This window comes from Melitaea cinxia, chromosome 23 (genome assembly GCF_905220565.1).
Source record: "Melitaea cinxia chromosome 23, ilMelCinx1.1, whole genome shotgun sequence".
Classification (NCBI taxonomy): domain Eukaryota; kingdom Metazoa; phylum Arthropoda; class Insecta; order Lepidoptera; family Nymphalidae; genus Melitaea; species Melitaea cinxia.
Window position 1 is genome coordinate 791,842 of NC_059416.1, and position 62,038 is coordinate 853,879.

Here is a 62,038-nt window from a genome sequence, read left to right on the forward strand (position 1 = left end):
TAGGGACGAGCGTGTTTATTAAGCAAATTTATTTAACTTTTAACGTTAAGCTTGTTTTATTAAAGGCTTAAAATAGACACGTGTGTTTTTCTTGTTTTAATCGACATTTCAAGCAAAATTCAACCTTTGACTGAAAACAATAAAAAAGTTTATCTGTAGCTAGAATTACTAAATTGTTAGCTTCAATTCAGCCTGTAATATCTAACTGCTAGGTATAGGCCTCTTTCCCCGTGTAGGTGAAGGATCAGAGCATAGAGCACAGATATGCATACAAAATTTCATAAAAATCGATCGTTTAGGAGGAATATAGTAACTAACATTGTGACACGAGAATTTTATATATAGATATCCAATGGATTTATACATGGGCAAAATCGAGGGGCGAAGCTATTGTTTAATATTTTAAAGGACAACGTTCCTTTATTAGATAGTATTATTTATACCCAAAAACATACTAATATGCTGATAATTACACAGTTTAATATTCCATCAATTCCTGAATCCGATAATTTGCATTCAACTAAGCAAAGACGGCTGAAACTTACCTTCCAACTTGAATCGAATCAAACTTCATCTACAAGGTGATTTGAATTTAACAGTTCAAATTGAACGACAGATAAACAAAATATAGGGTCTCTGAATAGCCATAAGTCCTCCCTTTTTACTATAGTCAGTAACTATTTATACTAATATTATAAAGCTGAAGAGTTTGAAGTTTTTTTGTTAGTTTGAACGCGATAATCTCAAGAACTAGTTCGAATTGAAATATTCTTTTTGCATTGGATAGTCCCTTTACCGAGCTATATAATATTTCTGCGCGTTTTTGTTCTCGATAAGTGCGGGTAAAACTGCAGGGCACGGCTAGTAAATAAATAAATAAAATTAACTTACCCGCGGCACTCAACACGAGGAACAGGAAGACGTACGGCAACGCGCCGTACAGGGGCGTCTCCCGCAGCGTCATTGGCCGAGCGCCGGGGGCGGACTGGCGACGTACTACAACCTCCGGGATAAGACCTCACGCTGTTTGACAGCTACACAACCTCTTTTACTATAACCTCTGTGGTTAAAACTCGCGCGAAGATCCTTTTATTTTTTTTAAATGGTTCCTTGCCTACGCTGTTTGACAGCTAGGTACACAACCTCCTCCGTTATAAACTCTGTAGTTAAAACTCGTGCGAAGTTCCTTTTTTTAAATATTCGTTTATTTGTGGTCTTTCGTCCAGGATGAAGTGATCCTTTCTGTTAAATAGGTTTACAACCTCCTTTGCTATAAACCTTTGTTAAAACTGGCATTTAACACTGGAGCGTTACATTTTTTTTTAAACTTTTAATTGTTTGAATTGGCGGTATATTTTATTTAGTGAATCTGTTTTTATTTTTGTATAACCTGTGACACGAGCATTCGCGCTCGTTCCGTTACGCGCACTGACACTTTCACTTTTGTTAGTTTACATCATTAGATTGAGTTAAAAAAATAACTTTCACTGTAGCTCCCCACTACTTCTTATCACTAGTTATTGTCGCTTAAGCCTTGTTATTTAATATTTTATATGAGTATAATAATTGAAATCTGTTTAAGCTGAAATTGAATGTAATTTTTAATTACTTAAGCTATTAAATAGAGATTAGATACCTACATAATTTCTACTGATATTATCAGCGCAAAAATTTTAGTAGATATTTGTAACTTTACCAATTGAATGGGCAAGCTAGTTGAATAATTTACCTACATTATTTTAGTATTAACAAGATGATAATATTTTACTGTTAGATTACACTGGTGTGTAGGTGACCTTGTAATGAGCAATGTATGAGAGAAGGCAGAAGGGCAGTCCCTTCTCTGATATAAAACCTCTTTGCATGAATGAGCGTCAGGTCGAGCGGATATTCATTCGGTACTGGTACTTTCCATACGATATTTATAATTTGAATATAATTTAATTTAAATTTAAGTTTAATTTTATAATTATTATTACATATGTTAGTTAATGAATTTAAGGAAAAAAAATTATAATTTTTTTTTTGTAATTATCTGTATCTAAACTAAGCAGATAATTTAAGGCCATGCATCTTTGTTTATTTTTATTTTGTTTTAAGGCCACTTTTCATAGGTTTTTTTTAGCAAAATCGGTGTAAATTTTTTTTATCAAAAACCTTGGCTTACGGTATTAAAAGTTAAACAAATACTATGATCATTAGGATTTCCTAGTACAAATTAAGTTAAATAAATAACAAACGGTAATTTGATATATTAGCCGTAAATATAAAAATAATAAAAAATCTTTCGGGAAATTGATGCCACGTTGGCGCAGCGGTCACAACACTGGCTGTTGCGTTAACGGTCGCGGGTTCGATTCCCGCACATAACAAATATTTATATTGGTCGTATAGAGGTTTTGTCGTTGTCTGGGCGTTTGTGCTTGTGTGTTGTGTGTGTTTCCGAACCGACGTAGGAGAAAATCCTACTGGAGGTCGTTGAGTATGAGGCGTTTATTATGTTTATTAAATAAGAATATTTACGTGTAAAATATTACTAGTTATTTTATTTATTAATTTTACTTATGTATTACAATATTTTTGACATAAATTTCTTAAATTATAAATTACTTTTTTTTTAAATACTCTATCATAAATATAAGTCCTTTTTCGTGATCAAAGGAATTATTACTGATATAAAAAAAAAGATATTTAGTCGAGCAGAAATCAATGTTGATAGAATTAGCTAGAATTAGCTAGCCACAATATGAATATTCAATCTGTATAATATTTTACGAAATTATCTATACAAATAAATAAAATTGAAGTGTCTGTTTGTAACATAAAAATAACCGCTTTTTACTAAATGCATATGGATGTATACACGGTACATATACCAAAATAACATTTTTTACAATTTTTGTCTGTCTGTCTGACTGTTTGTTCCATCTAATCTCTGTAACGGTTGGACCGATTTTCACGCGACCTTCACTGACAAATAGCTGATGTAATAAGGAGTAACTTAAGCTACTTTTATTTTAGAATTTTATTTACTTCGTGATTCTGCGAACTGAAAAATAACTATTTTAATAAATACGACGCGTACAAACTCGCTGGCACAGCTAGTATATACAAATAAATGAATATAAAATCAAAAGCGACTAACTACATTGGAGAAAAAATTCTAGTTACATATAAATGCAACATAAAGCCTTCGCTTCGTTTCTTTTTTTTAACTTCCAAAAGGGGTTCTCAATTCGACTATTTTTTTTTCACATAATTTTTACTCTGACAAAATCTATGCTCCCAGTAAAAGTTATGTGATACATAAATAAATAAAAAAATACAAGCGAATTAAGTACCTTTTTGAAAGTTTTGAAAGCGAAACACTATGCATACTTCGTCACACGAACATTGAACAATTAAGCTGCTTAACAGCGCTGTGTATTTTCGACATGTTTGCTGTTATACTACGCGCTTTTAAAGCGACAATGTGTGCTGAAAAAATAGTAAAAAGGTTAGGCTTTATAGCAAATTAGTTAAGAGGAATGTTGACTATAGGTTCAGGACCACAGGTAAGCAATACTACGTTAAAGCTGTGCAGTGTTGTGTGTGTGTCCCTGTGGTGAGTAAGGTGGCTAACTTCCAGTGAGGTTGGGTGGGTTCGGGTTTTTGATACTTCCGGTGTTGCAGGCGTTCATAGACTGTATTATCTGTTTAAAATTAAGTTTCTTTGCTACCTTTGTGATAAAAAAAAGTGTGTGTCAGCTTTCAAGGACGATTATCCTTATATTTGAAAATTAAAATGTTGTCATAAATGAATCAAATAATAATTAATTAAATTAATAAAACTTTGAAATAAAAGATGAAATTGAGGCTTGCTATTTGTATCGGTACAGCAATAGCTGGTATGTTCGCTTCAGGCTGTAATATCCCACTGCTGGGCATAGGCTTCTTTCCCCATTTAGGAGCAGAGCTTAATCCACCATGCTGCTCCAATGAGGGTTGGCCGAATATATTCCCTACTATGAGTAACTATCGCTATCAGGTGTACATGAAAACAATCAGGACCGACGGCTTAACGTGTTCTTCGAGGCACGAGCAGAACACCCAGACCACGGCAAACACATGCATGGCCAATACATATGTCTGTTGCGAGCGGGAATCGAACCCGCAACCACCAGCGCAACAGTCACAAACCAGTGCTGTGACCGTTGCGCCAATGTTATCTGGTATATTATTATAATGAAATGAAATGTAATGAAAACATTTAATTCGTCATAAGGTGATATACACACTTAACGAAAGTCAAAATAATGTCATTTACAAAAATAATAATACAAATAAATTGGAAAAATACTAGCTATACCTATCTATACTAATATTACAAAGAGGGAAGATTTGATTGTTTGTCTGCATTGAATAGGCTCCGAAACTACTGAACCGATTTGAAAAATTCTTTCACTGTTGGGAAGCTATCCGCGGGTAACATATAGCCCAGATTATAATTTCAAAAAAATTTGGAAAAAAATTAAATTAAAAAATTAGGAAAAAAAAACTATATTGAAACTTTTTAAATACCCGAGCGAAGCCGGGGCGGGATTCTAGTCTTATATAAACAGATATAATTGCTGTAAAACACCACTCTCAACAACACTGAGTGTCAGTTGTTTCACACGTTTCCACTCCCCGTATTTTTTCATACTACGTTTATTTTTTATTTTATTTATTAAGAAAAGAGTACTCTAAAGAAGCTAATGTAATATTAATTTATCTGTTTGTTGATTTACAAAATTGTTCCGAAACACGCCGCGTGGGCGACTGCCTGTTTAATTTAATGAAACGTTATATAAAGTTATTTTCGTCATTTCTTTTTCGTGATTCATTATTTTTTTTACAAGCTTCCGTTCGTGGCTTTATCTGTGTATAATTTTAAAACTTAATCACATAGTTCTTTAAGCATTAAACTCTATTAAAAAACGAGTGTGCTTTAGGCCATATGACAGAAGTAAAACTTCTTTAGTTACTTCTACAGTAATAATATACGAAACGTAACTGCGTACCTGCCTACCTGTATTATTTATAAATATGTTTATCGAAAAAAAAATGTAGCTATACCAGTCGACTGCTACTTATAACACAAGCACTAAGTTGTTTACTTTAGGAACAGACGACCGCGTGTGTATTGTGTAGATATTTATTTATAAATATTTATATTTATATTTAACTCACTCTCTTTCTCTATCTTCACTAACTTATATCCCTCTCAACTTTCAGTCGCCTCGCCCGATCACTCTTTTCGTAACCTTCTCATCACGCATTCACCAGCTTACTCCAAAAGTCAAACGTGCGAAAAAGTTTTACTTCAATAACAAATTATTGGAACGAAGTTCCTTACGGCAAGCTTGACATTTGGCTGGGCGAGCGAATTGAAAAAAATGTGATACTAAAACCGTAAGAAAAATATATAACGGAAGTGACGTAATATCACTCACACGACTATATAATGTGACGTTTGTAAAACTAAAATATTACTAGTAAACTTTTTTTAAATTATTTATATCATTTTATATTGTCGACAAAAATAAATAAAGCCCTATGTTTTTTTAATTTCACTCAGTAGTTTGAATTATTATTATTTTCTTCGATTTATTTTATTTTACGGTATTTGTTATTTTCTAAAATACTAAATTTCGTAAATACTTTTATGTACTTAATTCAAAACCAATCAACAAAATAAAAAAAAATCAAGAACTAGAAAATATATATGTATAAAATTCAACATTTTTTTTTCAAATTGTGTTGCTTCTATACTATCCGAAGGAACTTCGTTTCTACCTGGTGTCCCATGACACCACATAATTTATTTTTATAAAGATTTGTACATCAAGTTATCGTTATAAACGGTACTGCATCACGAAGGCTGCGTCTAAATATTAACAACGCAAAGCGAACTCGAGTTAGTCAAATGAATTTGTCAATGCTCCGCTAACTAATACGTGACATACATTTGCGTGTTTCGAGGCTAAATTGAACTAAACTTCCTAGTATTAGTTTAGACCTGCTGATTACAGATATAGAACAGACCTAACAAGGAGGTTACATATCACGCTTTGTGTTGCATCTTGATTATCTTAACTATATTTGTGCTAAAATTACTTTTGATTGAGAAGATTGTATTGTGTGGCACTAAAGAATATAACCACCCCCTCTCTTCCCGTGGGTGTCGTAAGAGGCGACCGATGGCGGGATAACCATCCAACTGCTGGCTTTGAAATACACAGGCCGAAGATGGGCAGCAGCGTCTTCGGTGCGACAAAGCGAGCCCTGCGGTCACCAACCCGCCTGCCCAGCGTGGTGACTATGGGCAAAACACATGAGTTCACGTTATTTTTGGCGTAAACTTGTGGAGGCCTATGTCCAGCAGTGGACTGTATAGGCTGTAATGTATGTAATTACTTTTGTGTGTACTTATGTACGCACGTAAGAAGTTATAATTCGTTGGCTTTTTTATTTATTTAAGTAATATATCCACAGGCTTATTATGCCTGTGCTTTTGTTATTCCATATACTCGTATATATATATATTTTTTAACATGCATCGGTACTTCAACGCAACTTTAGAATCCTAGAAGCCCTAATAACTAGTCTAATAAAGTAATTACAATACTACTTAACAATATAAATATGTTTAAGTAGTATTATAATTATTAATTATACATATAAAGTATTTGGTTTCAATAAAAAATTAAATACAGCATTCTTATTTCCTAACAGTATTTAACTGAAAAATTATTTTTTCTTTTATTCAAGTAGGCTTAAAAGTACTTGACGTAACGATTCACGCAGTGAGCAATCATTATAATATGTAATCGAATCTAATTCCGATTTAGAAGGTATGTATATTCTGCAGAGAACTATCGACAAGAAACACCACAGTTTCTCTTAAAAATAATTAACTGTCAATAATTAGATCGCTCATTAGCGATAAGGCCGCCTTTTGTATATCTCCTGTTTTAATTTTTGTAATTTTGCTCATTCTTGGTATACAATGAAGAGTTTTTAGTAGTAGTTTTAGTTATTATTATTATTATTAATTACAAATTTAGTCATATCTTTCATTGTGTGTAATTAATTAGTTAACAATTTAGAAATAAGTATTTATAATATTCAAAAAGTTCGTAATTTGACTAACCCATTGGCACAGTTTGTAGTGACCCTGCTTTCTGCTCGACGATTGTGGGTTCGATTCCCACCCCGAGTCTGGGTGTAAAATAAATATTTATTTATATATGTATATTATTTATAAATATGTTTATCGAAAAAAATATGTAGCTATACCAGTCGTCTGTTACCTATAACACAAGCATTAAGTTGCTTACTTTAAGAACAGACGACCGTGTGTGTATAGTGTAAAAAAAATCGCAAAAAAATTGAATACTTTCAACGTCGGACTTCCGATTTACGGAAGTTGACGAAAGTGAAATTATCAACAGTTGTAATGTAATTTAACAATCACGAATATTATTCTGCAATTTGAAAGTTGTATGTAATATTTACTAGTAACATAAAAAGTTAACAGCAAAGAGAAAGCTGTTTTGATATTGATATTGTGAAATTATTTAAATGACAACACTGACCGCTGACCCAACGACATTCGTCATATTTTATTTACTGGTATACTTGACATATTTTAATAGATTTAGTAATATGGCTGGAAATAAAAAATTTAAGAGATTTGATTCAATCATCCTATCCAACTTTCAAGAATGACCGAATAGGCGCGATACGTAAATAGAATATGAGACAAAAATGACTTCTGATATTTCAAGTTTTAAATCATAAAAAAAGGTAAAGAGAAGAATTTCCTTTGGATGTAATGGTGTTTTGACAAAAGCTTGTGGATTATCCTTACTTCAAATGCGACAATTCTGCTTATTTACGTACCCATTCAACCAAAAAAGGGCTTTATTGGGAACAAAATTTTGAATGGAAATTCAATATCAATATCGATTTGTGTTTCCACCCATACGCTGGCATCGCATAAAAATAGTCGTTTGCTTTATTTTCTGCACTAGTTGAATCTTGAGAGCTTTTAAGGCTAGATCCTTCCGTAAAATCTTTCATAAAGTCGAAGGGTACAACCCCATTTGCTGAGAATGGCTACGGATTGGTGGATTTGGATCATCTTCAACGCTTTTCTGTACAACGGCTGCAGCTTATTCAGTGTGCGCTGTTTGGTGTCTCACGGGAGGAACATTATCATCAAGAGTAAAATGTTAATGGTCCGAAAACGATCCATTATTATTCGATTAGCCGCTCTGAAGGTCGAAAACGAAGTGCGCGAGAGTTTGACGAACAGAACCATTATTTTGATAAAATATTTCAACAATCTGCAAGCGTTGTTCTGGCGTAAGTCTATCCATAATGAAATGTCAAAACAAAAATAAACAAAAAGCAACTATCAGCTGTTAATTAAGTTATCAAATAAAGCAGTGTTGCCAACACAATGCTGTGAACCTCTAAAAAAACCACCATTTACAAATATTTGTCGTAGCTTGGCCATTTGCGCTTGACTTGTGTTTGTTTTTTGAGTAACAATGTTTACGAGATTGTCGAGACCTTATCGCTAAAGCAGCAAGCAAGTGATGACGCTCAACTATTCCCATAGGTAATCTTCTCTATATCAACTTATTCTACCAGAAGGATATCTAGCGCTTAAAAGCAAGAACCTAAAGATACACAATCCTTTCCAAGTCGGCGTCGTAGCCAAAACCCTAAAGTGCTACTGGAACTCAGACTTTTTGATAGACATTCAGAATTGTCAAAACTATAAAAATTGGACATCATATAAGTTGCACAAGTTAGAATAAAATCTTGGGCTGAAACTACTAATAATAATTTCAGTACGTTGGGCCGTAATTCATGGGTACTTAGGTTTGGACTTATGAGGTTAAATTGATTTGATTTCAAGTATATATTTCTGGAGATAAGTAAGATTTTTCCTAGTGATCAATACGAAAGTAACATTTTTTCAAAAACGTCTTTGTTCAACTGTTCCTAAAGTAGGCAATTTGATACCTGAGGCTTAGGTAGAAATGACACAAGAGAGAATTGAAAGAGAAAGAGTATGATAAAATTAAATCAAACCACAAACACTAAACACCATTGCTAAGATACATACTGACAACAATAAGATACAACTGAGGTAGGGCACAGCAGGAATTTCCTGCTCAAAATATGGAGCAGCCCGACTGGGGTAGTACGACTCGTTCCTGTTGGTGAGTAAGGTGACCAGAGCTCCTGGGGGGGATTGGGGATTGGGTCGGCAACGCGCTTTCGATGCTTTTGGTATTGTAGGCGTCTATAAGCTACGGTAATCTCTTACAGCAATCAATACAAAAGTAAAATTGACAGTTGACGTTGTGTTACGTTGTCACAAGAGACAGCAATAACAATGTTAAACTAGCTTAACCCATGTCCTTTAGATAGAGCCACGACACAAATAGAGCGACCCTTGAAGATAAGGCTTATTGATCTCGAAATTCTTAATGTTCATAGAGTGTTAAAACTTTATCTAAAGCTTAACTACGAGTATATTTATTATATAAAACACCCACGCTAAAAAAAGTTGTAACTTCTCTTTGACTAGCTTGTTAGCGCAGTTTGCAGTGACCCTGCTTTCTGCTCCGGGCGTTGGAGTGTGGGTTTAGTATATGTACGTGTATGTGACGCCGCGTTGGCGCAACGGTCACAGCCATGGATTGTACCTGTTGCGCTGGCGCTTGCGAGTTCGATCCCCACACATGACAAACATTTGTATTGGCCATACAGGTGTTTGCCGTGGTCTGGGCGTTTGTGCAGTCTTTGTGGGTTTCCCCACCGTGCCTCGGAGAGCACGTTAAGCCGTCGGTCCCGGTTGTTATCATATACACCTGATAGCGATCGTTACTCATAGTAGGGAATATATCCGCTAACCCGCATTGGAACAGCGTGGTGGATTAAGCTCTGATCCTTCTCCTACATGGGGAAAGAGGCCTATGCCCAGTAGTGGGATATTAGAGGCTGAAGCGTAACGTGTATGTATTCATTTATATTATTGGAATTTATATAATCGTCATAGGCTCTCATAACTCAGTATGAGAATTTAGTCTGGATTTGTCCACGTTCCTATGATGTTTATGATTTTTTTTTCCCATATGGATATTTATTTATTCTTAATCATCGTCCTTATTTATATTATAAAATATCTAACTTCTGTCTGTTTGTGTAAAAGGTTTCTGGTCTGTCCATTAGCTTCGTTCATTTCAAAAATGTAGTTTATGAAAGGTTAAAGGTTACACACTGTCTAACCCTTAACCTTTAAGCTATTATATAACCCTTAAATAAAAGCTAAAATCAAAGTCAAAATTACTTTCAGTCAAGTAAGCTTCACTATCTATTTTGAATGGTCAATTTAACAAACCATAATCATATCATTGCTTAGCATATTCATCATCATCATCATCATTACAGCCTATGTATTTACAGCCTGTGTATTTTAAAGCGAGCAGTTGGATGGTTATCCCGCCACCGGTCGGTTTTTTAAGGTGTAGTGGAACTGTGTTATCCCTTAGTCACCTCTTACGACACCCACGGGAAGAGAGGGGGTGGCCATATTCTTTAGTACCGTAGCCACACAGTAACCTCAGCATATTAATTATAGTTAATTTGAAGAACACGGTCGGCAAACAAGCATAGGTACAGCTCATCTGATGATAAGCGATTACCGTATCTTAGATCGCCTTCAACACTAGAAACATCGCAAGCGCGTAGGCAATCCTACCCTCAATCCCCAAGTGACTCTGGTTACCGTACTTGTCACAGGAACACAACACTGCTTGAAAGCAGTATTATTTAGCTGTGATCTTCTGTAAGGTCGAGGTACCTCAGTCGGACTGCTCCAGATTTTGACCAGGATATTCCCTGCTGTGCCCTACCACAGTTAAAAAAATTTCATTGTCTTTGCGGTCTAATTATCTTCTTTAATTTTAGTTACGTCTTCTGCCTATATATAATTACAATTATTTCAATATTTCAAGTGTTAGTACGACTTTTGTTGGGTTTGGTTTACCCCATAGCGGAGCCGTGTACCGAGGAAGGCATTAGGCTATATTTCTTCAAAATAACTTGTGCGAAACCGTGAAGCATGTCTAGTTTATTATATAATATATCATGTAAGTAAATGTCAATCTGACGAGAAGCTAAAATTGACACGGGAAAATTACGTAGGACGATATATACGTCTATGTATTCAGAATAGAACTAACCCCGGTGACATTTAGAGATAATGAAATTCAGAAGAAAAAGTATTAACAAAAAGTTTAAAAGGTTAAAAAGTGAGCACAAAGAGGTTGACAAAGCGTTCGTTTACCCTGTTTTGTTGCAGTTTTAAAATTTCACGTGAAATTGTAAAGGTTGTAACAATTTATTATTGCTAAAAATAATTTTAAAAAATCATTTTTGTCATATACATATCAGCCAATCTGTAGGGGAGCAGAGTGGTGGATTAAGGTAGAAGTTTTCTTCTACATAGAGAAAGGCCTTTGCCCAGCAGTGGGATATTACAAGTTGAATCGTAAATATTAAATGATACACATTCCAAGACAAGTACTGTGTGGCTACGGTACTAAAGAATATAGCCACCCCCTCTCTTCCCGTGGGTGTCGTAAGAGGCGACTAAGGGATAACACAGTTCCGCTACCACCTTGGAACTTAAAAAGCCGATCGGTGGCGGGATAACCATCCAACTGCTGGCTTTGAAATACACAGGCCGAAGACGGGCAACAGCGTCTTCGGTGCGACAAAGCCAGTACTGCGGTCACCACCCCGCCTGCCCAGCGTGGTGACTATGGGCAAAACACATGAGTTCACGTTATTTTTGGCGTAAACTTGTGGAGGCCTATGTCCAGCAGTGGACTGTATAGGCTGTAATGATGATGATGATGATGATTCCAAGACAAATTAATTACAAATTTGTTACAAGATTTTTTGTTTGCTAAAAATAAAATCAATAATTTTGATACTTTTTTCGTATTTTGTCACATATATATAAATTACTTTATTTAAGCCAATTTTTATATTAGCCATATTTAAGCCAAATTCAACTCTATTTATACATTATTAAAAAAAGATAATGAAATTGAAAATTTCATTGAACGAATTAAATAATTAATAATCTATATAAATAGAAATGAATCGTTGATATGTATGTACGCACTTTATTTCCGAACAATTGCACCGAATCGGGGTTATTTTTTTGAAGTATAACTTCTTTACGAGCGCTTGACTTGGGGATAAGCTGGTGAATGCATTACGAGGTCGTTACGAAAAGTGTGACCGGGCGAGTTGAACGAAGTCGAGAAGGAGATATAAGTTAGTGAAGATAGAAAGCGAGAGAGTTACGTTTCGTAAGTTTTACTTCAGTAATAGTATCAGTAGTTCGTGTGGTCTAAAGCACGCTCATTTTTTTGTGTTCGTTATCGTTAGACCAAGGTAAAAAACGACATATTGATAGCTTGGTGCAAAGCAATGTGGCTTTTATAATTACGGCGGATATTTTGTCAAATGAAATAAGTTAAATACTTAATTTTAATAACCAATGGGCCCATTTCAACGGTTGCGGGGAACTTTATTTGATCGATGATGGTATCGTAGAGATAAAAAATTTTGGTATGTTATACTTTTCACCATCGGATCTATACTAATATTATAAAACTGAAGAGTTTGTTTGTTTGCTTGCTTGAACGTGCTAATCTCAGGAACTACTAGATGATTTCAAGAAAATTTTCAGCGTTAGATAGCCCTTTTTTCGAGGAAGGCTATAGGCTATATATCATCATGCTAAGACCAATAGGAGCGGACCACCAATGAAGAATGTTTATAAAAAGGTCTTTTTTTCCTTTTGAGAGCTTCCCCAGTTAACCCAAAGTAACTATTCCACACGGACGAAGTCGCGCGCAGAAGCTAGTAACATTATATTTACGAGATATTTCTATTCGCAAATCTAAATATAAAATTAGTTCATTAATTGAAGATAAATAAGTCCTAATGGACCATTCAACTTCCTGCTGTTAAAGGCTATTTGTAACTTATGTGTATAAACTCTATTAATAACCGGTAAAACAAAGGTAATTTAAACTTAACCCCGTAAAAATCGTAGCATAAAAGAGAATAAAACTGAATACAAAAATAGCATTAAAAACGTATAAAAGTGAATAAGATAAAAGAAGTAAAGATAGCACAGCTTTACCCTTGACATTGCAGTTCCTAGGTCGCACACACGACTCAATTTTTACCTTAATTAATGACTTCTCCGAGAGATTTTTATTACCAGGTTTTTTTACGGTTTGAATTTTTTTTTTTATTATTAGTTTAGTTGACGACGACAGTACTGGAAACAGTTTAAATATACTTTTTTTTATTGGTTTGTGTCTTATTTTTTTGGTTGTATTTTTAGATATCAATTTCTGTTTTTTTTTTTCAATTGTGAGTTCATAAATTTATGAATGATTAATTTAATAATTTTGAAACGAAAAAAATAGGACATTAATTTTTTTTTTAAATATCCCAAATTTTTTGCATATTTTATAAATTAAATCAAGCGATATTAAAAAAAAAGAAATTAATTGAAACGACACAAAACTTAAAAACAAGCTAATATAATTTATGAAAGATTAATAAACAAACTAAGATAATATATTGTGTCGTATTAAATATATACAATAATTGTTAGAATAATCACTCGAATCTGTTACGAAATTATATTATACAATGTTTCGAAAAAACTAATATGATTATTTTTTTGCTGTTACAAACTATATTATATTAATACAATAGGTAAATTGTCCATGTTAAACAGTGACGATGAGTAAATAGTTTTAGCTAAAAATGTAGTAATATATATTACCATATAAAATATATTTGTAACAAAAATGGCATCGTTTTTTTTAAATATAATTATATAAAATAATGTATTAAAAATTATTGTTAAGTTCCTTAATGAGTTGTACCTTAACCGCCATTTTGGTCGGATCGCTTGATGATGCTTAAAAAGATATCTAATTTAAATGTCATACAATATTCATTATAATTTTTATAACGTGTATATGTAATCTATGTAATAATTTATTGAAAAAGAAATTTAGTAGAATAATAATTGAAATAATATTTTAAATAAACCCGAATCCAGTAAGATTGCTGGTGTAGGCTGGATGAGGATTGCGGAAAACCGGCATGTCTGGCGCAAACGTGGGGAGGCCTATGTCCAACAGTGGGCTGCGATATGCTGAAGTGATGATGATGATTATGAAGTGATTTAATTAAATTAATCGGAAACAACTTAAAGAAAAATAAATAGAATTTAATCAAATTAACTGTATTATTTTACTTTAATTTTTAACATTAATTTCGTAAACAAATTCAAAATGATTTCATTGTATTCACTTTATATGCTTATCAAAACATCCATGATTAAAAAATTAAAAAAATCCTAAAAACATTGTAACAAAAAAGGCTACACTTCCGTAACCCAAAGCCGCAACATGCTAAATTGTGACACGAAAAAAAAATCAATCTTTCACTTCATTCGGATCGAACCACTTTTGACAGCACAGATAAAATACACGAAATTACACTATTTTTTTTTTACTTTTTTAATATATTGCAAAGAGGTTGTATATAATGGGTGTGTAAAGAGGTTTTATGGTTACTTTGTGATTGGTGCTTGTGGGCAGGACGCGCGCGTTAGCCGCGTAGCGGCATCTGTAGTACTGACGTAATGCAGCGGGGATGGGCGACGGGTAGATTTTACCCGGTAATACGGGACAATTTTAATGAAATAGAATATTAACAATATAATTGTAATTACATTTATCTTTCGTCTACTTTTATTACATTGATTTCAAATCAAATTGAACAAATAGTTTATCTTCGAGCTTACTGTCTAAAAAATGTTTAAATTTTTCAAAGTTCTTAAGTATATAATATACTGGAAGCTGTATTCACGATTTAGTTTGGAATTGACATTGCTTTTATGAAAGCCTTAAAGACAAAATGTGCCTACGATAGGCTACGTACTGTACAGTCAATGGTTTCTATACATTTCGGAATGTTTTGGACGTATTGGGAAGTTACAATATCTATAATTTTTGGACTCAGAATTTTCTTTAAAAATTACTTCTCAATAAATAACTAAAAATCTCTCAATAAATAACTAAAATCGATTCATTTAGTTCTTTCAACGTCCATCACATTGAAAGAAATAATTAATCGAAATATACACAGACAGAAAGAAAATGTATGGAAATGAAAATACAATATTTGGTTATAAATGCATGCCACGTGCATATTAACATATAATTATTACTTCCAAATAAATATAACAAGCCTATTTTTTTAAATGCACTCTAGATAAAAAATCACGTTGAAACAAAAATTTAAATTAAAAAATGATAAAAAGGAAGATACAAGCACGACACATGGCAACACTCCGAATTTCGCCGCCCCGCGTAGCTCGTAGACCCCGCCCGCTACGGCGCTACGGCTACGATACGCGTTACATAGACGTATTATATGACGCTACGTCGATTTGTATGTGTCCTATATTGATATATACCTATATACAAATAACTAGCTGTGCGCCACGGTTTTACTCGCATCAGTTTGAAGAAAAAATGCACTAAAATGTTATATAGCCTTCTTCTTCTTCTTCTTAAAATGGCTTTCAGTAGTGTTATATAGCCTATAACCTTCATCGATTAATGGATTATCCAACACAAAAATAATTTTTCCAATTCGAACAAGTAATTCGTTAAATTAGCGCGTTCAAACAAATAGACAAATTCTTCAGCTTTATAATATCAATTAGTATAAATATTTCGGTTGAAATAATTGTTGGTATTGTATGAAGGTTGCTTTTTCTTATTTTTATAAATCATCTAGTAACTACTCAGTAGTATTATAATACTAGATGACGATATATGTTTTCATGATTCAACTCCTAACGTCCCACTCCCACAGGCATAAACCTCTTTTTCCATAATATAATAATAAACTAAAGAAAAAAAAAATCGCCTAAAATGAGTCCAATCATTTTCAAGTTCTGCTCTTAACACATAATGGTCCATTATTTACATGTTCAAGAAGATTTTATAAGTACAAAATATTCCCATTGTTCTTTCCAAGCTCAGGAGGAGAGTAAGGAGTTATAGTCAACACACTAGCGAATGCTTCTGGTGTTGCAGGTGTCTGTAAGCTACGATAATCGCTTACTAAATTGAGGCTTATTAAATTGAGTTGTTAATGTAACTTGAACTTAAACTACTGTTTATTTTTTTCTGATGTTTTTGTATATAATACTAGTATACACACATAGTATAAAACAAAGTCGCTACCCGCTGTCTGCATGCTCAGATCTTTAAAGCTACGGAACGGATCTTGATGCAGTTTTCTTACTTAGAAGATAATTACTAATTAGTACTGCTTTCAAGCAGTGTTGTGTTCCTGTGGTGAGTAAGGTGACCAGAGCTTCAGAGGATTGGGGGTAGAGTCGACAACGCGCTTACGATGCTTCTGGTGTTGCAGGCGTCCATAAAGTACGGTATTTACTTATCATCACGTGGTCTATAAGTGTGTTAACCGACCTTGTCATATAAAAAAATTCTTTCCTTGTTTCGTATAAGACATTGACTAGACCTTATTGACGATCGCAGTTCCATTGCGGATTTGCAGGTAGCATCTCCATTATGAGTAAGACCGTATGTATTGTTGTTCCGGGTTGTAGTATCTGTACGAACACAAATATCTACCCCGAGTGAAAAAAAAATGATGGGTCCATATCTCCATGTTAACACAAGTATAAGCCGGTTTGTGTTAAAAACAATTTTCTAAGAACCTATCTAAGCACCTACAAGAGAGGACCTTTGTCAGTACGCAAAATAATAAAAAAAAAAACAAAAGCAAATATTTTCTCTTACATAGAGAACCAATACGTAACGAATGGAACACATAAATATATTGTATGCACAAATACACATAAAAAAACGAATATAATATATGTAGTAGGAGAGCTAATATCTATTTTTGTGTAGACATTTGAGGCAAGCTGAAAACTTGTTACATACCTCTCATATAAAAATTTCATATTGCCTCGAATATATTTTCGGTAAGAAATTTTTTTAGAGTTAATTTAGCCCTGTTACTCACCAGCCAGGTCTGAAGTTCCGTGTTGGGGTATAATAGGATAGGTATGTGACAAGTTTTCACCTTGCCTCAAAAACCTACCCGAAAATTAGTGCCAGCTCTCGGACTAATAGTATTATTATACATGAAACGAAATAGTCTCAAGTAAGCTGTATGTGCCTATAATTAAGGCAACACTCAATTTGTTTGTAGCCTGGTGTTAATTACTGTGAAGATATTAGTGTCTACCTTGTTGGCGCATTATTATAAATAAATAAATACATACACATGTGTATACTAAACACAATTTATTAATTTTTAACAAAGATAACATACACATGTGTATGTATGTGTTTGTGTGTGTACACAAAAACACATTTGCAACACAAACATAACATACATAAACACGTATATAATAGATTAGATAGTTATATTAGATTATTAGATAGTTAAACGTTTACCGCAATAAGATTTTTCTTCCATTAAATCCCTGTTAAATAATAAAAGGTTATTGGCATATTTATGTGAAAAACGAATAATATCGGAGTCATAACGAGCGTCTCGTTTTCCACTCTCGTCTCGATGTGCATCAACGCAATCCGCCCCTTGGTCCCCTCGACGCGTCTGCCTACAGGATGATAGCGATATTTGATGTCATATTATTTTCATCTTTTTACGCGATTAAGTTTTTCTTGCTGTATCCTACTTCATGACATAACACATCTATAAAAATAAATAAAATTAGAGTGTCTGTTTGTAATATTAAAATAACCGCTTGTTACTAAATGCATATGGATGTATACACGATACATATACCAAAATTAAAACTTAAAAATTTTTGTCTGTCTGTCTGTCTGTTTGTTCCGGCTAATCTCTGAAACGGCTGGATCGATTTTAACGGGACTTTCACTGGCAACCACGCGGACGAAGTCAGGGGCACAGCTAGTTTTCAGTAACATTGGTAGCTACATGTTAAAATTGAATTTTGAAATTTTCAATAATTAGAACAATAAATAAACCTTACCTACTATTTTTGAAAAGATATGTAATGAAAATAAAATGTTTTATTTTGTCCTAAAATATATTACCCTTGTAGGCCTACCCACCGTGGCTCGGAGAGAACGTTAAACTGTCGGTCCCGGTTATTACCATAGATACCTGCTAAATATATCCTCCTACACGGAGAAAGAGGCCTATGTCCAGCTGTGAGATGTTACAGGCTGAATCGATCAAGTAAATCCACGTTTTTAAACGATAATCACGGGAACAAAAACAACATACTCTGTTGGGGGAATTTAGGGGGTTTATAATGTATATGGCAAAGCAAAGTTAGCGGGGTCAGCTAGTCTTATATATAAAATACTCGTGTCACAATGTTAGTTACAATACTCCTTCGAAACGGTTGAACCGATTTTTATGACATTTTATGTCCAGTGTCAGACCTACTCGATATACATATCGCGTAGGTCTGAGAATCGACCAACATATATTTTTAATACCCCTAAGTTATAAGGGGGGGATTAAGAGGGCTTATAACATATATGGCAAAACAACGTTTGCAGGGTCAGCTAGTATATGTATAGTAATTGTGTTTGCAGGCAATTGAAGAAAAACCGACTTCAATTATAACTACAAGTAATACAACGTAGGTAGACGAAAAAATAGTCAAGTAAATACGCATTATCAAAGATTACTCCAAAAGTTGTAATCAGATCTCGATGAAATTTAAATGTGACCACATGATAAACATCGGCTTTCGATTAAATTAAAAAATCATCAAAATCGGTACACTCAGCAAAAAGTTATGCGGATTTTTGAGAGTTTCCCTCGATTTCTCTGGGACCCATCATCAGATCCTGGTTTCCTTATCATGGTACCAAATTAGGGATATCTCCTTCCTAACAAAAAAAGAATTATTGAAATCGGTTCATAAACGACGGAGTTATCCCCGAACATGCATAAAATATATATATATACGGTCGAATTCAGTAACCTTCACCTTTTTTTGAAGTCGGTTAAAAAAGAACCCCAGCACTGAAACTTTTACAAAATGTTATTTAATGAATTAAATATCTAATATTAATAAACAACAAAATTTTCACGAACATCCTGTGTTCGGAGGGAGCGAACGTTCGAGAGAAACGATTTTATATTACGTTCAGGAAATTCTATCGTATTTTCGTTAAAAAAGATAATTATTTCGTTCACAATGTTTCTAATTACTACTTCTACTATCATTGTAAGTCAATAAAGGTTATAATTATATAGGTTTAATTATTGTTTATTTATTGGCTATATGTATATTTTTAACAAACGTAAAGTAACACTCTAAAGTGTAGTAATATATTCTATCACTCCAAAATTTGTCGTTTATCTATCGCATGTCGCAAGTGTTCCGCGGTATTTGTGTACATTGATCTGTGTATTAATGTTAAAGTTTTTATTCACTAAAGTTGCATCGTGGTTTCATAAAACCACACTTTGTTTAAATAAAATAATAATTAAAAAAAAAAACAAAAAACCCGCCTGCGTGAAGAACAACTAATAGAAAATCAACTGAAAAAGCTGGAACAAGATCATAGTCCTTCGAAACTTTATGCAACGTCGTACATAACATGCAGTCGGAGACATGCACAAAGAGAGAATGATTTGACTTATCCTTCAATTTCATGCCTCCGACTGCATATTATCTATGACGTTGCATAAAGTTTCGAAGGACTACCTTATTAATATATTTTAAATGTACAGCAAAAAATGTTTGATACTGTTTCTATTTATTTCGCTGACTTTGTGTGCATATTGAATTTTTATCTTGTTCCAGCTTTTTCAGTTGATTTTCTATTAGTTGTTCTTCACGCAGGCGGGTTTTTTGTTTTTTTTTTAATTATTATTTTATTTATGTCTTTTTAGTCAGACAAATTACGTAATCGGTTCAATTAATTAAAACAGTTTACATCATGTGGTTGATTAAGTAAATTTTTAGGGTCAAGAGAACTGATAGCAAGCCCGGAGAAAGATCTCACTCTGCTCAAAGCAACGTAAGCCTGACCTTTAGCAAATAGGTGACTGCTTAAGTCAACAACTATTAGTTTTAATATAATGAAATTATTATTAAAATTATTTGTTTGTATTTGGTATTATGTATTTGTTATTAATTTTATTAATGTAATTGTAAATTGGTGTGACATTTATTAATTTTTATTTGTAATTTTAATTGTATGTTTTTTTTTAACCATTGTATTTTATTTGAAAGGCTACACCCCGAAGTTGATCGTCGCCTAGGAGGCGAGTTTGACATGGCATAGGCGTGCGAAAGAGCAAAGTCCACATTTTTTAAACTTTAATATTGTATTTCTGTCTTAGTATTACGGTAATAATAATCATGATATACCTTTTTAAAATCCTTGTATTGTGCCCTTCAATTTGATACCCATATTTTTTTTATTTTTTTCATTAAATACAATGGCTTCGCACAGCCGCCATGTTTGATTTTTTTTAATGTCACCTATCTAAGAACACTTGGGCAGCAAAGACGAACCTAACGATACCTCAGTTATGTAAATCCGTTTAGTGGTTCTGGAAATATGAGGTAGTAAAGAATATTACATACATACATACATACAAGATACGCGCGAAAAACATAACTCTCCCTTGGCAGTCGGGTAATAATTGATCAGAAGATTGATGGTCTCTACTAATGTCAGGAATGGTCTATTTTGACCAGAGAATTCGAATAGTGATTCAACGGGTAAATGCTGTCAGCGTTCTCTGCCACCATTCCACGCAGACATTATATCCGAAATAATTTTTGTTAGAATTATCTTTAAATGATGAGTTTTAATGTTTAGATATACTTAGTTATATTGATTACTAGCTGTGCCCGCAACTTTGTTCGCGTGGAATTTAACAAAATAGTTATCGTTCAGTTCGCAGAGTTATAAAATTAAATAAAAGTAGCCTAAGTTACTCCTTATCACATCAGCTATCTGCCGCTGAAAGTCCCGTCAAAATCGTTCCAGCCGTTTCAGAGATAGTTAACGGTCTAACTGTCAAAATGAGTTATTAATAATTTTTCTATCAATTACAATAAAAAAAGGAAACTACATAATTATAATTTATTTATCACGTCTTTCAATACGTTGTTATAAAACCATCAAAACACCCCAAGGACAATCGCAAATTCTTAAATTAAATTTCAAAATGAATATTTATAAATAAATAACGCATAAACGTCGAGACAGATTACGTTGTCACGTCTGTTATTATAAGCGGGAAAACCACCCCTAAACGAAGGGGTTGCAAATCCCTTGATACACCGTGACGCCCCTGGAGTACGCACTTCCTTCGTACCCTTAAAGATTATATATTACTTTTAAACATTATTATAATTTTTTAAACTATAATTCCATCATGATTTTGTTTCTGCAATAAAATTAAGTAGCACTGGTAGGTGTCAATATACGGCCTAAAAAACTCAATGGAAACACATTTTTTTTTCGCTATTGATAGAAAAATGGAATTGACAAAAAAATGTTTGGTGTTTTGATGTATGAGTAAAAGTAATATGGAATATGAAGTCGCATGAACGCCATATATTTGTTTTTACGCTACACATATTTGTTTCAGGTGACGGTTTAGACCTACGGTGACAATGGCTCCGAGAACACGTATGACCTCGAAATTCCTCGGAGTTTTACTACGCTTGAACTCAATAGTGCATTTAATAGTACATATAGGGCTCTACCGTCACGAGCCGCATGAGCTCTACAATGGCGTAGCGTGTCCCCGGGCGAGACGCGATAGAGATTAGCAAAATGTCCACGATTTTCAGCAATTAAAATAAAAAGAAATCAAAATCACGCCTGCAATGCTACGTAACATTAACAGAGGGAGTGCGCAGATATCACGTTTATTTATTCTTCATCAAACGCGCCGCAATATCCAAGCTAAAAAAAATAACACACAGCCGGTCGGTCATCCACTACCTTCTAAGCTCCTACTGTAGACGAACTAGAGTCCCAATGTTGGTAACAGTGGTGACGGGGAGAACGACGCAAAGGAGACTGCGTAGCAAGAGCGCAACGCGAGAAAAACGACACTCAACTCAAATTGACCTTAATACCAACTAGTCCATAGTGTAACGCTTAGCTAGTGGGCGTATCCTCGGTCCATCGGGCCAGAAAGAAATCGCCCAGAAGTAGTTACTACCGGAGAGGAAGAGGCCGGGTAGGCTGGTGTAGGCCTAGAATCCCGTACTCAGGCAGGCCCTATCATGAAGACCTCCGACGTGAACGTAACCTCACAATCTATAAAATATAAAGTTCTTCAATTAACAAATTATATGATGTAAAAAAATATCACCTTATCAGAATAAACAGAAATCACGTTGAAAAGCTTACATTAAAATACGAATGTAAAACGTTATAAATATTTTGTACTAAAAATGTGACGTCTATTCGTCTAAAAAATATTCATGTTATTAAAGACACTAGACACTCAGGTAAGGCAATAAATTTAGATATGCCTAAATCCAATCCCGTTCCATGAATGGAAACTTAAAATTGAAGCTTAATACTGTTGTGGTACTGTTTTATTAATATATTCACTTGACTGAATTTCTAAGATCGCAATTAAATACGCAATAAGTATAATTTCGAAACATTTAAATTTAATACAAACTATTTTTACACTTCACTCGATAAAATATTTTATTTAATTTAATACTCATAATTATATTATTACATTACAATACAAAATCGCTTTCCGCTTTCTGTTTATGCTTAGATATTTAAAAAAAGGAAACTATATTGTACGGGTTAACACACATTGAGCAATATGATTGTTTTGCTAATTAGTAACCTCTTTAATTTAGCTGATTTATTACGAAATTGTTATTTGACTGATGCAGATTTCTAATGAAAGTTGTTATTTGTTTGCTACGAATGATGTCAAATGACGTCTGTACTTCTGTCTATATATACTCAAAATAATCATAATAAACTTAGTGTTAGATCGACTTTCATTGGGTTTGGTTTCCCTTATAACCTTCCCTCACATGTCATCTCTCACTCAACCATAGACTGTTCCATACATATATAAGTAATTATAATTTATTTACCACGTCTTTGATGCGGTTTTATTTAGAAAATAGATTCCAGATGAAGGTTTATATGTATAATACATACATAATATAGTGCGAAGCCGGGAAAGGTCGCTAGTGTGTTATATTTTATTACAAAAAAATATACCAAAATGGATGGCACGCGGGGTTTCCCGTTACATTCTTTAGTCTGTCTAAATTAATTTTTTTTTTTTTTTTTTTGAATCTGCATTTTATTTTCTAACCTGTATTGTGGGCAGATAAAAGTACAAAGATGCTTAAACTGGCCTAGTGATATTCCTCTTGGGACCAACAGCTGAACCATAACATCAAATCAAACATTCTTTTTGGTGTATTAGTCACACAGCAGACCAAAGGATTCTTCACCGCTTAAAAGGGAAATGACCTATTATAGATCGACTGCCTGCGAAAGCTCGAATGTGATAAAATATTCAATATATCGATAAAATATTCTGTTATATTTTAATTTAATTAATTAAAAAACACTGATATTATATTATACTATATTAATAATATGATATTAAACCTATACATTGGTATTATGATAGAAAACCTAGGATAAGTACATAAGTTAGAATATATTTTTTTCACAAATTTAGAAAGTAGCTGCATTTTATTCGTTAAACCTACGAGATTAAAATAAAATTACTGACGCTAGCGCCATCTTCACTTGAATGCCAGCAACAGAATGGTTGCTAACTAAACTCGTCTTACGTACGATTTAGTTCTTATAGTAAAATATAGATGGCGGAATAAATTTCAAGTTTTATTTTTTATTATTAAGTATTGATAAAAATTGAATTATCTATTTGTTTTAATTCAGTTTAATAGTCACATATTTTAAAGTTGCGTTAGAAATAAATTTTTACATAAAAACAAACAATTAGTTCAACTATTTACACCAAGCTACTTGTTAAATGTGTCTAATGAATTAGGAAACTAATTATTCAAGACATTTACATCTATTATCACCATTAGCGTTTGGGGTCATCAACATTAACGTTATGAATCACAAATACGTAACGGTTAACATATGCGATGCCTATCCTTTGTTGAACTAAAACGTTATTAATATATAGCCATTTTAATATGACATTAGTAGCAGTAGATAGGTATTCGTTTTAAATAAGTTAATTCATGTCTATATTTAGAACTTTTCATATAAAACGATGTCTGTTTTCGAATTGACCTTACTTTGACTAATGACGTCAGTCACGGGTTACGCATTTCAAGGAATATCGCACCATGCATTACGCGGTCTTTTGAGTCATAAATATTTTCAGTTGAATAACGTGAAATTTTTACGAAAATAAGAGACGATACTTATTATTCGAAGACTCGAGGTAGAATCATTCATCATATTTAAATTAAGAATATTGTTTTTAGAAGAAAAAATGTGAATTTTTTTAATTTAAGAGACAGACGAAAAAAAGAGGTTGTCACATATTTGAAAAATTACCTTTTTGATGGATTATTTATAGGTCTTCACGAGTATTATAATGTAGCTTAGTAGTATACTGAAAAAGACTGTAGTCAACTAAAAAACAGGTTTGAAAATAGTGGTAACGAGTAACACAGGTTCCCGCTTCTTCCCCTATTATTGATAGTATTTTTATAGACCTTTTTAACACAATAGAGTAAAAAAAATACGAATTATTAAAATAATATTCCACATAAATAAGAGATGACTTACATTGTGGTTGAATTTATAAATGTTTATTTTTGTTGTTGGTTTCTTTCATCCAAATTTAATCGTAAAATGACTTTCGTCGTAAAATGATTTTTTTGTTTACATGATTTACGACCGTTTTAAATAACGTAGGTATATGTATAGTCTCTGGTTTTGCCTACTAGCGATAGGTTCTTGACACAATTTATATGGAGCTCCAAATACGTCAAAATTCTATCTCTAGCAAGCAAATTCAGAGATGGATTGAATATATAAATTGGTTTAGCCTCGTTAGCTTCTTTAAGCCCGGTCCTTCAATCGAGCTGGTGTTATTATCACGTAGCACCAAAACAACAGAATTATGTCATGATTAACCTAAATAGGGAAGAAACGTTTTAGAAACAAAGTAACTTGAGCAATTATAGTACATGTTAGGATAATTAAGTAGACCAAATATAGATAACCAGATCATATAAAAAGATTAGCGACTATAAAACTGCGCTATAGTATATAAATGCAAGTTTGAAATATATATATATATATATACATTATGGATATTTGGTTTTGACAAACTCCGTAAACGTCGCCTTTATACCTATATATATTTTTATTACTGTCAATTATTGACTGTTCATCAATACATCTTTAATATAAAAATGAGCCGCTGAATGTGTGGCTAAGCGCAAAACTCGAGAACGGTTGGGCCGATTTCGCTAATTCTTTTTTTAAAATATTCCTTGAAGTACGAGGATGGTTCTTACGGAGAGAAAAATTCTAAAAAAAAAATTTAAAAATTTCCTGAAAAAGTCTAAAAACAACACTTTTCTATACTCCCATTCAAAAGATTTGTGATAATACTTAAAAGTCAATTTGAACTTTAATACCATACGATAAAGTTTGTGTTAGGCGATACGAAGTTCGCCGGGTCAGCTAGTATTATAATAAAAATGTAACAGACAGGCTGTCTGTACATTGAAGATATATGAGAAAAAAATATTATTATAGCAGCCTTTATCAACGCAAATATAACCCAAAACAATGATTTTTAGAATTTTTGTCTGTTTGTATGTGCGTTTGTGCATGCTAATCTCAGAAACGGCTTATTCGATTTAGATGCGGTTTTCACTAATATTGTGCAACATTTAGTATTTGTTTCATGTAAATCGGTTCATAAATAAATAATTGTGTTTGCTCGCAAACGAAAAAAAAACCGACTTCAATTACATCGAAGAGTAATACAACGTAGATCGACGAAAAAATAGTCAAGTAACTACGCGTTATCAAAGATTACTCAAAAAGTAGTTATCAGATCTCGATAAAATTTATATGTAACCACATGATAAACATCAGCTTTTGATTAAATTAAAAATTATCAAAATCGGTACACCCAGTAAAAAGTTATTGCAAATTTTCGAGAGTTTCCCTCGATTTCTCTGGGATTCCATCATCAGATCCTGGTTTCCTTATCATGGTACCAAACTAGAAATATCCTCTTTCCAACAAAAAAAGAATTATCAAAATCGGTACATCCAGTAAAAAGTTATGCTGTATAATACAACGTAGGTCGACGAAAAAAGCGTCAAGTAAAAACGCATTATTAGATATAACTCGAAAAGTAGTTGTTAGATCTCAGATAAATTTAAATGGGACCAATTGGCACACACTACCTTTCGATTAAAACAAAATTTGTCGAAATCGGTCTACCCGGTCAAAAGTTCTGATGTAACATACATAAAAAAAAAAAGTACAGTCGAATTGAGAACCTCCTCCTTTTTTGGAAGTCGGTTAAAAATTTATGACAATTTAAAGAATTATGTTAACATGTAAATACCCAAAATGCGGACGAAATCGCAGGCGCAGCTAGTAATTTATATAATTATAGTTAATATGCGTGTAAAAGTTAATGCCCGATAAAATGACCATCTTTTAGGTTATATTTATCAATTTATCAATTATACGATTTTTAATATAAATACGTTGAACTGGATAACCTGATTTCATTTTAAACGAGTTTTATTTATTTTTTTCATGCAAACCAATGATTAATGTAGTGTAAAAGCGTAAAAGCATACATAAAAATTATAAATTTGCATTATAAGACGATACTTCACTAAGATATATTACCGATATCGTGTACCGTTAGTACGTTAAACTTGTGGATATAATAACGGTTTTATATCTACTTTTATTTATTATAATTTGATACATTTTGCATTTATCTATAGTTGTTTATTATAAAACTGTTGATGGTTCAGTTCTGTAAGAAATCAAATCAAAATCAGAAATGAATAAATTCAAGTAGCCTTCAAAAGCACTCTTGAACACGGTGTGTACAAGACCGCGCTTTTGAATTGTGACTTATTAGTTAGTAGACATTATCTGTCAAAATACATGTCAAATGCTTACCCAATAGCAGAAGGAGAATAATATTTTTAAGGACCTTTTTTAATCGATAATAAAAGCCTTTTGGTCTTTATGTTAGTTTATTTATTCTCTGTCTGCATCTTGGTCGCGCATAATATCAAAACTACTGGATGATTTCAAACAACTGGCCATGATTTGAGTTTGGACTCGGACGGAGCTTAGACATTGGAAAGCTTTTATTTCTATCCTTTTGGAGAGAGGATAAAAATCTAAATATGTAAACGTAAATGAAATAATGTGCTTAACTGGCTAGCAAATAATACCTATCTATAACTTTAAAATTTATCCTCCAAAAACTTAAGTTAGCTATATAATGTATATACTTGTTAAAATTAACTACTGAATAGAGATATTAGATGATTTAAGTTTACCTAAATAAAAAAAATGCGACAGTTATTTAAGCTTAATAAGCCTAAAAAACTAATATAATGGTTTGCCCGCAAACGAAAAAAAACTGACTTCAATGTACATCTCCAAAGTAATACGACGTTTTTACTCGAGAAAAATGAATACAGTAAGATTAGGGATAACTCTCCTAACAACCACGTTACAAGCACCAGCTTTCGATTAAAAAAAAAAGAATCATCAAAATCGGTACGCTCAGTTAAAAATTATGAGTGACATACAAAAAATACAGCCTAATTGAGAACCTACTCCTATTTTTTTTTGAAGTCGGTTAATTTTTTTTTGCAACATCACATTTGAGTCATGTAATCTATTATAATAACACAAATAGGTAACGATAAATTACTAAGCTCAAGTATTTTACAAATGAGATAACTTACAAAATAATATCGTACGACATTCCTAAGAATTGCAGTAATAAGGAAGTAGGATCTGAAGAGCTAGCCTCTCGTCCCGCATCAGCCCACAGCCGCGTCGAACTAAAACTTTCGCAATTTCTGACTCCCACACATCAAGGATCAAGTGACACAATTTCATGGACGGCACCAATGAATTGCTTTTAAACGATTTTAATTGGACACACGGCAAAAAATTATTATGATGAATTAAATAATTGTAGCAATTAGTTCATATTAAACATTTTATAAGTTTAACAACAGAATGGTCTCAGTAATCTGTGCTATTAATTTGCGCCAAAAAAAAATCGACTTCCTTTGATATCGACAATTAGTATTTAAATGAGAACACATCACTAGTTCAAGTCAATTAAATACTCATTTATTCAGATCGTGGTTTCCTTATCATGGTACTAAACTTGGGATATCTTCAAACAAAAAAAGACCTTTCCAACAAAAAAAGAATTATCAAAATCGAAACATCCAGTAGAAAGTTATGTGGTATAATACAACGTAGGTCGACGAAAAAAGCGTCAATTAAAAACGCATTATTAGATATAGCTCGAAAAGTAGTTGTTAGATCTCAAATAAATTTAAATGGGACCAATTGGCACACGCCACCTTTCGGTTAAAAGAAAATTTGTCGAAAGCGCTCCACCCAGTCAAAAGTTCTGATGTAACATAAAAAAAAAAAAAATACAGTCGAATTGAGAACATCCTCCTTTTTTGGAAGTCGGTTAAAAATTTAAACTTAAAGTGAAAGTATTCTGTAGTGTACTACTTACTAATTCGGGAAACGAACAATGATCGATGAATTTCAAATAATCGATTATGGGAACAGCGTCCAGAGAGGAGATCCGTGTGAAAGTTACATAAAGATTTTACGATATCTAGTTAAGGATAACAACGCTGTACTAAAATAGATTACATCTCGAGGTGAACGATCTCCGCTTTTAATGTTCTCGTAAAAATAATAAGACCGATTTAAATTTGTGACGCAAGTTTTCAGGAAGTAATAAATGTTTCGGACATGTGTGGTGATCTTTTTGCATTTCGAAAAAAGGGCAAGTTTTTGTTGGATATATTCCAAGATTGAAGCTAATTAAATGCATTTTTTATTGTAAAATTGAATTAATATATTACTGAAGTATTCAATTCTCCTTATTAATTACAATCACTAAGAAATATTGTTAAAGTAGGTATTATATAACAGATGCAATGGTAATTGCCAGACTTGTACTTATTAATACGCAACTCTTCAGATGATTTAATTATGCAATACTTGAAATATTCCGAACAATAGTTCGGAATATTTCAAGTATTGCATAGTGTGTTCCAGTATTATAATAATAATATCCATCAAAGCGCTTATGAACATAATACTTATTAAAATTTAATTACCCATTTTTGAATACAAAAGTGTTATCAAATGAATCTCAAAGAGAAACATGTTCACATTTGACGAATACATTGTCGCGGACTGCTGGCTATCATGATGTAATCGGACTGCCTTGCCGAGGAGCCCTTTACAAAGGTAAGCCTCAATTTGACCTCCTTTTCTAAATATGGTAAAGTTTTGTAAGACTACGAGACTTTTTTATTGCTTGATAACTATTTTCTTCGATATCGTTAACCTTGTCTCGATTCTTTCGGTTTTGGAAACTTTTTGCATAAAATAAAGGACGTTGCTATGTTACGAAATAATATACAACTTTGTTGCAATGTTGACTGTAATTTTTTTAATATTTAAAAAATATGAAAAAATAGGAATCTAGATCTTAACTTAATTTATCTTCAAAAAATTAATTATATCGATAAAAAATCCCGTCCTATTTCAATATTTCGAAACGATGAAAACAAAACAACTATTTAAAAAAAACAGATAAGCATAAATCGTAATGCAGTAACAAATAAAGTATAGACATTTATGTTTAATTCATTGCACAAGTCTTAGAGCGTATCCTGGGTGGGCAAACGTTGCAGATGTCAGGCAAATAACGAATTAATGCCGCACATTGCCGTCAATTAAATCACTTGTAACTCGCACCATGCTAGGCCTATCTACCCACATGCTTGTCCTCTCGTTTACTTTATACACGTCGGTACATTTCACTGGAAACCACGTTAAAATTAGAATATCCGTTCGACAGTTCTTAGACGAAATGAATTCAGTGCGTTTGACTTGTGTTAGTTAAACTGTTCCTTTTTGTGGTGTATATTTTAATGCAAATTTTGTCGTGTATTGTGCGTGTGTGTATAATTTGTCGTGCGATGCTGTGTGTAGTATAATTTTATCTTAATTTAGTTACTTTAAATACTACATAATAATTTTTTTACGTTTTTCTAGTAAGATAGTAATTTTTTTTTATTTTATGTTGACTATGATGAAAAATATTGAAGTTATTTTTTTTCTCCACTACAATGTAACCGTATTAGAAGCTTAGAATCGATGATATTTTAAAACCCAAGCTGAGTGTCCTTAATAAAACTTTTCATAATCGATTCCCTTGTACTTACAAGATGATTATGTAACTAAAATCTAAGGAATATAAAATTTCTAGTAAAACGATGTCTTTGTTGTAAAGATGAGTAATAAAATAACATCAACATAATCGCACGATTATACTACAAGTAAACGTAAAAGAAAAAGTTTTATTAATAAATTCGATTAAACATGCATGACTAAATCGTTCTATCGATAAGTCTAAAGAGTTCATATGAAACATTCTCTAACATATGCAGAACTGAAGCTAGTTCAAAAGTAAACATAAAGCGTAAACACCAAGTCTAATGACTCACAATGACGAAGTTTTCATTATCATATCACAACCACAGGCATACGTTAGTAGCGATCTGCCACTGAGAGCTAAGTGTCGTATTTTTTAACTCCATGTTACACTATACGTTGCATTTTTATAAGTGATAATTATATATTTATTTTATATTAATTCCAAGGCTGATTTAATGAGTGAACGCGAATGGTGACACAGTTCAGCGGTGTCGCGGACAGACAGGATTGTGCGTATTTTCCTCAACGGCAAGAACAAAGGGACCTTATTAGCGAATTTGTTTAACACTTTCCAACGACCGACATACTAGCCTGTTGATCTAGACACGTGAATGGTGTATATGTGAAAACGAGACGATGAGAGCGATCGCGGCGCGCGTGTAAAAAAAATCGAATGCAAAAATGATTAAAAGGAACGGTGATAATGTATTTGCGATCGCGCCGAGCAACAATCAGTGTCAAGGCGGCCGGAGCTCTGTCTCGCTCTGTCCCGGCGCGGCCACGAGGATCCCGCGAGCCACTGCCGCTAGAATGACGCAGCCTGACGCGCATCAAAACACTAAGGAGACGAACATCGCTCTATCAACTTACGTCGAAAAGTGGAAAAATAGATACGAAGATGCGGAGAGAAGGCACAAAACATACCTTCTCAAATCCGAAAAAGGTTCGTACTATTCATTTCAAGGCGGAAATCTATAGTTTTTCCCACTTTTTTGTTTTGCTTACTGCGCATGCTCGGACCAGCTGCCCGCTGGGTCATATGCAAACGAAAGTGCGAATAAAAACCCTAGTCCCGTATTTGTCGGATTATGATAGGCGATAACCTGTTGCTTACGCATTATGTATTCTTAAACTTACCCGATACACATTACCAAGTTAAGTCCTCTAACTCTAACTTTGCATATTATTGAAAATAATCGTTCAAGTTGTGATTTATGAACAATTTGTAGGATTTTTATATAAAATGGAACATTATTTCTGACTTATAATTATCGATATTCTACTGCGCAATACACCTGGCGTAAATTAACAAAGATTTAAAAAGTTGATAAGTACACTATTGACTGCTGTGTAACAAGAATTTCAATATTTTTTTCTTAGAATTATTATATCGACTATAAGTTACGCAACACTATTATACACGTCATTTTTTATGATTTACTTAAATGTCAAAATAAAAACTAATCTTCGCAAGTTCGCGTTTAAAAGTTAAATTATTTATGAAGTTAAATCTGAAATTTAATTTTATATTTACGAAAAACATACATATTAGTTTAATCATTAAAAAGTTATTCAAATAAATGTTATAATATTACTTTTAAATATTTGATTTACGTTGATTTCATGTAACAAATCAATATTAAGGTAAATATAAATTATTATAATACTTAATTTAGATAATTGAAAGTGGATAGTTCATCAAAAACATGCTTAAATATATAAATTAGTTATAAAAATACTTTTCATGGAATATTATTTTTGAATAATATTTATAACCAATTTATAGAACAAAATAAGGTTATATGTTATGTGAATTATTGAAATATGAACAGCAGTTATCAATTTATAATTTTTTAAATAATTTTCTTGTGTTTTTATTCCTTACAAATTGCTTTTCTTATATATATTTCTTCATATTTCTTATATATATTTCTTTAGCATTTTGTGTTTTAAATATTATGCTTTCTCGGTACTGTTATAATTATGTGTCGCAAATGAAAAAAAAAATAACTAATTGAATATAGGAAACACATATGAGTTCATCCCATTTTTGGCCCGAACTTGTGGAGGCCTATGTCCAGCAGTGGACTGCGATAGGCTGAAGTGAATTAAATATGCTTTATTTGGGATAACTGAAAAAGTTCTTTCTTTTGAGATGTTGATCAAATATAAATGAGACACACATGAAGCACCGACTTGCCACTTGACTTTTTTATGACTTACTGCTTCTATTTAACTAATTTTTTGTATAGCTTAGAAGTGGTATGTGGTATTTATGGTTTAATTTCTGCAATTGTCTCAAAATAAATTAAATGTATTTGTTAAAAGGAAACATAATAGATAAAGCTTATTATTCAGTGCAGGAGTACATTGATGATAAAGATGTGTGATGTGTGACGCTGTATTTCATGCAAGATATTACTTTATTACTAAACATTTATATATTATTTTTAAAAGAATAACTGCGGAGTTTCTTGACGATTATTCTCTGCAGAATTTACATTCTGAGTAGTTACACTTAAAAAAAACAATCACTCAAAATTTTAATTTGCAAAATGACGATTCAAAAGTACTTTTGAAGCATATTTAAATAAAGTTATTTTTTATTTGATTTGCTTCTCAATATGTGAAATTATAAAAATAATTATAAATTTGAAATGGTTACTGTTTTTTTGAATATCGTATGGTTACTGTTATACGTTTAATAGTAAACAAGATGAAGTATTTTGTGATTGATTATTATATTTTTAGTTTCAAAGCATTTCAAATATTACAACAGTTTTATATTATATAACTAATGCACATGTTTTTGTTATTGTAATATTGTGTATATTTATAATCAGACAAACAAACTTTCTTATTTTAACTATTTATTTAATTTGTGAAGAAAAGATTAATGTTAGATTTTATTTTACTTTTTTTTTGTAATACAATTTTTTTTCTACTTTTAAAAGGGATTTAAATAGGCTCACTAAATAATAAGCATAGTTGATATAAATTATGGAAGTTCTACCACATCAGCCGTATTTTTTAGTTTAGGTTAGTATTTAGACTTTCAGTTAGAAAAACATGGGTGTGGTATGGATGTAAGTATATATCAAGTCACTTCAGTTGTTATTTTAAACAATAATAAAAACAAATTTATTAGTAAAACTTTACTATTATTATAAAGAATTACTGATTCGAATTTAAAAAAAAAATCTTAGTGTTAGCCCATTTTTCTAGGAAGACTATAGGCTATATAATATTATTCTATGACCAAGAAGACCGAAGCAATTAAAAATGTCTCAAAAACGAGCAAAAATTATATCCATTTAAGCATAACATATGTGATAATATGGAAATTTGTTTGCAAGTAAAGTTGTTAGCATCAGGTTGTGTATAATATAACAATAAATTATAGCTATTGTGTCAGTATTCCTAGTAATTGTAGCGTCAGTTCATGTAACTGGAATTTATAGTGAGGTAATTTTCTTATCAGTTGTGAAAATTATCAAAGATAATGTAAACGTATTAGATAATCAAAGATATGAGCTCACAGTGTTGCCTGTGTTTTTGAAGTTTTTGGTTATGTATGTGTAGGATACTCTTTATTGCATGTATATATATTATAGCCAATATATAGATAAATTTTGTATCTTAATATTCTTAAAAAAGTGTGTACAAACACATACAACTTATTTAACGGTTTTCAAGAAGGCATAAAGTTAATAATGACTGTAGTAACATAAAATATAAATTGACATTTTAATGATTTATCTTGGATATGGCCCTTTAAAATATTTTATTAATTATGCAAAAGTAGATTACAAGGATTGTGCTGTGTGGCTACGGCACTAAAGAATTTAGCCACCCCCTCTCTTCCCGTGGGCGTCGTAAGAGGCGACTAAGGGATAACAAGGTTCCACAACCACCTTGGAACTTAAGAAGCCGACCGATGGCGGGATAACCATCCAACTGCTGGCTTTGAAATACACAGGCCGAAGATGGGCAGCAGCGTCTTCGGTGCGACAAAGCCAGAACTGCGGTCACCAACCCGCCTGCCCAGCGTGGTGACTATGGGCAAAACACACGAGTTCACGGTATTTTTGGCGTAAACTTGTGGAGGCCTATGTCCAGCAGTGGACTGTATAGGCTGTAATGATGAGATTACAAGGAAAACAATTATAAATTAGAAATTCACCTAAATAAATAATTTAAAAAAAAAATACACAAAAAAATAGTCACTTCACACACTAAACAGGTTTTACATGAAAATTAAGCTAATAGCAATTTGAATGAATTAGGCACTTTAGAGTCTATAACTGGTTACCGCTAAAGTTTATCTAGTACATAAAGTTACTGATAACATTTTTAGTAAAAGTAGCCAGTAAAAGGGCCTGTTTCACGGGTTTTGGATAAATATTCTGTAAATAAGCTACGAATAGACTGCGAGAAAGAAAAATACTCTACTAACTTTGATCTGATGGATGCCGTTATACGTCATATAGCTAAACGGTAGATCTCAAGGGCCTGTTTCATCTAAACAAGTAAACTAAAAGTTTTGTACTCATAAATAGCGAATAGAAATATCTGGCAGATAAACTGGATTGGATGGTGAACGATGTAAATAAAAATTAATCGCCGCAATGGATGTACGTGCATAACTTCCAAACGATTGTACCAAATTGAAAAATTCCTTTTTGTGTTCGTTATTGTCTGGACGAGGTTTTTATAAAAGAAAAAATGTCGAAAAAATGGCACTACGAAGTTCGCCAGTTTAGCTGTAGATAAAAGTTTATCTGTTGGATACCATGACACATCAGTAAGCAGTAAAACAGGCCCTTATCAGGGTCATCAATATGTCATTAGAAATTTACCGTGACAGACGCATTTAAAACATAAAAGTAAATTTTTGTATATTATCTGTACTAATGGCGTTTCGCGTTTGTACCGATTCATCTAAATCTTGAGGTTAATTATTGACATAACTAGGTAAACATGTATTTAAAAATGAATCGCTAAAATGTATGCGAGTGCGTACGACCGCCGAAATTAATAATTATTTTTGGTCTAATATGTACAATTTTATTTTTGTGTTACCCACACAATGTTGATATGATATTCAAAAATGTTTATTATTTTTGGTCGTTGTATGGACATAATTTTAGTAAAGGAAAAAAAAAATAAAAAAAAAATAAAAAAACGGGAATACATCCAACACGCAGTAAAGCACACTTGCATTCACTATGCTCAGATTGTTTTCCTACACGGAGACAACCCAGCATGATGTTACAAGCTATATCAATCAATCATATTTTAGAATGGAATGTATAATATTTATTTTTTATTTAACTCTTATAGTCTCTCTTTGTTAAAAGTATGTGCAACTGCGTATTTTACGCAGGTGCGGATGCCAGCATCGTGTGACTTATGACGCAGCTCTGTACGTTGTGTTCTTTTGTGATAATTAGTGGTAGATGCTTAGTTATTCTTATATGCAGCATAACGATTTATTTTTTTTGTCTACAATCTTTACCGATGACTTGTCTATTGTCCTATTGTCTATTGTCTACACTTTTAACCTACTTAAAAAAGGAGGTTCTCAATTCGACTGTTACTCGTCGATGTGATTGAAGTCAGTTTTTCATTGTTTCCAATGAAACACAATCTAATACATATCTAAAAACCTCGTATCACTGTGGTTGCTATAGACCTCCTACGAAGCTTGTCTGTCTTGTCTTTATATATATATTTTGTATATTTGATACGTCTAAGAATAGGTCGTAGGCTATTTTTAGGGGTATCCCTAGGTGATAATGGTGTCCCTATTATGGCAGAACAATGTTTGCCGGGTCAGCTACTTAGTAGTATAATGTGTATTGTATTTCAACAGCTAAACGCGAACACGATGACCTACAACGCCGTTTCAACATCGTCACGGAAGAACGGAACCACCTCGAAGCGGAACTCCATGACAGAGAGAAGGAGCTCAACAAGCTACGAGCTGTCTCGGAGAAGCTGTTCAAAGAGTACCAACAGCTTAAGAACCAGCATGAGATCGACACTGGCGTCATGCAGAAGTAAGTAGTTCTTTATTTTATTCTGCTAATCCTTCTTCTTTTTTTAAGTGATAACTTCTTATGAGAGGGTACACCGCTTCGTTACTTAACGCGTTACGCCAGTTGTCTGGCTTCCCTTTCTCTCAAGCATACGGTAGCGGTAGACAGGCTCGTCTTCTCTCACTCTAACCCACAGAGCTAGCCGTATTTCAGACAGACGTTTCTTTCTCTCTTAGATTAAGCTTGGGTTATCACTTCTGTCGGGCGTCCCAAAATGCACTCGTTTTTTTATACAACTAATTGAGGTTTTAACTGAGGTAGGGCACAGCAAGAAATTTCCTGCTTCAAAATATGGAGCAGCCCGACTGGGGTAGTACCTCGGCCTTACAAAAGATCACAGCTAAGTAATACAGCTTTTAAGCAGTGTTGTGTTCCTGTAGTGAGTAAGGTGACCAGAGCTCCTGAGGGGGATTGGGGATAGGATCGGCAACGCGCTTGCGATGCTTGTAGTGTTGCAGACGTCTATAAGCTACGGTAGTTGTATAAAAGAAACTTTACCTAAACTTACCGAAAAAATTACCTATTTTCGCTAAGCTTATCATTTCACATTCCAAAAAAAAAAAAACACAAAAACCTACTTTTATTTTAAATTAAATAAAGTCACAGCAATTTTTTATTAAAATACAAAGGTATAATAATTAGGTGATAATCCGCAATAAAACATTCAAACTCACAATAAACCTTGGTGATTTCCTGCAAGAACGACGAGCACCGGGGCGGAAAATTATAATTACAAGAAGGGAGATGGCAGGAATCGCTAATTGATGTAGGGTCCTGGCAGGGCTGCCACGATGATGTTATAATAATAATCCTTATTTCGGGACTAGCCCATATAGTGTCAGTAAAAAAGTTTCTTATAATCTAGTGTTTGTACAATTATATTATTATTATTATTACAGCCTATACAGTCCACTGCTGGACATAGGCCTCCACAAGTTTACGCCATAAATAACGTGAACTCATGAGTTTTGCTCATAGTCACCACGCTGGGTAGGCGGGTTGGTGACCGCAGTACTGGCTTTGTCGCACCGAAGACGCTGCTGCCCATTTTCGGTCTGTGTATTTCAAAGCCAGCAGTTGGGTGGTTATCCCGCCACCGGTCGGCTTTTTAAGTTCCAAGGTGGTAGCGGAACTCGTTTGTTACCCTAGATGCTACGACGTCACGTCTTAAATTCATTCAAATATAAACATTACATCAGAGATTTTATTTATTTTTAGTTTAAATAGGTATAAAGTATCATAAATATATATTTCGTTATTATTCATGAACAATCGTGGGAATTTTTGAGTGTTCTTAGTTAACTATATTACTAGATGACATAAGAGTGTGCCTCCAGTAATTAGTGCTCTGTTGACTTGAGTCAGACTGATTTATTACTTAGATTATTAGTTTTTTTTTGTTTGTGGGTGCGTGTGTGTGTAAATTTGACTTTGTGGGAGTGGAGATGGGGTCAGTTTATTTTTTATTTTTTTTTTGTTAACACCAGATTAATTTTGGAATTTTTGGTATTTCATTATTATGTGGATTATTTTATTAGCGTGGATATAGTCAATTTATCTTCTTTATTAACATCTAATTAGTTTTATTAGTGGTCGGGCGACAATAATCGAAACTCGACCATAGTTAATTTAAATTACAAGTTTGAACATTATTAAGGTTACAAATTGTTAAGATTACAAATTAAAAGGGTTACAAAGTTTTTGATATACGTATTAATATAAAGATTGTCTAGTTTTTTTATTGCTATTCATTTTTTCCCAGAAGTTAAGACTTGAATGGACTAGAATTTTTGTGGTAACGTAGTCAGAGTTTTTGAAGATGTGTGGACAGTAGGGGTAGGGTTGGCAAGGCGCGATGCCCCTGGTGTTTACAGGCGTCTATGTAAATCTAAAGCCTATGAGCTACGGTAACCGCTTACCATCACGGACCGTTTGCTTGTTTGACACCATAAAGAAAAAGAAAACATAGTTAAATTCCATTTTACGTGTCATTAATAAATGGGGTCTTATATTATTAAAATTTCACCATAAGACGTTGCGTTATGGAGGTTAATTACTTATTTAGTTATTATTTAACTAACGTGAGTTACGACTTGAACTCAGTGCGTGACCGTGTCATCGAAATTATTTAATATTCATTTTGTTGCGTTACGCATTATTTCCTAAATACATACTTATGTACACTCATGAGTTTCGAGGTTTGTGTGTCTGTGGCTTATACCTTGTAAAATATTAAGAGTTCGATGTGAAATATATGAAATACTAATATGTTTTATAAATATAGAAATTTACTTTAAAATATATAAACTTTTTGACTGAGGTATAGTGCAGCAGGATATATCCTGCTCAAAGTATGAAGCAGCCCGACTGGGGAAGTACCTCGACCTTACAGAAGATCACAACTAAATAATACTGCTTTCAAGCAGTGTTGTGTTTCTGTGGTAAGGTGACCAGAGCTCCTATAGGGAATTGGGAGTAGAGTCGACAACGCTCTTGCGATGCTTGTACTGTTGCAGGCGTCTGTAAGTTACGGTAATCGCTTACCATCAGGTGAGCCGTACGCTTGTTGACAACCTAGTTATATAAAACAAAACCTCCCGGAGCTCTGGCTACCTTATTCACCAGAAACAAAAGACTGCTGCGATCTTCTAGAAGAGTAGTTCCTCACTTGGACTGCTCCAGGTCTAGAGCAAGATATGTCCGTATCGCCCTACCTCAATAAAACTTAAGTATATAAAACTTATATACTTTTAATTACATTATTGAGATGATATAATTATATGAGTATTACGATTTTCGACTAGCCCGGTGGCGCAGTTTGTAGTGACCCTGCTTTCTGCTCCGAGGGTGGGTTCGATTCCCATCCCGAGTCTGGGTGTTATATATATTTATTTATATATTTATATATATATTATTTATAAGTATGTTTATCGAAAAAAAAATGTAGCTATACCAGTCGACTGTTACCTATAACACAAGCATTAAGTTGCTTACTTTAGGAACAGACGACCGTGTGTGTATTGTGTTGATATTTATTTATTTATTACGATGTAGGTAAAATAGTCATTATTAGGGATAGGTATATTAGGTGAAATACGCGTTATTAGGGATAGCTCAGAAAGCACCCATCAAATCTTGATCAAATTTAAACGGGACCACATGACAAACATCTGCTTTCGATTAAAGAAAAGAATCATCAAAATCGGTGCACGATACACAGTGAAGTGAAAAGGGGCCATTTATAATTTTTTTTTGCTTCTCCATAATACAGCAGCTACCTAGCTAGGAGAAGAAGAGATCATAATAGTAATTACTTTCAAATTACACCTAGAAACTGATTGTTCCTTTTTTTTTTGTTACTTGTTACTTGAATATGTTGTGTAAATACGGAAAATAAATAAATAAATAAACAAAAAAAATGACGTCACACAAATTTCACGATTTTTAACCCCATCTTAGTCCTTATTACAGTTGGTTACATTTATGAGACCTTAGTAGAGTAGGGGGTAAGGGTAGTAGAGTAGGGGGTAAGGGTAGTAGAGTAGGGGGTAAGAGTAATAGAGTAGGGGGTAAGGTACCTATTGTTACGTCATATATTTTACTCATACAATTTTATGTCCATTTAAATTACTTTTAAAAAATACCTACAATAGGTATAAAAATATATGAAGCATGAAAATAAAAATGATTTTGAATTAACATGGTTATTTTTATTGCTAAAGTTTTTAATAAAAGGGGTATTTGCTATGTTGATTATTATCATTTTACGGAGCTCGATATTTTATCAAAATAAAAAGTGCTCCCCAACAAAACAATTTTAACTTTAATTTTTTAAGTTAATCTTTAGTAGAAACATATTAGTTCTGATTCCCAAAATATCGTATTTTAATACATTATATTTTGAAATGTGACGTCACAAAATTCTAGACTCCTTCCCACCGCTTGTAACACAATGTAACACATCATCGACTCCCTTAACGCGTGACGTAATCTATGGATGGCTCCAAAGTTAAATAAACGAGTGTGCTTTAGACCACACGACTGAAGTAAAACTTCTTTAGCTCTTCTTCAGCTTAACCGTTCACATCGCCCGATCACACTTTTCGTAACGCTCTCGTCCCGCACTCACCAGCTTACTCTCCAAGTTAAGCCTCAAAAAGTTTTACTTCTAAAAGTATTATAGAATTGAGACCTCTTTTTTAAAGTCTGGTAAAAATATTCAATACACTATGTAATTATATACATAAAAGACAGAACCACGGTATAAGATGTAGCTAGATTAAATAAATAGAAAGTTGGAATTCGTTACGTGCGTTATTTATCGATTTTTAGTTAAAATATTATAATTTAAAATTTAATTTCACCTCTCGATCGATCAGTTACATATCGACTCCGGCGCAGGAGTGTGGCTTTGATAATGGTCAAGAGTGATTGTGTGTTTTTTATTTACTTTTTCAAAAAAGTAAAAATTAAAAACGATTGCGATGTGTATTATTGTGAAATCCAAATGTGAGTGCTTTTGTTTATTTATTATGTACTTAGTTCCCGATTACGGGTAATTTCGGGATGAAACTTCATCATCATCATTTCAGCCTATCACATTACACTGCTGGACACGCCTCCACAAGTTCACGCCAAAAATAGCGCGAAGTCATGTGTTTTGCCCATAGTCACCACGCTGGGCAGGCGGGTTGGTGACCGCAGGGCTTTGTCGCATCGATGACTCTGCTGCCCGTCTTCGGCCTGTGTATTTCTAAGCCAGTAGTTGGATGGTTATCCCGTGATCGGCTTTATAAGTTCCAAGGTGGTAGTGGAACTGTGTTATACATATGATGACATGATGAAACTTAGTCTATGTTATATTGATCTCCAGATGTTTACGTACCAAGTTTCATTAAATCAACTTAGGTAAGGCACAGCAGGAAACTTCCAGCTCAAAATATGGAGCAATCCGACTGGGGTAGTACCTTACAGAAGATCACAGCTAAATAATACTGCTTTCAAGCAGTATTGTGTTCCTGTTGGTGAGTAAGGTGACCAGAGCTCCTGGTGGGAGTTGGGGATAGAGTCGGCAACGCCTTTGCGATATTTTTGGTGTTGCAGACGTCTATAAGCTACAATAATTGCTTCCCATTAGGTGAGCCGTACGCTTGTTTGCCGACCTAGTTGTATATTTAAAAAAAAATACATCACTCAACTTTCGCATTTATCATATTAGTAAGATTAGTAGGACAGAAGGCTCGATGCCCATTGCTGATAAGTGTTGGATAGTGTTTCTTTTCTACATAACAGATAATATTTACCTTTTTTTTTAAGATAATTCTATTCCTAACTTGGGAGTAAAAAAGTTGTAGTTTTAGTACTAGTTGAAGTGAAACAGGACCAAATTGTCTATTAGCTCCTGCTGATAGAGCCACTGGTAGCCTGTCAGAAACTCATATGTATTAATCAGTAACTGTTGAAATAGGTTTTATGTTATTTATACCTCAAAAATGAATCGAATTTCAATAAATTTATGTCAATATGAAGCATACAGAAAAAAAAACAGTAAACAACTTATAATACAAGAATAACTTTTAAAACAAGAATATTAAAGACCAATGTATTTCAATTAACATTTTTATATAACGTATACAAACTCGAATCAAAAGAAAGTGAATGTTACGATGCTAGTCAAGGACATCTCAGGAGAAAATACATAGTGCACATTCTTTATTCAACATCACACGGGCTTTTTATGTTCACTTGATGGTAAGCGATTACGTAATTTATGGACGCCTCCTGCACCAGAAGCATCGTGACACCGTTGCCAATCTTACCCCCAATTCTCCCTAGGAGCTCAGTTTACATTACTTTCCATGGGAAATGAAACACGTAGTTTCGGAGGAGTATTTTAACTAACATTGTGACACGAGAATTGTATATATAAGATTAGGGATTAGGGATAGGGATGTACAAGTTTATTTGTAAGCCTATCTTCTGTCTAAGCTACTGCTCCTATGTGACAATGTTTTGTTTGTAAATGTTTATATTATATGTGGTTCAATTTATCGTCTCTTGCTTGTATGTGTATTTAGCTCAGATTGTATGGTAGATATCCTGTAAGTCGATACATTGTATCACATATCTATGATCATTTTTCATCAAGATTGTGTTCTCAATTACGCAATGTCAAGTTCAAATCAATATTGCAGTCAAGAGGGGGGGGGGTCAGGGGGAGGTACTTGCAAATGATAATATACTTTGATCGGATTGCGACAATTATGTAACTTTTAATGAAGCTAATACAATTTGTTAATAAGCATGACCGATCAAAGTACAAGTGGGTCTACCTACCTACTAACTTTTTTTAGTATATAACTAGGTCGGCAAACAAACGTACGGCTCACCCGATGGTAAGGGATTGCCGTAGCTTATAAACGACTGCAAAACCAGAAGCATCGCAAGCGCGTTACCGACCCAATCCCCAATCCCCCCAGGAGAGCGCATCGTAACCCCAAAGATGTCGCCTTTGCCATCAGTGAGGTTTACAAGTCCGTGTACAGCTCAAGCACAAAGATCCGATCTTTGCGAGTGGAGAGTCTCACAGGCGCGCGCATTCCTGTAGGAAGGGACCGAACCCTGTACCTGGTATTTACGCAAGAGGAGAAGAGATTGCTGACTGACCAGGGATACGGGTCCGGTGAGGGATCGCGCGTCTTAACCATTCATGAGGCGCAGGGCCAGACCTATGAGGACGTCATCGTCCTCCAGACAAATACAAGGAGGCTCAAGATCCACGACAGCGTTTCGCACGCTGTAGTCGCGGTGACTAGACACACCAACACCTGTGTCTATTACACCGACGACCGTGACGACGCAATTGGTCGCTTTGTGGCGAGGGCAGCGGAGATGACGGACAAGAAAATCCTTGAGCATAGTCTCGAGATGGCCATTCACCATAGAGATGCTGCCGTCATTGAGAATGTGCTCAAAATGTTGAAAAATGTAGAGGTGTGAAGACATTATTGTATTGTAAGTATAAATTATGCGTAGATAAAAGTGTAAAGTAAGTAATATAAATAATAAAATTGAATGTAATAGTATAGGAATAGGATAATGCAATTGTAATGATAAGGCTTTATATATTTACTTAATAAGATAGGATTAGTCATATAATATATTAATAAAAAAAAAATTAAAAAAAAAAAATTAAATTTAAATGGACAAAACGATTCCTAACCACAAAAAAAAAAGTACTTAACTACTAACAATAACATAGGTTAAGTGTACATTGTAAGTAGCAAATAAGTGTACATACATATATTGTAGTTAGAAAATAAGTGTACATATATTTTAGTTAGCAAATAAGTGTAAATATAATAAAAATAATTAGTATATAAGAATATAAAATAAGCAATATGTAGAATAGTCTTGGTCAGTGGACTCGCGTCGACTTTTAGAAATTTGAAATTTTAAGACTAGTTATTAAGGCTTCTAGATTCTAAGTTGCGGTGAAGTACCGATGCATGTTAAAAAAAAAAAATAATAACAATATATGGAATAACAAAAGCACGGGCATAATAAGCCTGTGGATATATCACATAACTAAAAAAAAAAAAAAAAAAAAAAAAAAAAAAAAAAAAAAAAAAAAAAAAAAAAAAAAAAAAAAAAAAAAAAAAATCCCCCCAGGAGCTCTGGTCACCTTACTCACCAACAGAAACACAATACTGCTTGAAAACATTATTATTTTGCTGTGATCTTCTGTAAGGTCGAGGTACTACCCCAGTCGGGCTGCTCCATATTTTGAGCAGGAAATTCCTGCTGTGCCCTACCTCAGTTATCCCCAATTCGTCCCAGGACTTACAATTTAATTCTACAACCATCTCCAGTGATTACTAAGCCTACATAATTTATTGTAGTTATATAGGTGAGCTTCTGAAGAAAAATGTCAATAATTGCTATATTATTAAAGAAATTTGTGCTTTTGTCTTCAAAATCAAAATAGCTTCATTCAAATAGGCTTCAAAAGCATCTTTGAATCGTCATCTTGTGTGTGTTTCCGTACCTCCAACATAAATATATTTCGGCTGCCCTTTTTTCACATTCCTAGTAAGTATATTCGGCTTGTGCCGCCCGTCCAAGAATGCCATGGCCCTTTTGGGCCTAGGGTAAAAACGCCAATGGGTATAGAATGCTATTTAGTAATGATAATGTATTTGTTCCAGGGTTATGCAACAAGCTGGAGAGTGGTACAAGCAAAACAAACAGCTGAAGAGACAAAGCACAGCTTTGCTCCACGCATTGCCAGCAACGGCTGTTGACATCGACCTCACAGACGCCACGGACACAGGTAAACTTTATGGAATATTTTAAAGAAGACATCTAGGTACAATAGGTTTTTTATTTTTTAATAATATTAACAACATCCACGGGCTCTTAGCATTTTTACTGAATAAAATATTTGTTTTATTATAAACGTCTTTAGGGTTCCATACCTCAAAAGGAAAAAACGGAACTCTTATAGGTTTGTTGTCCGTCTGTCTGTCATGACCCTTTTTCTCAGAAACGCGTAAAGGTATCAAACTGAAATTCATATTAAATACTCAGGTTTACTGTCTTTTGGAGCTGTGAAAAAATCAAACTTTTAAGCCAACACAATCAAAAGATACAGCCGTTTATGCCGCAAATTTTCGATACTCGCAAGGGAATCAAAACCTACGTACTAAGTAACCTCCTTCCCGTGAACTCAGAATCTTGACATTTGGTACGAAGCAACGTCTTATAGCACAGATAAAGGAAAAATTGCGAAAAGCATAAACTTTTAGTTATATCATAAAAATATTTTTAATAATTTTGTTTGTACAGAACCCTCGGTGCGCGAGTCCGACTCGCACTTGGCTAGTTTTTTTTAATATTTTGATTTTAGACCATTAGTTCTTAAACTGTATACAATTGCTAGGATGGTCTGACACTGGCTTTTTGCTGTTATAAATATATTAAATATATAATTATACATGTTTGTTAGTTGTTTTCACTTTGGCGTACATTAGGTATAGAAGAGTTCCGTTGGTGGGTTCTTATTCCATTGTTACACGATTAAAACTCAAGCCCATAAAAAAGTTCATTTATAATTTTACAATTTTAGTATTGTACTAGCGCACCCGTTCCGGCTTCGCACGGGTGCAATGCTGATACTAAATATACTACAGAATGTCTTTATTTATAGTGTGAAGCTAACTTATAGTATGGTTATTAACATGATAACAACATTCAAATATGGGTCGTTAGATTACACGTTGTTACAGAATTCGTTGAAGAAATAAAGGTTCACTGCTCGTTCCCCGTAGGTGATAGCGTGATATAATGTAGCCTATATGTTGACCCGACTTCTTAATAATATTCGTGCCAAATTTGAAGTAAATCCATGCGTTACTTTTTGAGTTTATCCCGGACATACATACAGACAAACAGACAAAAATTCTAAAAACTATATTTTTAGCTTCGGTATCGATTGTAGATCACACCCCAAGTATTCTTTAAAAAAATATTCAATGTACAGTTTTGACTTTCCTACGATTTTATTATATGTATAGATTACGTAAGATTTGCAACAAACGTGAAGTGAAACTCAAACAAAAAATGTCTATCGTTTTATAAATGGTTAAGTTCCGAAGTAACAAACAAAAAACACAAGCGGATTAACAATATCCTCTTTTTTTCAAATTGGGCGTAAAAATCGCGGAATAAATTTGACTTACCAACTTTTAAATTATAATTTTAATACTAGAATGATAAGATAACAATAGTTTATTAAAAATTATACATATTTACAATTCACAACTTAAGAACTAAATATTACTAGAATTATTAATATGAATAGCTAAATTTTATCCACACATAAACGTTCAAAAATTTTGTACAATTTCCCCACAAATCATGACTATTGTTTATATGTGTTTACGTAACTTTAGCTGATTCATACTAAAACAAAGGCACAAACTTTTCTGTAAAACTAGAATGACCTATTGGTGGTGGTATTTCATTGTTGTATATTTAACACACGTTTTGTCACATAACGACTCACTCATGTACGCATGCATATTGTATGTACTCACACATCTAAGATCTTCATTGTATTAAAAGCCATTTTAAATATTCAGAAGAAAAATATATTTTTTTAATATTTATTTTAAATAGCTTGGTCACAAAACTTCCTAAACTAGAAACTGGTCTTAAGAGAAGATGACCGATCATCTCACTCTCAAACCCAGCCTTACCAGTTTATACAGAGCCTTGGCCTCCTTAGATCAAGACGCAATTCATTCCACCGACTTATTTTATCTAATATATAAAATTCTCGTGTCGCGGTGTTTGTAGTTAAACTCCTCCGAAACGGCTTGACCGATTCTCATGATATTTTGTGTGAATTGAGAATCGAACATCATCTATTTTTCATTCCCCTAAGTTATAAGGGGGATTGAGAAGGTTAATAAAATATATGGCAAAACAACGTTTGTGGGGTCAGTTAGTCTATATATATATAAAAATGTCGTGTCACGATGTATCATCATTACAGCCTATACAGTCCACTGCTGGACATAGGCCTCCACAAGTTTACGCCAAAAATAAGGTGAACTCATGTGTTTTGCCCATAGTCACCACGCTGGGCAGGCGGGTTGGTGACCGCAGTACTGGCTTTGTCGCACCGAAGACGCTGCTGCCCGTCTTCGGCCTGTGTATTTCAAAGCCAGCAGTTGGATGGTTATCCCGCCATCGGTCGGCTTCTTAAGTTCCAAGGTGGTTGTGGAACCTTGTTATCCCTTAGTCGCCATTTACGACACCCACGGGAAGAGAGGGAGTGGCTAAATTCTTTAGTGGCGTAGCCACACAGCACGATGTATGTTAACAATAAACTCCGAAACTACTGAACCAATTTTTATCAAATTTTGTAAACCGCCTGTAATTTTGGTCAACTTGGGAAATAGGGTAGTTTTTATCTCAACTGGACCCGGTAGGTGGCGCTGCTATCAGATTATAAGCAATCAAAGGTAGTTGTTTTCCGGGCAACGTCTGCCGGTTTCGCTAGTAATATTATGAGACATAAATATTTCATTCCGCATTGGTTCATTCCGGGTAAAAATAAATATAATAATAATAATATTTCATTTAAATCGAACTATAAAAAATACATTTTTGAATATCATATCAAAAATTGACCGCTCCAGCGGGATTCGAACCCGCGTCTTCGACATACCGTGTCGACGCTCTAGCCAATTAAGCTATGGAACGATATACTCGCCAGAGCGAAACTTTTGATATGATGATTTTTACTTTCGGTTTAAGCGAACCGTGGCGCCGTCTATAGTGAGTTCTTTACAGAGACTCGTAACTATTCAAAGTTTCATATTACAATGAAAATCTTTGACAGGAGACGACACCATGCTATTTTTAATATGTACGATTTTTATTTTTGTGTTACCCACAATTAGGAATTCTAAACATTTTTGAATATCATATCAAAAATTGACCGCTCCAGCGGGATTCGAACCCGCGTCTTCGACATACCGTGTCGACGCTCTAGCCAATTAAGCTATGGAACGATATACTCGCCAGAGCGAAACTTTTGATATGATGATTTTTACTTTCGGTTTAAGCGAACCGTGGCGCCGTCTATAGTGAGTTCTTTACAGAGACTCGTAACTATTCAAAGTTTCATATTACAATGAAAATCTTTGACAGGAGACGACACCAATTTTTGATATGATATTCAAAAATGTTTAGAATTCCTAATTGTGGGTAACACAAAAATAAAAATCGTACATATTAAAAATAGCATGGTGTCGTCTCCTGTCAAAGATTTTCATTGTAATATGAAACTTTGAATAGTTACGAGTCTCTGTAAAGAACTCACTATAGACGGCGCCACGGTTCGCTTAAACCGAAAGTAAAAATCATCATATCAAAAGTTTCGCTCTGGCGAGTATATCGTTCCATAGCTTAATTGGCTAGAGCGTCGACACGGTATGTCGAAGACGCGGGTTCGAATCCCGCTGGAGCGGTCAATTTTTGATATGATATTCAAAAATGTTTAGAATTCCTAATTGTGGGTAACACAAAAATAAAAATCGTACATATTAAAAATAGCATGGTGTCGTCTCCTGTCAAAGATTTTCATTGTAATATGAAACTTTGAATAGTTACGAGTCTCTGTAAAGAACTCACTATAGACGGCGCCACGGTTCGCTTAAACCGAAAGTAAAAATCATCATATCAAAAGTTTCGCTCTGGCGAGTATATCGTTCCATAGCTTAATTGGCTAGAGCGTCGACACGGTATGTCGAAGACGCGGGTTCGAATCCCGCTGGAGCGGTCAATTTTTGATATGATATTCAAAAATGTTTAGAATTCCTAATTGTGGGTAACACAAAAATAAAAATCGTACATATTAAAAATAGCATGGTGTCGTCTCCTGTCAAAGATTTTCATTGTAATATGAAACTTTGAATAGTTACGAGTCTCTGTAAAGAACTCACTATAGACGGCGCCACGGTTCGCTTAAACCGAAAGTAAAAATCATCATATCAAAAGTTTCGCTCTGGCGAGTATATCGTTCCATAGCTTAATTGGCTAGAGCGTCGACACGGTATGTCGAAGACGCGGGTTCGAATCCCGCTGGAGCGGTCAATTTTTGATATGATATTCAAAAATGTTTAGAATTCCTAATTGTGGGTAACACAAAAATAAAAATCGTACATATTAAAAATAGCATGGTGTCGTCTCCTGTCAAAGATTTTCATTGTAATATGAAACTTTGAATAGTTACGAGTCTCTGTAAAGAACTCACTATAGACGGCGCCACGGTTCGCTTAAACCGAAAGTAAAAATCATCATATCAAAAGTTTCGCTCTGGCGAGTATATCGTTCCATAGCTTAATTGGCTAGAGCGTCGACACGGTATGTCGAAGACGCGGGTTCGAATCCCGCTGGAGCGGTCAATTTTTGATATGATATTCAAAAATGTTTAGAATTCCTAAATGTGGGTAACACAAAAATAAAAATCGTACATATTAAAAATAGCATGGTGTCGTCTCCTGTCAAAGATTTTCATTGTAATATGAAACTTTGAATAGTTACGAGTCTCTGTAAAGAACTCACTATAGACGGCGCCACGGTTCGCTTAAACCGAAAGTAAAAATCATCATATCAAAAGTTTCGCTCTGGCGAGTATATCGTTCCATAGCTTAATTGGCTAGAGCGTCGACACGGTATGTCGAAGACGCGGGTTCGAATCCCGCTGGAGCGGTCAATTTTTGATATGATATTCAAAAATGTTTAGAATTCCTAATTGTGGGTAACACAAAAATAAAAATCGTACATATTAAAAATAGCATGGTGTCGTCTCCTGTCAAAGATTTTCATTGTAATATGAAACTTTGAATAGTTACGAGTCTCTGTAAAGAACTCACTATAGACGGCGCCACGGTTCGCTTAAACCGAAAGTAAAAATCATCATATCAAAAGTTTCGCTCTGGCGAGTATATCGTTCCATAGCTTAATTGGCTAGAGCGTCGACACGGTATGTCGAAGACGCGGGTTCGAATCCCGCTGGAGCGGTCAATTTTTGATATGATATTCAAAAATGTTTAGAATTCCTAATTGTGGGTAACACAAAAATAAAAATCGTACATATTAAAAATAGCATGGTGTCGTCTCCTGTCAAAGATTTTCATTGTAATATGAAACTTTGAATAGTTACGAGTCTCTGTAAAGAACTCACTATAGACGGCGCCACGGTTCGCTTAAACCGAAAGTAAAAATCATCATATCAAAAGTTTCGCTCTGGCGAGTATATCGTTCCATAGCTTAATTGGCTAGAGCGTCGACACGGTATGTCGAAGACGCGGGTTCGAATCCCGCTGGAGCGGTCAATTTTTGATATGATATTCAAAAATGTTTAGAATTCCTAATTGTGGGTAACACAAAAATAAAAATCGTACATATTAAAAATAGCATGGTGTCGTCTCCTGTCAAAGATTTTCATTGTAATATGAAACTTTGAATAGTTACGAGTCTCTGTAAAGAACTCACTATAGACGGCGCCACGGTTCGCTTAAACCGAAAGTAAAAATCATCATATCAAAAGTTTCGCTCTGGCGAGTATATCGTTCCATAGCTTAATTGGCTAGAGCGTCGACACGGTATGTCGAAGACGCGGGTTCGAATCCCGCTGGAGCGGTCAATTTTTGATATGATATTCAAAAATGTTTAGAATTCCTAATTGTGGGTAACACAAAAATAAAAATCGTACATATTATAAAAAATACATTTTTTTTATATTTCTTGTCAAGGTAAACAAATACATTTGTATAACTGAGAACGAAAAATACTCAACTATGTCACAACAATAATATTGAGTCACAATGGATAAGTTGTTTAAAATAATTATACATTTTAACATTCTTTTAAAAAAATGATTTCTAATAATAACCCATTAATGGTCGTTTGTGTGTGTCACTCATACATAATGTTTCTGTGCGAGTGACACACACAAATGTGGTCCACGATAATATACCATAACAGGAAATTCCCCAAAATGACATAATAGAAAATGTCACGGTTGATTGGTTTTATATAAATAAAAATAAATAATCTAATTGCATTGCGTAGTTATAAATTTTAACAAACCGAATTGTAACTCGATAACAATGATCGCACGATCATCGCTGTTACAAGTCCGAATTGCTATTCGACAGCAGTGATTGGACGATTATTGTTATAACAAGTCTGAATTGAAATGTGACTTTAAATTCTTGCACTATTATCGCAATTACAATTTGTTATAGCTTGTCAAATTGTACATTTTCCAATTTTACTTACTCGTTACCTCCGCCCAGCTTCAGACTCCAGCAACGAGGAGGTAGAGTTCCTCAAACGAACAGTGAGCGAGTTGAGTGCACAGGTGGCCGCGTTACAGACCGACGCGAGCGCGGCGCGCCTGCACGAGTTCGAGGCCCACGAGCTCAACGTCCAGCTCGCGCAGGTGTGGCAGACACTGACAGCCGTATACGCGTATACCGACTGTCCCTACGTATCGAAACTGAAAATTTTCAATTTTTTTATTGCATGAAAAAACTACTTTTTATGTATATTTTCAAAGAAAAAAAGCTATAAAATACACATAAAATCACATTTTTCATGAGTTTTTACTCATTATCGATACTTAACAAATCATTGAGCGTAAAAAATGTAAAGTGCCTTTTTTCAATTTCGATATTATTCGTAGGGACAGTCGATACGTGTACACACATACACAGCGACATACGTGCTCACGTACACACAGACACACGTGCACATATACTCACGTACACGTGTACACAGATACAATGAGTGTAAGTGTACTCGCATGCGCATAGACACATGAACAATCACGCCCACGCGTGCACTTGCTCACACACACGTACGCGGGCTCACACACTCGTACACTTAGTTGCACTCATACGAACTCATACCACACAATAAGAGATCACACAAATAAATCAAATATGATTTTAATTTCAGTTTTTTTTTGTTTCACACTGAAACGTACTCAACATCATCTCGTATTCATTATACAAAGTCCCTAGCTGTAATCCATAGAACTTAATTTAATTTATTTTTTTAACTTAATTTTACAGGAACTTGAAGCGGAGAAAGAAAAATGCAGCAAGCAAGAGAAAGAACTAGAGGACCTGAGGAATCAATTAGAGAGGCACAACCGCGTGTCCAAACTACTCATGGAAGAGATGAGCGCCTTGAAAAACAACGCGGACAAAGACAGGGAGATGGCTGAAACGTGAGTGATAACAATATTATTTATTTATTTTCAACAAGGTTCTTAACAAGGTTCCACAACCACCTTGGAACTTAAGAAGCCGACCGATGGCGGGATAACCATCCAACTGCTGGCTTTGAAATACACAGGCCGAAGACGGGCGGCAGCGTCTTCGGTGCGACAAAGCCAGCCCTGCGGTCACCAACCCGCCTGCCCAGCGTGGTGACTATGGGCAAAACACATGAGTTCACGCTATTTTTGGCGTCAACTTGTGGAGGCCTATGTCCAGCTGTGGACTGTATAGGCTGTAATGATGATTTTTTATTGAAGTTGGACTCATTAGGAAATATCTAGTTCAAAATCACAGCCAAATAACACTACCATCTTCTACTTTGGTTACCCTAGTCGTATAAAAAAACAAAATCAAAAATAGTTTTATTCAAAGGCTTGAAAAGCGCTTTCTGATCCTCATTTTAAATACGCGTAAAAAAATTATGTATGTACAAGATGCTAGGAAAATTAAAAACAATCAATTCTCACGATGAAAAAAAAGTGTATACTTAGATGTATCCAAATATTGGTTTATAGTACCACAAATGGTCTTTCCAACATGCCTCGGAGAACGCTTATTTCAGTTGTTGACCTAGGTAACGATCGTTACTCTTAGGAAGTAAATTATCCTGTAATCCTTCATAGAGTTCGGACAATTAGACAAATGATTTGATTCGTGGATAAATTATTTAGTTTGTACCAAACAGTGTTTTTTGAAACAATTCATAAGTTAGCTAAACAATATCTATTAAATTTATAATTGAAATAGTAGTTCATGCCTTTTTAAAAGATCGCTAACCATTTACTCTAAGAAAACTAATTAACCATAAAGTCACTTTAACCCAAATATATTTAATTGTAGATACAAGTCGGAAGCCAGAGACGCTAAAAAGCGAGCGAAAGTATTGGCTCATCAAAGTGCTTTACTGATGGGAGAGTTGGAGACTGATGAGAGGCTTGGTCTGCTTCTTGGTGAGGTGGACAATCTTCGGGATGCCCTGGAGCAGCAGGCCAACAGACACAAGGAACAGCTTGAAGAACTACAGGTAAGATAGACTGGGATAAAGTCACCAGTAAATGAACGCACAAAAAGGTTCCCACTAAAATTTACTCCTGTAAACTCCTGAAACACTCAGGACCACGGCAAACTTCTGCATAACCCATACAAATGTTTGCCATGGACGGTGTTCCATGAAAATGATGAAATTAAGTCTAGTGCTCAAGTTTGATCAGGATGTGGTGTGCCAGAATATTACGTTTTCGGTGCCCACTAGGATTATCTCCTGTGTCAGGGGTCCGAAAAACACACACAATACACAAACATAAACGCCCATACCATGTCTAAATGTGGAAAACCGAGCCCACAACAATACATGGTTAATACGTTTGCCATGTGCGGGGATCGAACCCGCTACCGCCAGCGCAATAGCCACAAACCAGTGCTGTGACCGTTGCGCCAACGGATCGTCATCTCAAAGGACCTGCTAAAAACTGCAGGTGGATTAGACTGAGGGGGTAGTTGATGTGCCAGGTGATTATTATAACTAAATACAGTGGAAAAACTTAGAACTTTGGTACAGCAGCAATTATCTTAACCTTACAGAAAATCACGGCCAAAAAAAATGCTCTCAAGTGGGGTTATGTTCCTGTGGAGAGTAAGGTGGCCAGAGCTCCATTTAGGGTCGGCAACACGCTTGCAATACTTCTGGTGTGGTAGGTGACTATAGGCTATAGTAACCACTTACCACCAGGTGTGCTGTACGCTTGCTTGCCACCCTGGATGTACGGGAAAAGTAATCGTAGGAAATATTAGCGCTTTTTGGTGCTAATAACTGTACTCGTAATATCTCGTCAAACAATTTTTGTAAATATTCTGAAACCTTAAAAATAACCTAAATTAATCTTCATCCACAGCTAAAATTAGCAGAAAAACACGAAGATACAGATATTCTTCTATGGGAAGAGAAGATAAAACTAGCAGAAGAAGATGCGCAAAAGGCGTTAGAAAGAGCGGAAAGAGCGGAAAAGAAATTAGCAGAATTAGAAAGAAGTAGACCGCCGAAAAAATCAAATCTTATGTCGAGGATAAGTTACTTTGAGAACGGCGGGAATGATAAGAAAGAGATAAAAGAAGTTATTAAAGAAGAGATCAAAGAGACTCCACTAATAGAAGAGAAGGAAACTGGTAAGTGTCACATAAGTAATACGAGAATTGTATAAAATGATATTTTATTACTGAAAAAGGTATTAAAATGAACTATGTAGTTTCATAATTTATTCCAAAAAAGAAATAAATAGCTTTGTTCTCAAAGTCGGTTTTATTCGTTTGCGAGCAAACACAAATATTTATTTATTACTTCTAGTAAGCAATACTTATTCTAACTACCCTCAATTCTTTAGGTCAAGAAGCCGTGCGACCTCCCTCTCCTTGTCCCGCCTCTGTACCCCCAACACTCGCACCTCCAGCACCCCCAGCACCTCCAACACCCCCAGCACCCCCCGTGGCGCCACCACCGCCTCCCCCTCCCCCTCCACCACCGCCAGCAATGATAACAGTCCCTTCAGCTGAGGGTATGGCCGACTTGCTGGCCAGTAAGGGAGCTTCGTTGAAGAAAACTAAACAGAATGGTGGTATGTATATCGTAATATCTACACTAATATTATAAATCTGAAAAGTTTGTTTGAACCCGTTAATCTCAGAAACTACTGGTTCATATCGATTTTTTTTTTGTTGGATATGGATAGTCTATTTACCAAGGAGCTATAGGCTATATAGTAAGTACGTTTTTTTTCTCTAATTAACGCAGGTGAAATCGCGGGATACAGCTAGTATAGTCAGTTCAGCCTATTACAGTCCACTGCTGGGCATAGGACTTCCCTTTTCCGCAACCCCTTATCGAGCCCACACCGGCAATCTTACGTTGATCGTCGGTCCAACGGGCCGGAGGACGTCCCACACTGCGTTTGCCAAGACGCGGTCTCCACTTCAGGACCCGTCTACTCCAACGGCCATCGGTCCTGCGACACAGATGACCAGACCAGTGCCACTTCAACTTGCTAATTCTGTGGGCTATGTCGGTTACTTTCGTTCTCTCGCGGATAGTCTCATTTCTAATCCTATCTTTGAGAGAGACCCCAAGCATAGCCCGTTCCATTGCACGTTGAGCGACTTTAAACTTCTGGACCCGTCCCCTCGTCAGGTTCCACGTTTTGGCTCCGTATTTATTCCGTATAAAATTTAAATTTTAAGCATCCTTTAAACCTTAAACTATAAATTTTTTCTACATATTGAAACTGAAAATGTTCAAATATGAAAGAAAACATACCAATATACATACAATATAATATAATTAACAATTGATACACTCCAAAAATACTTTTTTACTTTTATCATATATTATCTGAATCTACAAAAATTTCTAAATATTTCAGGCGGTGCAATAGACGCGATAGTAGACCAGATAAAAGGTGGTAAGTTCCAGCTGAAATCGACAGAACAGAACTTCATGGAAAAGAAACCCAAAGACGACCAGCCTGAAGCGGTCAAAGAAATGCTACAAATACTTGGAACATTGAGAAAAAGGCGCGTTAATCGACCTAACTTAATTTCTGAACAAGATTCATAAAATTTACTTTTAATAAAATTTACAATTTTTGAAGAAAACGAATGTGCTTTGGACCACACGACTGAAGTAAAACTTAACTAACGTAACTCTTTCTCTTCTTGTATTCACTAACTTATATCTCTATATCCTATCTTCTATCTCCTCCTTCAAGGATGAGCCCTAGATATTGGATTTGGGGGCTCAAGCTGACCCTCCCCTCTCCGATCTGCAGGGTAGCCCCCGGTGGGGGTTCCTTGCGTCCGGTACCGCGGTAGAGGAGGGCTTCGGTCTTGTCAATTCTGACACGAAGCCACAAACTCTTTATGCGGCTGATCACGAGGTCGAGTTCGATCTCGGCCAGCCGCGCCGCCTCCTTATAGTAGTCTCAACTTCAGTTCCCCTCGACCGATCACACTTTCCGTAACACATTCACCAGCTTACTTCCCAAGTCAAGCGTTCGTAAAGAAATTTGACTTCAAAAAAGTTACAAATTTACTTTTTCAATCCTAATGGATGTCGTAGAATACAAGCAATTACAAGTTACTCTGAGTCTACTTGAATAAATATATAAAATAAATAAAAATAAGTAAATAAATAAATCCAACAAAAGTTAGAAATATTTGAAATTTTTTACAAAAAAAGTGTTGATTAGCCAAACTCAATAATCGTAATACGTTTTCAAAATTTAGTGCTGAAAACTTTAGAAGATTACTGGGACAGATATACAAAAATATTAAAAATGACGTTAAATTTGTAGAATGTCTGAAGGTTTTGCTTATATGAGAGGATTTTGGTAAATGTGTCTCTACATTGATAAATATTACAAGTAATGTGTTAAGCAGAATGAAAATAACTGTTTAATAATCATTAGTATGAACAAAATGATATGTAGACGGACGAAAATTTTATTTTCTTGGGTTTTCTATATGAACATTACAAAGCTGAAGAGTTTGTTTGTTTCAACGTAATTATCTCAGAAAATACTGGTTCAAACTGAAAAAATATATTTTGTTTTGGATAGTCCATTTACTGAGGAAGTCTATAGGCTATATATAGTTCGACTCCTAATTGCGTTCCTTTTAATAGGGGGCTTCAATAGATCTAAGATAGGGGGGGTCTAATAGATCACGCGAAAAAAGAAGAAAAAAAATCTAGACCAATTTTAAATTTGACATTGCCTAAATAGACACGCTAGTTTGACAGTCTCGTTCATCCTGTATGACATTTAAATACATTTTTTCTCAAATTAGTGCAAATTAAACTGCGGAGTACGGCTACTTTTATACATATAATTGTAAAAAAAGATTCACATAGAAATGAAATATGCCTAAAGTTAAATTTATACCGAATCATTCCTCGGTTGCATTTCATTGATGATACTCAAATTTGTATTTTTTTAAACTAACAAATTGAAAATAACTATAAATATGGTATAGAATTTTATTAAACAACTTCTTCGTTTGGGGGATTAAAGAATTCTGGCATTATGATGATATGATCTTGACTTGTGAAATGTTATTTAAAATATTTCAAACAGTTCACAATAAAACAATAAAATATATTTTGAAACTTCTTATACTAGTGTACTTCTTATACTATACTAGTGTATATAAAAAGCTTGTATATTATATTCATAAACATATTTAGGTAAAAATGACAATTTCGGTACATAAGTTCCGTATAAAAAGTGTTGATATTGAAAAAGTTTAAAATGCAAATTTTAAAAACTCATACTTAAACAAAATGATCATATTTTTGATAAGAAATCATTTAATTTAAACAAGCACACGTAATTAAATATTTTAAATATACATAAATAAAATAAGTATACAAAGCTATATCGCACAAATATATAAAAAAATTGTATATAATATTATTTTAAGGTTATAAGGACGTGTTATAAAGCCTATAATGAAAAGTATTTTATTATTTAACATAAGAAATATTACTATTATTATATAAATAGATGTTACACTCCGGGCCTGTCCCATCAGTTGTGGATAACGCTATTTGACGGATGACGATACAAATAGACTTTGACAGCGGGAGGCAGAATAGGCCAGTAGGACCTGATCCTCCTCAATTAATAAACAGCACCTTTTATTTGCAAATATATATTATAAATTTCTCATTTTCATTCAGTGGAATTCGATGGTAAAAGAGAATAATGAATCAAAAACTTTATACTGTCAATTATCGTCATCCGTCAAATAGCGTTAACCACAACTTGTGAAACCGGTCCTAATTGTCATAAATAATAATTCAGTTGCCATTAGGAATATATAGAAAGTATAATTTTTGATATATTTCAATAGAATTAATGGACAATTGAATAAAGAGATTATTATCAGTACCTTTTATGGTAAGATTTATGATAAATTCAGATATTTTTTAATCTTTTGCTGATTATGAATTTCTAAAAATTTTGCAATATTTTTTTAAAATTAAATTCTATTAAAATGTGTCAATAAATTCGTGATTTTCTAGAATAAGCAATGTTGATTGAAAAAAAAATGTGATATTTTATAAATAAATGGTATTACAGTTATAAATTAAATGTTTTGACTGCCTTCATTTTATTAGTACCGTATAAATGACTTGATATTACCATGTGCCTTATAAAAAAATATTTTTAAGAATTTTGACAATAATGTTGATATATACCTACTCTTTTATAGAATAGAGATAACTCTTTGTATTTATGAGTTCAAGTGAGAGCCCTTAAATTGAACCACACATCCTACACACCATATACAAGCCATACACAAAACATCAGTCAAACAGAAGCAGTAGTTTAGACACGTGATAGGTTTACAGCTGAACTTAAACAAACAACAATAATGACAATACTACTTTATTATTCCAAAAAATATATTTATATTTGTACTTGCATGTAGTTACAAAGTAATATCACAGTATTTATGTTTACGATGCCTCGGATGCCACACTAGTAAAACCTGTGACGGCATGCAGTATCAATCCCCCAGACATCGACAATAAGCTACTTGAACAAGACATGACATAATTATGTAATCATACAAATGAGATAAATTATATAAATATAGCTTATAAATGGTATATAGTATATGTGGTTCAATTTAATAGCTCTCGCTTGTCTGAACAAAACGAAAGACTTGAATCATAAATTGCTTCTATAAAATATTAATAACTATAAAAATTTACTCTCTTATGATCTTACTGGACATTATTATTGTATACCATATTATATTTCTAGCATAGTAAAAGTTGTAAAAAAAATAGTTTACATAATTGGTTGTGTAGTGGGAAATTGAAATTGTTCGAACCATAGTGCATTTCTTCTTATAATATTTTTTTTTTAATTTTTTCACTTTTAATCTATGTAAGATTTAAAAAAAACACTAAAAATGAAAGACGAATAATTTAGTATTCTTACATTTATTCGTATAATATTAAATATAAAATTTATTATAAAATTGAGGCAAAAAAGTTGACGTCTTTTTCTTAAAATAAAATTTTCTTCCATTGTCTTCCATAATATGACATCTTCATATTCTGAAAATTCATCATCTCCTCTGCATGCTTTTGTTGAAATTGTAATAATATTTAAATACAGACACGATTATCCGAATCTCAATTATTCGGATTACTGATTTTCCGAAATCGTTAACCAAAAGTCATTCGATTTTTTTTTGTTAACTTAACGATTTTCGATAGAAATCAATATGGACGCTGAACAGTTGAGTTTTTACTATAACTTGTATTTGTAAAATACACAAAGAAATCCTTAGTGCCTTCGTACATTTATATCAAGGTGTAATTTTCAAAACTTATCATTTCCAGACTTTTAAAACAAAATTTTCCGGACGCTTCTACTGAAAATTGGAACCAATTTAATATCTTTTAAACCAAATCTAAAATAATATAAATTCCTTAAACATATATTTTATTTCGTCCTTATTACTTTTAAAAATTGTACATTTTGTTATAGTAGTTAGTATATTAATAAATTTTGTAATGATTATTAGTGAATTAAAAAGCTATTTTTATTTTATTTTTTTAATCACAAAGGAGTTTATAATGTTTTAGTAAAGTGGATTTGACTAGTTTTGAAAACTACCTGATAATGAGTATTTTATTATGTATAGTTTGAGCGGTGCACGGTCTGTTAGTTACCGTTGGTGCCATTGATGTTGATTCATTGGTATTAGATATAGTATTATTTTTCGAAAGTAAGTTTTAAATAAATATTGAAAATAAATAACTTTGCTTTTATTTTTAATTTCGTCCCAAAATAATTAAATAAAACAGCAGTGATATATCGCAGGTTGAAACAATAAATTAATCAGTCTTATACTTAGAAAATAAATAAAAGGTAATTTTTATTCTATTATAAAATAAAGTAAAAACTTATTTAAACTTTATTTTAAATTACAGATTATTAAAAATTGAAATATAATTAAATCATATATATTTACAGAATTACACTTGAGTTAAATATTATTCACAATAAACACAAAATTATGCTACTAAGTAAAAAACTATTTATACTTGAACCACTGGATTTCATGGCGCCTTCGAAATCTGTGAAATCTCTGTGAAATAATGTTTATTAATTTTTAAGAGATATTTAAAAAGAAAAAATTGTTATTGCTGCTTAATTTTTTTTTGTGATTTAATCTTCCTATGTTAGCTTATTTGAATTATTATAATTTATTTTTTTTTGTTTTTCTTTTTTGAAGTTATATTTTTAAGAATTTTTACAAATACTATTAATAAAGTAGGAATTTTATTATTTTAGTTGTCTTTGTAAATAAAGTTATTAAAAAAAACTATGATATATGTACCTATACCACTATGTGATTGATTTAAAAAAATATATTTTCTCGAAAAACAAGATTGCCAATGATTTTAGTAAGACGCCTAATAATAATAATAATAATAATTACTCTTTATTGTACACCACAAAAAAAAAGTTAAAAAAAGTTATACATTCAAAGAAAGATGTACTAAGGCGGTCTTATCGTTAAAAGCGATTTCTTCCAGACAACCTTATAGGACAGGGCGTAGAAAATGAGAAGCGGTAGGATAAAATCCTAATTTCATAATATAGCTTACACCAAGGCAAAAAAAAAAACAAAACATAAAAAAAAATATCTTTATTTGTGACATCAACAAGTGCATTATAATACTAATATAAATGTCTCATTAAAATTGATTGCCTGTTATAATAATCACTATTAAACTTTACATAAGTATAAAAAGATAAGAAAAAAAAAACAAACCCGGAACCATAGTTCCTTAAAAATGTCACTTACATAAAAAAATATGCTAGGGTAAATAGAGAGGACGGAATTATTTTTATATTTATATCTAAAAATATTTGTACTATATTATTAAAACATATATTATGTATATATACAATATATATATTTTTTACACAAATTATATTGTCACTACTTTAGATTATGTGATGGAATTAATTTATTATACATAATAATAATTATATTACTTATATTACATTTGATTAATAATATCATTGCGGTATTTTTAATTTCGTAATGTTATGTATTGCGTAAAGAGATTGCATGAATACAGGTCTTCCTTTCCAAGTTGCAACTGACTTTTGAGAGCTAGTAAAAAAATTGAAAAAAAAACTTTAAAAAAAATTAAAATATGATTAATGATGATTGTATAACAACTAAAATTAAATTTTAATTTCCAAACAACTATTTATGTGCTTATTAAAAATAAATTAACTACAAAAATTTTTTTTTTAAGATTCAT

At 33.5% G+C, this 62,038-nt stretch overlaps 1 protein-coding gene and 1 long non-coding RNA gene across 2 annotated transcripts; both read left to right on the plus strand.

The window, feature by feature from the left end:
• The first annotated feature begins 31,386 nt into the window (after window positions 1-31,386).
• Window positions 31,387-56,331, plus strand: LOC123665277 (shootin-1-like). Its single transcript, XM_045599602.1, has 9 exons — window positions 31,387-31,665; window positions 36,598-36,784; window positions 45,031-45,155; window positions 51,700-51,845; window positions 52,480-52,637; window positions 53,530-53,713; window positions 54,582-54,867; window positions 55,077-55,298; window positions 56,100-56,331. Exons 1-9 carry the CDS (start codon window positions 31,404-31,406, stop codon window positions 56,291-56,293), a joined length of 1,764 nt encoding a protein of 587 aa, XP_045455558.1. The 5' UTR covers window positions 31,387-31,403; the 3' UTR covers window positions 56,294-56,331.
• LOC123665278 lies at window positions 40,256-40,454 on the plus strand. The gene is made up of 2 exons (XR_006745024.1): window positions 40,256-40,329; window positions 40,398-40,454. It is a non-coding gene; the product is annotated as an uncharacterized LOC123665278 (long non-coding RNA).
• Window positions 56,332-62,038: the final 5,707 nt, after the last annotated feature.

Coding starts and splice junctions, on each gene's coding strand:
- LOC123665277 (XM_045599602.1), top strand. CDS start 31,404: ATGATTAAAAGGAACGGTGATAATGTATTTGCGATCGCGCCGAGCAAC. Junction 36,785..45,030: donor GACACTGGCGTCATGCAGAA/GTAAGTAGTTCT, acceptor TATTTGTTCCAG/GGTTATGCAACAAGCTGGAG. Junction 54,868..55,076: donor AACTGGTAAGTGTCACATAA/GTAATACGAGAA, acceptor TAGGTCAAGAAG/CCGTGCGACCTCCCTCTCCT.